The sequence below is a fragment of the Nannobrachium achirus genome (genome assembly GCF_963921795.1).
Source record: "Nannobrachium achirus genome assembly, chromosome: 1".
NCBI classification, from domain to species: domain Eukaryota; kingdom Metazoa; phylum Chordata; class Actinopteri; order Myctophiformes; family Myctophidae; genus Nannobrachium; species Nannobrachium achirus.
Genome location: NC_137810.1, coordinates 38070069 through 38134121, shown reverse-complemented (window position 1 = coordinate 38134121; position 64053 = coordinate 38070069). Strand labels below are relative to the sequence as shown.

Below are 64053 nucleotides of genomic sequence, written 5' to 3'. Positions count from 1 at the left end.
CGGGATTTAATATTGATCAGTGGGGCAACTCTTTGCAAGAAGCGAATTCATGATGCTGTTGTTTGCATTGTCCTATCAATGACCTCTGTCTTGCAGTTGTGTAAAGTAACATTTAGTACTGTAGTTAAGTTCAATTTTTAGGTATTTTTACTTTATTGGAATATTTCAGTTTTCAGTTCTTTTTTTTTTTTTTGTTATCAATTATTTTTATTTTCCATAACATAAAATTAGAGACATACATATGAATAGAACAAGAAAAAGTAAAACATTAATCAAAAGAAAAATGCAATTAACAGACAAACACAAACAATAGCAAAACAAGAAAAGGAAAAGAAAACCCACCCACCCCCTTTCCCCGGACCAACACGGAATGTACAATAGTGCATGCCTGTGCTAGGCTGTTACCACTATATAGTGATTTCTTGAATCATAGCCTTAAGCTTATCTGCAATGTCCGACCACATATTAATGTTTTCTTCTTTTGCTCCGTGTAACCTTGCTATCGACTGCTCTAAATATACTATATCTAGAAAGGTTAAGGCCCACTGGCGAAACGTTAACGTATGAGGAGGTTTCCACCGCGTAGCTACCATCTTCTTCGCCGCCGTTAATCCAGCAAAGAAGATGCGCTTGCGTATATTGTTTAGTTGCAACTGTGAGACGTCATTTAATAAAAATAAAGAAGGAGAAGATATGATATTAATACTAAAAATAGTTGAAAGTTTTGAGGCAACCATATTCCAGAATGACGACACATTTGGGCATTCCCAAACCATGTGAAGGAAGGTACCAATACTATTTGAGGCGCAGAGAGTGCAGTTGGGATTATTCAAAATCCTCATAGCACATAGTCTGCGGGGAGTTAAATAAGTCCGATGAACAAAATTTAAATGAATTTGTTGATGGTCTGGATTTCTAGAAGATAGCCTAATGTTAGACCACACTGTGTCCCAACAAAAGTCAGGGTCCAAATTTGGTACATCATTCCTCCAAACAGTATCAACAGATAGGGGCCCATAACTACAGTCTAATAAAAAACCATAGAGGGTGGAAACCAAACCTCTTGTTCTGTTACCATCACAGATAAACTCATGGAAGGGGTGCAATCTAAGGGGAGCTTGCCATGGGACCCCATAGGTCCTCATGGACAATCTCAGTTGGAAGTAGAAAAAAAGGGTATTTCCAGGCAGATTGAAGATGTCACACAAATCTCGAAAAGGTCGTAAACCATTTCTATCAAATAAGTCCCCTAATGTACGAATCCCCTTAGCCCTCCACCTTGGAAAGCGAATGGGGCGATCCTCGATTAAAAGTCTTTGATTATTGAACACTGGGGAAAATAAGTTCCATTTACAATCAATCTTACACATCTTTTCAGCTGCTCTCCATACTGCCACTAAATGAGAAATGATAGGTCCAAAGCGAACTTTGCATTGATGTGTAGTTATGTTTGAATAGATAAGATCTCTCAATTCAACAGGCTGCACTAAACTCTCCTCAAGCTCTCTCCAAGAAACCTTATTTGCTGGGTTAAACCAATTTAAAAGGGGGCGGAGCGTGAAGGCCCAATAATAAAATTTAAAGTTGGGCAATGAAAGGCCGCCATCATCTCTAGCACGCTGTAATAGAGAAAGTTTAAGACGAGGGCGTTTCCCTTTCCACACAAACTTAGATATCGAAGAGTGAAGCTTATTCCAGTATTGCGGCGGTGGTGGCAAAGGGAGCATAGAGCTTACAAAGTTAACCCTAGGAAGAACATTCATCTTTATGATTGAAACTCGAGCTTGGAGAGAGTTGGGCAAAGATGACCATCTATCTAAATCAAGACAAATCTTATTTAGAGTGTCACCATAGCTGTTCTTAACAATAGCCTGAAGAGAGGGGAAAACATCTATGCCAAGATATTTGAATTGGCTTACTACTGGGATTATGGGCGGCAGGATAGCAGATCTCATCTGATCATTTAGAGGTAGAAGGGCTGACTTCGTCCAATTAATTTTGTAGCCGGAAATGGAACTGAACTGATCAAAGATTTGAAGGACATGAGTAATTGACTGTGGTGCATTCTCAATGAACAGTAGAATATCGTCAGCATATAGGGAAATGCGATGCTGTGTGTTGTTAATCGAAACAGGAGTAATATCTGCAGACTGACGCACTGTCTGAGCCAAGGGTTCGAGTGAAAGTGCGAAAAGGAGAGGACTAAGGGGACAACCCTGCCTCGAAGATCTGCCAATCGTGAATAGCGGCGAACAGATCTTACCGGTTAGGACCATCGCTGACGGATTAGAATAAAGTACTTTAACAAAATGTATGAATGAAGCACCAAATCCCATTTTATCTAGTACAGCCCACAGGTAAGACCATTCCAGACGATCAAATGCCTTCAACGCATCGAGCGACAACACTGCGGCGGGGGTCCTCAGCTCCTTAGCCCTATCGATGATATGCAATAGTCGTCTAGCATTATCAGAGGCTAGTCTAGTTCCTATGAAACCTGTCTGATCACAGTGTACTAAGGTGGTCATAAAACCCTGCAAGCGACGCGCAAGCACCTTAGCAAAAACTTTTAGATCAGAATTCAAAAGTGAAAGCGGTCTATAGCTTGCGCAATCTGTGGGATCCTTGTTCTTCTTCAACAATAATGATATAATAGCTACATTCACATCCCTGGAGAAAGAGCCACTTTCAATTGCATATCGAAACATGTCTAGCATCAGCTGACCTAGATCTTCCCAAAAGATGGCATAAAGTTCAGGGGGTATCCCATCCAAACCAGGCGACTTGCCCCTACGCATTGCGAGCACAGCTTCCTGTAATTCCGCCAGATGGAGCGGTCTATCTAAGGCTTCCGCATCCGCCTCGCTAAGGGTTGGTAACTGTATGTTGGATAAAAAATTATTGCATACTGCATCATCGTGAATGACCTCGGAGGTGTAGAGCTCATCATAAAAAGCACGAAACGTGGCATTGACCTCTTTGGGTTCTGTAACCATGGCTCCCGTTGTTGATTTGACACTAACAATATCAGCAAAATGCTCATTGGATCTAAGACGTAAAGCCAGTAAGTGACTGGGTCTTGCACTATTAAAATAGTAGTTTTGCCTTGTGCGTTTCATTTGAAATTCTGAGCGGCGCTTGAGAATGGAGTTAATTTCTTTCTTAACTAGCTCCCTCTGAGTTGCTGTACTAACATCAAAGTTATTTTGGAGAGAATTATCCAAAGTAGAAAACCGAGATTCCAATTCCACCAGTTTGGCTGACCTTAATTTTCTCTGAGTGGACGCATAGAGGGTTGTATTACTCCTGATAAAGCCTTTAATTGCATCCCAAAGAATTCTGGGATCCTCAACTGAGCCTGTATTGATATTTATAAATTCACGCAAACCAGTTTGAAACTGAGCTACAAATGCCGCATCGCGCAGCAGTGTGGTGTTAAACCGCCATCTAGGAGCTCTATCTATAACCTGTTTCAGTGAAGCAACACACAGCACCGCCTTGTGATCCGAGAGTGACATTGGGAGCAACTCTACCTTGGCAATTTTATGAAACAAGCTAACAGGGGCAAAAACGTAATCGATCCTAGAGAATGAAGCATGCCTACCCGACAGAAAAGAAAAATCTCTAACCGTTGGGTTCATTAAACGCCAGATGTCGAGTAAGCCAGTTGAGTTTGCCCAAGCACGTAGTTCTGCAGACGCTAGTGCTTGTTCTCTGCTTTCTACCCCAGTGGATCTATCTAGGTTATGTTGCCATGTTGCATTGAAGTCAGCACCAACAATGATTTTGAAATCCGTCAGTTCCAATAAGGTTTTAGTTAGTAATTTGTAAAACTCTTTGTCTAAAACATTTGGAGCATACACAGAGACTAGTGCTAGCATTTTACCCTCCAAGCGGATTTTAGCAACAGCTATCCTCCCGTCACTGTCAGACCAATCACCCAAAGAATCCAACCTAAGGTTACGTCTAGCCAATATGGCTACTCCCTTGGTTTTGGAAGAAGCAGCTGAAAAGGCTAAAACACGATAATGTTTATTAGCCAATCGGTTGGAATGCTCTTTTAAAAGATGAGACTCCTGTATAAATGCAAAGTCAATTGATTTAGATCGCAAAACCCCCAAAATGCTGGTTCGCTTATGCGGTATATTCGCTCCCCTTACATTGAAACTTAGAAATTTATATTCTGTCATAATTGTGGTTCAAACCATACGCACAGCAAGCACAGTAGAACATTTTAGAATTTCCTAGTTGGTCCCTCACAACAAACCTTCCCAACAGAAAAACAAAACAACCCCAAAAGGAACAGAAAGGAAAAAGCAACATCAAACGAACATAAAAAAACACATAACATTGAAGCTTGAGGGGGAAAACCCCATTAGCATCAGAGTGCACAAAAACAGTTCCCCACCCCATCAACCTATTAGTCAACCTTCATTTCACTCTGTCAGAGAGTGCAAACAAGTAACTGCCCAAAAGTAACCATACATTGCCCTCTGGTGGTTATGTAAATATATAACAGATCACCAAAGTAAAAACAACAACAACAAAAAAGTGCCTTCTTGTGGCTGAATAGCTCTCAAACATTCCATCAGCTCAAATTATGATCAATCTCCCCACTTCATATCACTTAAATAAATGAGAATGGTATGTTAACATTTCTAGTAAAGAAGGGGGAGAGAAAAAAGAAAAGAATAAAGGGAAAAAAAAAAAAATTGAGGGGACTATAACAACTGTAATAATAATAATCAGTCCAGCATTAGGCCCACTTAGAATGTGATAAAGCCCTATAAGCCACGCTAATGCAAATAACCAAACACTTGTGACAGATAAGTGGAAATAAGGCTGTCACCACGACAAGGCACTAATATAATATTAATAATAAAAATAAATAAAAAAGGAAATCAGTGTATATGATATAAAAATATATGCACTTACATATGTAGTTAGAAATAGAAATTAAAAGCACATCCGGGGGGCCATATGCAGCAAAGCACACACAGTGTTAATGCATACTGCGCCACATACAGCCCCCCCATGCATCCATGCATACAAACCACAATTACTAATTAGAAGGGGGAAAAAAAGGAAAGAAAAGAAAAGTCTGTATACATAAGTATTTACATAAAACACAGTTATGTATGATCAGGAAACCATATACAACACAGCACACATAATGCATACTGCGCCATATACAGCTCCCTGTACATGCCCAAAAGGCCAGTGCAAACTTAGATAAATGTCAATCATATTAGTTAAGTCTGTTTCCGTCTTAAACAGTAAACTACCATACTTCAAACAGTGAACCTACCCAATCACGACTACAAAATAAATATCCCAATACAGAGCTCCCCTCTCCCCCCATCAAGAAATTAACATTTTAACAAGTAAATTAACATTTTAACAAGTAAAGTAGGTAAATAACTACCCCCCCCCCCCCCCCCCCAGACAGCGGATCCACAAGCACGTAGAGCCAACGCGCCACGAGATCGTACATCCGCCAGCTATTGAGATTAGAAAAAAAAGGAAAAAAAAGAACGAGTCAATGAGCCAGGGAGAGAGAGAGAGAGAGAGAGAGAGAGAGAGAGAGAGGAGAAGCAGAGATAGGTAGAGAGACATAGAGAAAGGGCGGGAGAGCGAGTGGTCTCTGGAACCGCGGAGCCTTCACAATTTAGACCATATTATTTATATCTGTTTCACCTTAAACAGTAGGCTACATTACTCAATACAAAGGCCAAAGCCCAGTCTCGCCCTCCTACCCGAAAAAGTAGCGTTTTAGGCGGCATAAACGAACCATAAACTAACAACCAACATAGCCGCCATTACCTAACAGAAAGAGAGAGAGAGAGAGAGAGAGAGAGAGAGAGAGAAAGACACACACACACACACACACACACACACACACACACACACAGCGAGAGAGAGAGCCAGAGAGAGAGAGAGAGAGAGAGAGAGAGAGAGAGAGAGAGAGAGAGGGAAAGCCGAGACAGATAGAGAGACATAGAGGGAAGACGATAGAGAGAGCAGGCTCCGTCCGAACCGCGACACGGAACACGTTAGACAAAGCCTAACAGAGAGAGATAAAACCCTCTAGACCTATATAGTAAGCAGCACAACGCTCAATAAGAGCAAAGAAAAGGAATACAATAATAACAAGAACAATGTCCATTATATTCAAACAAAAAAGACAGTGAATTATGCTTATAGCTTTAGCAGCCCTAAATCCTCTCTCCTTGCGGTAACCTAAATTAAAACGAGTAACACCCATCTGCTTACAGATCTTGTTAAAAAATAAAACAAATAAAATAGGTATTATGAAACGAAACACTTGAAAACACAACGTCAAGTCAGATGATGAGTCCAAAACAATAAGTAGGCTTACATTAACAACTCACCCTTTGGGGAGGAGGAGGAGGAGAGAGTGAGGAAAGAAAGACGCTGCGTAAAAGTCATCTCCAAAGTCCCAGCCAGCTTACCAACAGTCCATTAAAGGCAAAAGGATATCACATCGGCAGAATGTGTTTGAAAGCACGCGATCACGAAAGCAAAAGTGTCCCTGGTAAAAGTTAGTTCTCTGTAACTGTCGTCTCATCATCCTGCGTAGCTAGAGTCTCGTCCGCAGCACCTGGAGTCTTGAACTTATCCTTGCAAAAGGCCAGAGCTTCCTTGGGTGAGTTGAAAGTAGAAGTCGCCTCATCCACGGTTATCCAGAATTTGCTCGGGTGCCTTATTCCGTATTTAACCCCTTCCGCGGTGATGGAACGTAGGAATTCCTTTACTGGCCCGAAAGCTGCCCTTCTCTTTGATGTTTCAGCAGACCAGTCGGGGAAAATATACACCTTTCTGCCATTATATGTCAGTTGGCCTGCTTTCCTGGAGAGCTGGAGTATGCGTTCCTTTACCCGGAAAAAATGGATCCTTGCCAGGAAAGCCCTTGGCTTATCAGAACGTGGATTGCCGGTCCGATGAGCACGATCCACCTCCGGGGGGGAGTCGGGAAACTCGTCGGGGAATGTTTTCTGCAAAAAGGACTGGATAAAGGCCACTGGGTCAGCCTTTTCTAGCCCAGGAGAGATCCCAATCACTCTTATGTTGTTCCTACGACTCCGGTCTTCTGCTATGACGAGCTTCTCCTCCAGATTAGCACATCTTCTCTCCAATTCAGTGATACACATCTGCAAACTGTCCATGGAGGAACCAAAGTTCTCAATGGCCTCCCCCTGTTCAGCCACGGTCGTGTTCAGCGTGGCGACTGCAGGACGCAGCTCCTTTCCGATGTCATCAATCTTCTTCAGTAATTTCTTCTCCAAGCCAAGCATCATGGGTTGAATAAAACCATCCATAAACTCTTTCAGTGATTCCTTGAGGACCTCGCGCAGCATGCTCTTTGTAACCGGAGCGTCAGCGTCGCCCTGCATTGCGCCGGCCATGTTGTCGGCGTTTGCGGTCGGAGACCTGGTACTCCTCGACCTCGTGTTAATCGTATTCGGCATGAAACACGAAACAACTGCAAAAACAGACGCTCACCAGTGTTTTGGGCGTTTAAAGTCTCAAAAGAACTATAAAGGCAGTAAAAAATGGGCTTAAAAAATGTGAAAACTATGCACCTCCACAGAGCTCAACAAACGCGTCCTACTCGGTCGCCATCTTGTCGGAACTCAGTTTTCAGTTCTTTTACTTCAACTACATTACATCTCACAGGCAAATATTGTACTTTTACTCCACTGCAATTATTTGGAAACTTCAGTTACTGCTGTACTGTAGTTACCTTGAAGATGTTTATTATTACCCACTTCAGCCCTGTATACATTTCGGACATTTGAAAATAGACGATCCACAAGCTCACAATGCTACACATTGTGAGATTATATCTGCTATTTTTTATACATTTTATACATTTGAAAACTTGTGAAAAGGGACATTCTGCATAATCAGTACTTCCTACCTTTTGTACTTTAGTTTTTTGATACTAATACTTTTTCTACATTTTGAATTCCGGACTTTGCAGTATTGATACTTTTCTTAAGTAAATTATTTTTAAAGTAGGCCTACTTTTTCCACCACTGCTGTCTTGTGAATTGTGTATGTTTCATTTAGCACCGTAACCAGAGCCAATTCCCAGTAACAAAGTTACATGTTGTGAAGAGTATGCCAAAAGTTACCGGTACATGTTGTGAAGAGAATAATGTACATTATGCCAATGTATTGTAGCATGACCAAGAGAGTCTTCCACAAAACCTCATGAATGTCTGCATATAACCATGGGTATTATCTCCCTAAGACCAGATCAAACCACAGACCTCAGACTGGAGCAGAGAACGCATTGTGTGGACTAAAGCACTCAGATAAATGAAAGGAAATGATGCTCACATCCTCTGTGCCACTCATACTGTCATAGAGAAAGACATAACAATATACAAAGCAGCCAGTGATGGATCCTTACTTAAGAGGCAAGTAGATGTTTGTTTCTTTATTTCTTTATTTCTTTATTTATTTTTACCAATTGTATGCATCCCTGCAATAGTGTGTAGGACGTAGGCTATGTCAGCAGAAAGAAATCTCATTTTGAAATCAAGGTTACCGTAATATTATCTGGACAGCAAGATTGTTTGATTTTGTATTAAATGTATTTATTGATTCCATATAAGGACAGCAACCAAATCAAATTACATTCTGGGCAAGGGAAACATCAGACAAACAATAAAAAAAGAGAATAACGCCTTTTGTATGATTACATATTTGTATCTATTTTAATTCAACAGGGACCATGTGGCTGGTACTCCTCCTTTCTACACTGCCATATCTGACTCACAGCATGCTCTGTCCCAGTAGCTGCATGTGTCCTCGAGCTGGTGTTGTCCGGTGCGTTGGTCCCAGCATCACAGATGTACCCAAACCAATGGACGTCCGCACATTCTTCTTGCTTCTCAACTCCACAAACATGAACGTTATAAATGAGGAGAGTCTAGCAAACCTGGACCTGATGTTGACTTTTGGCCTGATCCACAGCCACCTACACACAATCCACCCTCGAGCCTTCCATGTTGCTCCACAGCTCAAGTATGTCAAGCTGTCCTCCAACGATCTCTCCAGCCTTCCTGCTCGGGTGTTCAGCCCATTAGTCGTACTCTATCAGCTCCATTTAGACGGGAACCAGTTAGAGACCATTTCACCTGTGATGTTTGAAGGAATTGAGGGCTTGGAGGATCTGGACCTCAACAGCAACAGAATCGCGAGCCTGGCCCCAGATGTTTTCAACAGCCTGACTAACCTCAAATTCCTGAACCTTGGAAGAAATCTCCTGAAGACGCTCCCGCCCACAATCTTTCACTCCTTGACTCGTCTTAAGAAACTCATGCTCTACCACAACAAGTTGGAGGTGCTGGAAGCTGGGGCTTTTGATGAACTTGCCAACCTTGAGGAACTCAAAATCCACAATAATCACATCGCCAGCCTTCCAACAGAGCTGTTTTGGTCCATGGGAAATCTCAAGGTCCTAACTCTGTCCTCCAACCAGTTTACTGGTGTCCCAGAGAAGAGTTTTTACAACATGCCCAAGCTAAGTAAGCTCACTCTTTACCAAAACCCACTATTATCTCTCCCGGATGAGCTGATGGGTTACATGCCTGACATGGAAGAATTCTATCTTTATTACACCAACCTCACCACCGTTCCTGGCAATCTGTTTGCAAACATGACGGGGCTGTTGAGACTCAACTTGCACCTCAATGACAAGTTAAGGGAATTGCCTTTAGGCCTGTTCTGCTGCCTTCCAAAACTTGAAAAGCTCTCCCTGAAGTCCAATGACCTCCAGAACCTACACCCAGACCTGTTCTCTAAACTGACCACATTGCCAACGTTGTTATTGCAAGAGAACAAGCTCCAGTCCCTAAATGAAAACAACTTCAAGTACCTCAGAGGATTGTCTACCCTGGACCTGAGGCGCAACAATCTCAGGACTCTTCCCGGGAACATTTTCTCATCAAATGTAGGATTGCAGGCTCTTACACTGAGTGACAACCCGTGGGACTGCACCTGCAGCATCAGAGGTATCGCAGCATGGATAAGGCGCAATCAAAGCGTGGTTCAGGATAAAGATAATGTACTCTGCCATAGTCCAATTTACCACATGCTCCGCACACTCGGATCCCTTAATGATGAGGAATTTCTCACGTGCGATGCTACGACAACCGCAAGTTTCAAAACGACCGACTTTCCTTCACAATATCACACATCAAGACACACTGATCCACCGCTTACCACCCCTGCCACTTCCACACTGAAAATTAAGGCAACAACAGCAGAATATGTTTCCGCCACTAAACCAACTGCCTCAACGACACCACCACCAACCTCGAGGTCAAAGGTCACCAAAGCAATGCCATCAACATCTACGGCTCTCTGGAATCTACATACTACTGCACCTCTTGAGGAGTTGCTTATCCCCGATGATACTGAGATCATTACTGACAAGTATCCCACTCACTACTTGTCCCATCCCTTCCATGACAAGCTGGTGGTTGAGCAGGGACCTGCGTATGTGCATAATAACCGTCACCGGGGCTGGGTGTACGTGTGGACTCTGCCCTCAGATGAAGCCTTGACTGGGTTTCTCATGGTTTGCCATGTCCTTCTGTTAGCGTTAGGCGTGTTTCTCATCCTTGCAACCACATATGCCATGTATTGCCTTGACAAGGCCATACGAGTGCTTAGGGCACATAGTGCATGAGCACAAAGGAAACATGTTGAAATCGGGCCGGACGCAGAAAAGTCGAGATAAACTGTAAACTGGATGTACGGTAGACTTTACAATACATTTTTCCCTTGGCGTCAAAGATTGTTTCATTTGAATTTTTTATTACATTGCAAAAAAGAATTGGAATTAGACTCTTGCTTTAAGTGCAAGGAATGAAATGTATAATCGATATAACATAGCCTAATTCCTATATAGTTTTCCATAGTACAATAGTGTGTTCTTTCCTGTATTCTACATGCAAACATTTTGTAGCTTAGAAGAATTAAAGCGGAAATATAATAAAATGTAATGTTGTCCAATCTGTATGGTAGAGTATGTTAATAAAATATAACTTATACAATTGGGGTGGTTGTATTTGGTCTCCCTGGATGCTCTTCTATTGAAACATTTGGATCGGGTCAAAGGTCATGTCTCACCTACTGCAGACACCTGATCCGACATGAATTCTGGTCAAGATTCAATTTATCCCCTGGACAAGCAGGCAGGATATATTCACTTTTTTTCGTGTTAAATTGTTGTGTAACCATGCACTGTCAGCAATGGGAGAGTGTTTTCTGCTGGTGTTTCAGTCCGAGTGTATCAAAGGGTGCGTTCGGAAATGCGCACCGGGTGTGTGCTCAGTGTAGTGAGTGCGTAAACCCAACCCTAATCCTAACCCTAACCTCAGTAAAACTATGCCTAAACTCAACCCTAACCCTAACCTTAACCTCAGTAAAACTATGCCTAAACCTAACCCTAACCCCTAACCCTAACCACACCCAATGCACATTTCCGAACGCACCCTTTGATACACTCGGACTGAAACACCAGCAGAAAACACTCTCCCTGTCAGCAATATCCTTATGCTTGACATTTCTTTAGTTTAAACCTTGCTTTTAACCCCTTCTGTTATTGATTATGTGTTTTTAACAGCACTCTGGGATTCCCTATGAATGAAAAGTGCAATACAAATAACCTGTATTATTATTATTATTAACAACTTTTAGTTTTTGTGTAAATTAATGGCCCAAAAGGAGCGAAATAATCAGAATTATCTACAAGCTCACATCACAACAGGTTGTGAGCTTGTAGATCAGCTATCTTTGCTATTTTGGACACATTTTGTGAGTCGATGGGTTTTATAAATATTGAACCAGTGAAATGTATTAACAAGAGCTTGTGACTCAATAATAACTATGGATCCATTGGAACAATTTCCTGAAAAGTAACAGTTTTGGACACAGGCTACAAGGTTTCCACCCAACAGATTTTAAAAAGCCTAAAAAACTTGATTTCTGTCAACTTGGGAACAATCATGTTGTCCTTCATTCTTCAGACAGTGTTTACCATGTAGAAACCCAATCACTTAGCCTATCTACAGTATGTGGTGTGCTGTCGAATTTTTTTTTCACTGTTTCACTGAAGTTTGCCTTGGCACCAAACAATTTGAGAAAACAGTCAAATCTGAAGTCTTTATTTATCTCAGAAAGTGTAAAGAATGGTCCAGAGTCAGGCCTGATGGAGACTCTGGTTTTTGCTGTGTCTATATCGCCCTCTGCTGTCTGTCCTTTGAGTAAGGTCTGGATGTGTGTGTGTGCATCAGTGAATCATGCATTTCCCCACATTAATCATGTCCCAAAATAGTCTCACTGAGGAATTAAATCAATGTCCATCTTCAAAAACCTTCAAAACAGGATGCCAGAGTTCAGGAATCTGTGTTATTCCGGACAGTTTCACATTCTCCAAGACAATGACAATGACATGCACATACTGTATTTGGAAATTCCCTACTTGGAGTTGTTTAAAGTCACAATAACACCTGTTTAACATTGTTTAGATATTTCAAATAATAAATTAGAGAGTGCTTTACTACACAATAATAAATAAAAGAAACAACAAAGCCATAAAATAGTTACAATTCAACAGCATGAGGGAAACAAGGAAAAAATACTCAAAAGTGAATTTAGCAAAAGAGAAAACGAAAATTTAGAAAAAATATAAGGTTTACAGAAAAGTCAGTCCAAAAGAGTGGATTTTAGATACTTCATTATCTCACATGTGCTGTTCGGGAAGAATGTTCCATAGTCTAGGCAGGGGCTCTGACAGTAAAGGCTTAATCCCATCTTGACATTAATTGGATTGAGGATGATAGAAGACATTTTAATGCAGAGCCTGTGTTACAAAAAGGCTCTTAAAGAATTAAACCCAATTAAAAGATCAGAAGGTCAGGTTTTTATACACTCAATCCTGAGTTTTACTGTAGGCCTGTATATAGGCCTACAGTAAAACTCTGTGTTCACATATTTATAATCTATGATATACTAAGGACACACTTTAATTCTAGTAATCCTAGTAGTACTTGAGCGATCTGCATCTGTGCATTTCAGGCTTTAGACTGTACATATACTGTACTGTAAATCAGGGTTGCCCACACTTTATTGACGTGAGATTTACTTTTAAAATGACTAGCTCAACATGATCTACCCATCCAAAACGTTTTAGCTGAGGGGCTGAGGGGGGCTTTGGAATAGCAGCACTGGTGTTACATTTTAGACAAACACACTTACTGTAAGGGGGAAATAAATGGGAAATACTGGGGGAAATGTCTTCATCCCATTCTGTATGGAAGTGGTAGGTTTTGGGGTTCTTTGTAATGCTACTGACTCTTTAACAAAGTATTGCATTGGAGGTTTGCCTACTTTAGAAGCCATGAAGGGAGCTGACAGGCCCTTCTTGATGTCATATTGACATATTCTTTTTATATTTTAATTGTATATTTTTAGAGGCATGTCATATGGTCTACCTGCACACCCTTGGTGATCTACTGGTAGATCACGATCTACCTTTTGGGCACCCCTGCTGTAAATGAACAACCTTAGCCTACTAAAATCTTCTTGAATTGCTACAACATTTTATAAAGGATAATTCTTATTGCATTATGAATCATATGAGTAGAGTTCTTTTTCTTTCCCTTATCTATTGCACAGTAACTGTTACTGTAACTGCAAGCAGTAGCCTATACCTACAGTATAGCTTAGCTAATACGCCTATAAGCTGACGCTGTATTATGTTATGACAAACAAATAAAACTCAGCCACAAACAAAACACACACACACACACACACACACACACACACACACACACACACACACACACACACACACACACACACACACACACACACACACACACACACACACACACACACACACACAGTATATCTAACATATAATTTAGCGAATGTCTGTCTGAGTGAGTGTCTGAGTGAGTGTCTATCTGTCACAGCGTTTCTCCTCAGTGGCTGGAGCAATTGATCTGAAATCGCATCACCAATAGCATATGAACACACCTGACATAACTGTGAAGCCCGTTTGTCACTTTCACAAATCATATGCTGTATATTAGCATTTTTATGGTGTATCTATATCTATTTAGCCTACAGTACCTTTTGTGACCACACATGTTAAGGGAGGGGCGCTGTTGTTCAGGCCATGCACAATCACACACAAACCCACACACACACACACGGGGGGGGGGGGGGGGGGGGGGGAGTGTGTGTGTGTGTGCGGGCGGGCGGGCCCTGTTACAGATGTTGTCCAAAAATCATGTAGATCGGTACACAGTATCTCTGTAGCCGTTAAATGGAACGGCTTACATTGATGCTCCTACATATTATCATGCAAGCACCAGTTAAAGTTACTTTCCATCCCTCATATACTGTGTGCACAGTGCACATCCCATAACCCACCCACTGCACATCATTTCAGAGCTCATATCTTTGAACGGGTAAGGGCTAGTTTACTTGTATTCATTTGGTCTAGAAGTTTTAATGCTTTTTTGGTTGTTTATTTCATTTTGGGGTTTGTTCTTTTCTATGTCCTAATTGTACTTCTATTGGATTTGTATTCTCTTCTGCAAATATATCCCTGTGCTTATGTGTGTATGACTGTCACTGCTTCAAGGACAAGCTGAACCATAACAAGATAGGCTGTACCAAAACAAAAGCTATCAAGCCTAGTGGAGACAGACTCTAACAAGCTATCAAATATAATAATGTATTGTAGAAGTCTTATTGATGGTTAATATAAAGGTTACACATGCGGTCAGTCATATCATTTCTTCCTCAGCATACCAGTATACTGATGTCATTAGATATCTCCATTTATGGGCATAAAAGGGAGAAGGACTGACAGATACAGAGAACTCCATTATGGGCATAACAACATGCCCATATATGGGCATATACTGATGACATAAGTGATATCTATATATGGCCATAAAGGGACAAAGACTGACAGATACAGAGATCTCCATATATGGGCATATCAGTCGTATGGGCAGTGCAGCTGTAGGTGTTCAGCCCAGAAACTCTAGTAGGGCCTTATATAAACCAGTATAATAATAAAATAACAATTCCCTATGACAAAATGTAAGGATGGCAAGTAGTCAGTAAATTTCACCATTTATCATCCGACAGTAAAACAATGATAAAGTTTGTCTTAATAGTAAACAACAACAACAACAACAACAACAACAACAACAACAAAAAAAGCTTTCAAAGTGGTTTTGACTAAGCCTCGAGCTCAGCCTGGTAATGAGCACCATACATTTCATGAAGAGTGATTAGACTCTTAAACAAACAGCACACAAAAGAGGATGAATTGGTGAACAGATCCCAAGTTCATCACTATGACAACGGGTGATTAAGCCCTTCCAGTACGCTGGGCTCACACAACGGTGGGCACCAATCACAACACACACACGTACTGTCAAATCCTGAGCATTCATTTAACTCCGATGGATCCTATAACTGGTCCATATGAACACTCCCAGAGTTCAATTAGCACTCAGGGGCTTTGCAGTGCAGACACGCACACACAGCAGGGTAGAGAGCAAGAGAGGGTGTTAATACAAGAAGGAAGAAGAGAGTGAGTTGCTGGAAACAGGAAATAACACTACTGTGTTTTGTCTAGGGAAAAATGATAAACTGGCCAACTCAAACATTTCTTTAATTAAGTTAGCCAATGTGAGCCTGTTTATCCTTTTAACCTGCCATCCACCCATTGCTCTTTGCCCTGAGATGTGTAATTGTCCTCATGAGAACATTAAAGTGGTATAAAATATGACTTACTGTTTAGTAAGTTGGAGTTAACAACATAATTCTGACACATTAAAAGGGCTCAGATTTGGAGATTTGCCCTTTGAATAAACTCCACAAATGTGGAAGTGGAAAAAAGGTCATGGAGACATATACAGTATGTAACCACAACTGAAAGACATCTTTAGCAGGGGTAGATGCTTCCTGTCACGATGGAGCACATCCTTTGCAACAGTCCCTGTGAGTCATACTTTAAGTTTAAGTTGAGAAATAACCAACTGTGTATTGTGCCATACAGTAAATATATGCTATATTGGATTTCATGCTAGCATGCTGCGTGACGCCGGGCACTTGTGGTTGTGTGTTGTAGACAACCATTCAGGCCATGATAACAAAATGTCATGAAGTGGCACTGACAGTGAAACATTGTCCTTGTCACTTTTTATTCTCCACTCAATGTCTACAGCAGGGGTCTTCAACGGGGGGTCCAGGACCCCTCAGGGTTAATGCAGGGGGTGGCCAAATCTTTGTGTGATGGGAACTTTTTAGTTACATAAACCACTTGAACCCTAGCATCCCTATTCTGAGGGGAACATTAGCCAAAAAGGCCAAAAAGGGGGAAAAAGAGCAGACAGAAGTATTGAGGGTTGAATCATTAACATGAATCCAACACAACACTACATATAGTGCTGTCAAACAAGCCTATGAAGCTATCTATGAAATATATGAAAATGTTTAATCTGCAACACAACTTTATACAATATGTAGTGGCTTCATCTCTCTCTCAGTTAAGCTGTCCTTGGCCTCAAGGACGTTGAAGACCCCTGGTCTACAGTATCTTTACCGGATTATCTGTTAAGCAAGATGTGTGTCCATGAAGTCAGGGTTTGGGGCGCTGGAGGCCGTGTGTGAGACATGCTATTATACGTTAACTCCACCCTCGCTATCTCATTTCTGTTGAAGCGGGGTTTTGTTGCCGGACGTTTTTCATGTGGAACACATGGATTTACTTAGAAAGCAACGCTGGAATGTTAATAGGAACAGCAACATTAACGGTTCAAACTTAACTGATTTAATGAAGAACATGCATGCACCATTTCAGCACCGTGGGGAATCACAATCAATTTGATTATTTATAGGGTCGGATTTTTCCCATTCCAACAGAACATGTTAATAATATATAATAAAGTGTCATGGTATGTTTGTGCACTGCAACTACTTCACACAATCTCACCAGTTCATACCCATGTGTGCATGTTTTTTCATTTTGGTTGTTTATGTTTGGGTGGATCTGCAACACGCAATCCCCCTGACCTTAAATCTGGGGGATTGCCAAATAACATGGACCAGCTTTACAACATCCAGGAATTGCCCAATGCCTTGACTACAGGATCACTCTGATATGGCTAACTCTAACAACAAATCAAAATCTAACCTGAACCCAGTCTCTTAAACCTGATCCGTTATAAGAGAGTAAAACACAGATAACACTTAGATTAACGCAAGCACGCACACACAAAGCACAGAGTTCAAAGCACGTATTCTCTGACAAAACAAATCCAGTCCATGAACAGGGTAACACAAAAGGGTGGGGCTTCTCCCTAGAACCCCCCCACCACACACACACACACACACACACACACACACACACACACACACACACACACACACACACACACACACACACACACACACACACACACACACACACACACACTGCATTTTCCAAAAATGCATGCAAGCATATGTCCACAAGCACGCGAGAGGCAGTGAGAAACAGAGGGGGCAGAGGGGCAGACAGACGGAATGCTTAACAGTCTGCTACAGTACTACTAGAGGTCTGACTGATTGAGGAGGACCATCAGATTTCATGCATAGACAAGGGGAAAAAACCCTGATGAGGATAATAGAGTGATGACGAAGAGCAGAAAAATGTGAGGATGTGAGGTTGTTTCAGAGAGGACTGGAAGCTCTGATCATAGCCTCTATGAAGGTGAAGGGAAGAGGAGGAGAGTTTCACCAGAGGATAAAAGATAACTCACTCCACAGCAACTCACTTTCTCTTTTCTATTCACGCAGCACTGGCTACAAGACGCAAGGTAAGTTCTGCAAAACAACATCTGGATCCAGTTATGCTTAATTTGATGTGACACATTGTGAGCTCGTAGATTGGGTATTTACGGCACAGGCTTGTTTTTGTTGACCTTAAGGAGTTTTATCATGTTATTCTCAAAGAAATAACACATTAAGAAGAAAAATAACAATAAACAATCAAACATAAGGTGACAAGTTGTATTGTAAAGAATTTGGTATTGGTGTGCTTTGGTCTGAATACTAACATTACTTAAACTAAATAAGGTCCACTGTTATGCAGTCTGTAAATGAAAGGAAATAAAGGACTAGCTTAAAGCCTAAGGATACAGTAGTTTAAAAGCAGTAAAAAGTTTAAATAAAAAGTTTAAAGTAATGTTAAATGTTAAAACAAACATTCTCAGTATAGGGCATCGGTTGCTAAGCCCTGAACCCTTCCTTCCCCATTTCCATCTTGTCATGAGAGGCAAAGTGCTGATCGTTCAGTTATGGAAATGGAAAGGGGGAAAAAATCACCGCAATTAATGGTGTACTGGAAATGCTTTAGCCATTACACTGTACAGTGTACCATAGAACGTTCCAGCCAGGCCCAGTCCACAGCAGACAGTGGTTTTGGTTTGACTGGGACATTGTACACCGGGTGGGTGGGTGTATGGGAGGGGGGCATGCTTCAGCTTATGAAATCCACATTGGTGAGGACAGTCACCCAAAGGCAGTACACGCTACACAGCCCTCCAGATGTGGAGGTTATGGCTTGACGTGCAGAATGGAGCCAGCCACAGAGCTGCATGGGAATGCAGTTTGCAGAGTGTCACAGAGCCCCCTCGGAAGTTCTAGAATTCCCAATTCCTGACTGTGCTTATCTCTGCGGTTGTTTACTTTCAACTCACACATGTACATTTAGAGAGGCTGTGTTGACACAGTCCTTCGTTGTGACTTCCTTAACGGATTTACAGTAAATGAGAAAGATTGGAGATAGCAAAGAAAAACAAACAAACAATGGTGTTAAGATTTAAATGATGATGTGACCCATTGTTGTTGTTGTTGTTGTTGTTGTTGTTGTTTTTGTTGTTGTTGTGGTTGTCATTGGACGTGATTAAGGACATCATGAAATGTGTTACAATATTGTATTGACACATGGTAGACCATTTTTAATAATAACAATAACTACAATAATAATATTATTACTACTACTAGTAAAATATTTAAAAAAGAGAACATAGTGGGAAACACCAAACTCAAATTCAAATTCATGTTCCCACATCTTTGATGTACAGTACAGTAGGGCAGGCTAAAATAAAACATAAATAAGAAAAGAAAAGCCAAGTAATCCAGAATTTAGCTCAACGGAAGGCCTAAGTAAGTAACCTCTTTAGAATTCATCGTCCAAAGACAGATCTGTCTTCGCCTTAAAGCAGCCCAGTCACTGAGGAAATAACTTGAGTCTGCCAACATGGTTTTAATGCCCAAGCAGCATTTGAATGGAGAGCTCACCAGAAGCATCATTACATTGGCAAGGCTTTGTGTTATGTTTCTGTCACCTGTGCCATTACTAACACAGCACAGCCACAGCTACAGACTATGCATGTCTAGCTGATGTAGCTATTCCACAGAAATCGGTTCACTTGTGGGTACGAATGTCCATGAATGAGGACATATGGAGCTCTTTTATGAATTTTATGATTTTTTTAATAGCTTTTCATGTGCACAGACTGAATATGCTGTCAGGCAGAGTAAATCATTTCCATTATGGTTGTCAAGGGTAGTCACACACTTAGCTTTGACAATGTTGTACAACACTTCCAGCAACTGGTAACAAATTGAACTATGTAAAAAAAACGTTTTAGATGTTTCTGGGCAAATATAGAGCTTCCTATTTCATTAATGCTTAGGCTCTGTTAGCAATGGTCTCACTACATGGTCTCACTGCATTGAGAATGGCAATAAGCAAAAGTAGATACATTGAGGATGTTACTTTTATCCAACTGTTCTCTTTGGGAGAGGAAAAAACACACCAGATTCCTTTCTTTTCCAATGCAAAAAACAAAGGAACATTGTGCATCCATTCTGAGATAATAATGCAGCAGGCACAATGAAAACAATGCAAATAGCTACTGTAGCGCATCACAAAAACACACATTCTTCAAAATGTGTGTTTGGGTGCAGCATTGAAATCCAGCATCGCCCATGAATGGCGTGTTCCACAGAAAGGGGAATATGTTGATGTGGGTTGTTTAGTATTTTGAGTAATACAGCACGATCCCAACAGTAATATAAAAGGTTAAAATGTTTTGTGGGTTATTTTCTCATGTGTATAATAATCATCTGCAGGGTTTTGTATTTTATATCAGAAATGTCTGATTAAACAGCCTGTGAGGAATATCAGGTTAAAATAGGGGCTTCTAAATATAGTGTGACTCTTTGTGGCATGTATACTATCACCCGGACACAACGTGAATCTGATACTCCACATAGCAAGTTTTAAAGGATACTATTTCAAGTCATGGTAGACACATGCTACACATACAGTATGTACCATATGTACAGCAGAAAATAGCACTGGTTGTGCTGCTATTTAATCTCATTTACTTGTAATCCTTTATGTGACTGAAAAGCTAATTCAACTTTTTTTCCTCCTCTCTCTCAGGGAAATAATGGAGCTGTCAAACACCGTTCGCCTGCTCCTGCTCCTCTGTTCCCTCAATGCTGTTGTTTTGGCTTGTCCTAAAGGATGCCAATGCAGTGAGAACAAGATCCGTTGCAACGACATATCAGAGTTCCCCACAGCTCTGCCCTCTTCCACCAACAGCCTTTACATCTCCAGGGGCAATATCTATTCATTTAAACCCCAGGATATGGCAGATTTTGCCAATGCCCTTTCACTCTTTGTGGTTAAGGATGGTGTACTGAGGGAGGTACGCCCAGGCACATTTGACTCAACTCTCAACTTGGCTGCCTTGGCGTTCACTGGCACCGAGCTGCAAGATCTTCCTGACGCCTTGTTCCAGAACCTTGCCAGGTTGGAGTATCTGACTCTGAGCAGCAATCAGCTGCTGGTGCTCCGTCCTGGCTGGTTCTCCTCCCTGTCTGCCCTGAAGGCCCTGGACCTTAGCAAAAACCTCTTTAACTCTGTACCTGTGGAAACGTTTCGCCCCCTCTCTGAGCTGCAGTCTCTCATGTTGGCAGGGAACAACATCAGCCAGCTCGCTGGGGACACCTTCAAAGGCCTTTCCCAGCTGAAGACCCTACGTCTCAACAAAAACTCACTCCAGCAGATTCCTACTGGTGCTTTTGATGAGTTGGTCAACCTGGAAGAGCTGTCCTTACAAGACAACCTGATCTCTTACCTCCACCCTGACACGTTCTCTAAAACTCTGAAACTTCAGAAGCTCTTCATATCCCATAACAGGCTCACAGCTCTTCCACAGGGGGTCTTCCTAAACCTGCCTGGACTATCCCAAATCTCCCTTTATGAAAACCAGCTGGAGAGTCTCTCCCCAGGGGTGTTTGGGCCCATGCCCGTGGAACAACTATGGCTGTATGACAACAGGCTGAGCCGGCTAGAGGACAACACCTTCAGGAACCTGACCAAACTGAGTCTGCTGGTGCTGAGCCGCAACCAGATCAGCCACGTGTCGCCCGGGGCTTTCAGGGGTTTGGAGAAACTGAGCGAGGTGTCCCTGCACACCAACCTGCTCACAAAGCTGGAGGCTGGCACCTTCAGAGGTTTACCCAGCCTGGTGAACATCTCCCTGGAGAACAACCTCATCCGGACCCTCCCACTGGGCTTCCTCCAGGGCGTCGACCAACTGGGCCAGATTGACCTGCGGAACAACTCCCTCTCCAGTCTGCCTCGGGAGGTCCTGGACGAGCTCAATGTGACGAGGGAGGTCCTCCTGCGCCAGAACCCCTGGAGGTGTGACCGGGACATCCTGCCGCTGAGGGACTGGCTGAGACAGCACCCCTCCAAAGCCAACCACAGCCTGGTGCTGTGCGACACGCCGCTCACTCTGAGCGGCGACGAGGTCGCCGCGCTGACAGACGAGGATCTGCCGCCTCTCAGCTCTACCGATGTGCCTACGGTGGTCCCCACGGATAAGAGGAGGAAACCCAGCACACCTCCCCCCAAGAGGAGCACCGTCTCCCCGGCTGTTGAGGCCACGCCCACCTCAGACCAGGGGGAGGACACCAGCAGTGGACACGGGGAAGAAGGCGCCGTGTCCAGGAACACTCAGATCATCATCATTGCGGTGGTGTGCACCGCCATTATCAGCAGCATCATCATTGGCCTTGTGTGCTGGCGGAAGAACAAGCAAGAAAGCCGCAATCTGGGCCGCAGAGGCAAGAACTCTGTATTGTAGACCACAGTAGACCACCCAAGTACAGCTCAGCTACCAGCGAACTTTTAAAACCAATCCCTCTGATTACTGTGGCCAAGGATCATTAGTGCTGTGGCCTGTTGGAGAGGAAAACGACCATAAAATGCATTTCTTTTAGAACCTAAAAGGTCATGATTAATAACACAATTGCCTGGCGGATCTGTTCACCATGACCAATAATTACACTGCTCAAGAAAACAGATTTGCCTCTGAGTAGCTTTTAATGTCTAAGTAAAAAAAAACATTGGATGAACTGTAATATCACTTGGATGTAATCTCGATTGCTTTTAGTCTGGATTTCCATTCATATGATGTGTCGGTATGAGACTGTACCTGATTAAGACTGCTACTGTCCAACAGGTCTCTAATTTTTACAATGACCTTTTCCTTAACTTTAGAACTGGAAAAATAGATCTATGGATTTATGGGACAACAAAGCTGATTGATACGGTTCTATATGGAACTACTAATTTTATTTTGCCTTTCCACTGTACCATGATGTAATGCAGTCAATGGTTTTAATATTTAACACAAAATGATTCCATGCTTTGAATAAAAGCTCAACTTTTGAACAGCCTAAAATCGTTTCTGACATCAAAAGATATGTGTTCACATACGTCTGGAAATAAAAAATATTCTAAGCTTGTAAAAGGTAATAACTTTAAATACCAAAATTGGAAGAAGAGTTTGAAATTATGAAATAATGCTGTATTATCACATTATGGCGAGCAAAGGTGTGGAAAGTTATCTTACATAAGCTCAGTGGGACCGAGTCTTGACCGTGTTTTTGTATATACATTATTATATGATATACTGTATATAATTAGCACAAAACAGTATCAGAGAAATGTTAAAAGTAAAAAAACATTATAGAAAATGTATGCATTTCAAATTTTGTCTACATTTTATACAACCCCATTATGATATTATGTGGAATGGCTTCATTCAAACACATTCAGAGTGTGTTTACATCTCATGTAAACACATGCTGAGGATGAGGGGAGCCTCGGTCATCCTATCTCCCACTGACTGGACCTTTTCGTGAGGAGGATCCTGGTACTACTATGGGTGCATAATTACACTGTCTGAATGGTTTATAGCTTACATAAAGTTAAAGAATGTTGGCCACACACCCATCTAAGTTATCTCCAACTGTCGACTCTACTAGAGTAAAGTCAGGGCCATGGCCACCAGGGGTCTGCCAGGGGAGCAATTTTTTTAATATACAGTATATATACACAGTATACTGGAGAGAGAGAGAGAGAGAGAGAGAGAGAGAGAGAGAGAGAGAGAGAGAGAGAGAGAGAGAGAGAGAGAGAGAGAGAGAATTGAGCCTTACATTACATGTCATAATAGTCAGAAATGTTATCAGGGCAATAGCTATTAGGGAGTCATTGGCATGGAAAAGTTTGGATACCTCACATTTTAAAACACCAAATGCACGAGTCAGAGAAAAAGATACTAAATGATGCTCATCGCTCAATTTGCACTATTGCAAATGTTTACTACTGTATGTTTTCAGCAAACGGATGGTGATGTCCCCACTTAATTTCATGTTCTAATCTAGGTATTTATTTGTCAAAAATGTATATTTTTAAAGGATTTTAAAGGTTTTCGCATTTTAGAATGAACCGCTCTTCTTTATCAAACTAAAAAGAAGCATATTAGAACTTGACAGACCTGCTGATATTAGATAAAATTTGTGAAATAAATGAGCCAACAGAAATGTTATTATCTGAACTCAGATACTCTCTAAAACGCTGGTTCCCAAAACACTGCTCTAAAACACATGAACCATTGTTTTTCTTTCATTCCACCAGTGACCACATGAAATGTGTGTGATACCAAAATGACCAAATTACCACAACAACAACAACAACAACATACAATTTGTTCCAACCTTGGTATGGCTCAGAAATCACCATATGATTTTGATGCAAAATATTGCCATCTAGTGGAAGAATGAATTTGGCAGGAAATGTTTCAAATCCATTGCTTCAATACACTTATAATGTAAAAAGAACAGTACAGTTCATTTCAGGTACTGTAATATGAAAGTTTATTTAACATGATGCAGTACTATTAACCTATGATAGTCAATGAATAGCGACTGAAATAATGGATGCATAATAGGCCTAATTCACCTATTAACCACCAGTGGTTCTCATAGTGGGGTCCCAAATACTATCCAAAAATACATATCACCTTGGCATGAAAATGTTTGAGAACCACTGACCTAGAACAGTGGTTGTTACAATCCCTCTGTTTCATAATGCTGTACTGTTGTCAGAGTTGTGGGTCTATATCTCAGACTCTGGCCGAAGACATCTCTATGTGGAGAAACAGGAAGTAAAATCCCCAAACAATCATTCACACTAATTACCCATGTGTGCCTGTGAGCTGGTGAAATTAAAGTTGCTGTTTCTGGTCTTCATGATAAGACATGTTTACAGCGTGCTGCGAAAGCTGACTGGGCCAGTACAGGATGTGTAGGACAAACAGAGAGCTTGACCTTTAAAATGGAACCATTGTTTGCATTTATTGTTAGGAGAGGATACCTTTAACACAATGCATTTCATGGGGCATCCCTGAGATTCTAGAACTCACACTCTGAAGCTTAGTCAACCATTAAAATGCACATGCAAACAGTCAAATATTCATTGAATGAACTGCAACTGCTGCTGCTGAATAATAACAATAATAATAATAATAATAATAATAATAATAGACCTATATGGGTTTTGGGTTAAAGGGATATTCCACTTTCAAAAAAGCTTGGTCATTTTATCGTCTACTCAGGCTTTTGTGAACACCCTAGACAGTTTTTAATTTGCTTGATTCAATATTTAGATATTTGATATTCATTTAGGGCCCATTCCTATTCAAACCCACTGTAACTTCAAACTCCATTTTAACCATAATAAATTCATCAAAAACACCTGTCTTTTTTTCTGGTATACTACCCTCCTAATACGTGAGCTGGCCATGTTTTTCCGATAACCGTTTTCATTTATTTTTTATATTTCTTTATTGTATTAAAATTGTTTCCATTTTCCCAAGAAGTTATTAAAAATAAATGAAAAAACATTATCGAAAAAACATGGCCAGCGCACGTATTAAGGGGGCAGTATGAGTCACCAGAAAAAAGGGGAAAAAAAAGTGTTTTTGGAATGGGCCCTGAATGGGGAGTGTCTGATAAAATGAATATCAAATATCTAAATATTGAATCAAGCAAATTAAAAACCGTCCAGGGTGTTCACAAAAGCCTTAGTAGACCATAAAATGACCAAAAGTTTTTTTTGAAAGTGGAATATCCTTTTAATAACATTTCTTAACCAAAAACTTGAAATTGACAGTGATTATTGTATGGCGGAGAAATAAATAGAATACAGAAAGTGCTGCACATGTTCCTTCATTGCTCTTATCTCACACAGCAGAGGCCTTTTGACGCCACGCCTCAAAGAGGCATCTGACACACTCCAGGCCCTCTGACCAGATACAGTACATAAAAGAGATAACATACGGTAACCCAGCACTTTTGTTTGTTTCTCTCTGTAACTGAAATAACCCTCTATTACACATCTGGGACTGCAAATGATAATGAGGTAGGTCATATTTTGTGTGTTTGAAACAACATAAAAAATGTGTAATGGTTACATTTGATATTCACTTTATACGCTTTAAACTATTCACTATTATAATTGCTTGCAATTTCGGTCAAGAAGTGTGAGAGAAGGATAAGCTTTAAGCTGCCTCCTAAAACATTTTACATTGTCAACTCCATCATTGAAATGACTGGATTGATACCAAACTCAATACCAAATCTTTGTTGTTTTTTTCTCTCTATAGAAGAAGCATGTCTAGAAGCAAAATGTTCCTATTTTTTCTGCCTTTGTTTTTTGAATATTCATCTCAAGAATGTGATAGTGACATTGAATGTCCGAACCGGCAAATTTTTGATGCACGTACAACTGACATACCACGACTTCTGGACTCAAAGGTGACAGAGGTGTTCTTTGTGAAAAGTCAGATCACTGCCATCCCTGCAGGAGTCTTTAATGAAAACCCCCAGCTGGAAAAGGTGTACATCATGGACACTCAACCTATCTCTATCGCGCCTGGTGCTTTTGAGGGCTTAGTGAACCTCAAAGTAATTGAGATCTCCAGTACTCCAATAACATCTATCCCAGTGGGAGTCTTTAGAGCCCTCGACAATCTAGAAATGCTTATTCTAAAATCCAACAAGATCCGTCGTGTAGAGAAAGGCTTGTTTGATGGCCTTAAAAACCTACATGACATCCAACTGAATGTTAACGAGATAGAATACATAGAGGAAGGGACCTTTGATGATCTAGAAAGCCTTACGAGCCTACATTTGGCCAAGAACAATCTCAATGCCATATCTTCAAGTCTGTTTTCAAACCTGAAAAAACTACAGACATTGAGACTCTATGAAAATCACTTGACCTCCCTACCTGAGGGGATATTGCACAACAATCCCAACTTGAAGGAGTTTAACTTGCAGGCAAACAAAATAACTGAATTATCGCCCACTTTGTTTAAACATAAAGCAAAATTTACTAAGCTGTATTTGGACAATAATCGTCTGACTGGGTTACCTCAAGAGTTCTTTGTGGGGTTCCCGCTGCTTAAAATACTGACTCTAGACAAAAATGAACTCACAAGTCTACCTCCAGTGCTCTTTGGAGAAATGCCCAAATTGACTGAGTTGAGTTTTAAAGAAAATAACCTTAGCACTCTTCCTAATGGAGTATTCAGCGCTCTGAAGAAACTTAAAAAGCTAGACCTGTCTAAAAATCTGTTTCAAACCTTATCTGTTGAATATTTTGAAGGCCCTGAGAAGCTTACAGAGCTGAATCTAATGAACAACAGGCTCAAGTCACTGGATGCAGACTTATTTGCAAAACTAGCCTCTCTGTCCACCCTGAGGTTAGCTAACAACAACCTACAGACTCTTCCTGAGGATATATTCACACCTTTACCAAAACTGACCAAAGTCTATCTCAACGACAACCCGTGGCATTGTAACTGCAAACTGATTCCTCTGTACCAGTGGATGAAGGCCAACTCTGATAAAATCAAGTCCACTAAACCTGAAGTCTGTGAGCATCCAGAGGATTTGAAGGGACAGGAGATCATGTCGCTGACAGAGGATCAGTTGATATGTCCCACACCTCCCCCTCCCACTACAATTATCACCACCACCATTCCTACTACAACTACCACCACCACGACAACAAGAACCACCGCTCCACCCACAACTACCACGCTCGGAACTACTCAAACTACAACCACTCCATCTACAACGACCCCAACCACCACTACACTACCTACCACAACCACAGCACCAACAACCACCACTATTCTAACAACCACAACTACAACCACTGCAACGACCCCAACCACTACTCCACCTACCACAGCACCAACAACCACCACAACTCTACCCACAACTACAACCACTCCACCTACAACGACCCCCACCACCACAACCACAGCACCAACAACCACCACTACTCTACCCACAACTACAGCACTAACAACAACAACCACAACTACTGCCACCACTACTACACTACCAAGCACAACCACAGCCACCACTACACTACCAAGCACAACCCTCACTACCACGACCACACCAACTTCAACGACACCCACCACCACAGTCCCAACGACCACCGTAAAGACAACTCTCCCAGCCACCACCACCACCACCACCAGGAGAACAACGTCGCCACTGCCTCCACTGCCTCCACCTCCCACCACTCCGGTGATCTTCTCCTGTCCCCTGGAGCCCATGCCTCTGCAGCAGGCATCACCACCATCTCACTACTCTCACCCGGCAACAAGCAAAGAAGAGCAGTGCAAGAGGCAGATGATGATCTACACCAGCCTGTTGGTGGTGGAGATTGTCTTCACGGTGGTGCTGGCCAAGCACACGCTCTCTCTGTACCGCCTGCTGCAGTGCAGAGAGAGACTGTCCAACAGGATCAACCTCACCCGCTTCTCCTACAGGAAGGAGGTCATCCTCAGGCCGCTGAGAGAGACGGAGACCGTAAACGGCATGACTTTGAACAAACTGAAGGAGTATATGGATGAAAGAGGATCCATGTGAACTGCTTGCACACGTGTGAACTGAGGTCTTAACCAGGCACTTGCACACATAGACATCAAAGGGGGCTTGAGCCCCTGCCCTTTTATCCGTCTGTAAAAAGTGCCCTCTTTCATGCCATACCTGAAGGCAGCATTCAAGAGAATTGCCTTGTCCAAACTTTCCTGAACTTGAATGCAGCATCTTATGTTGAAAGAATTGCCCTCTCTGTGTAGAAATCCATGCTGTTACGCCACATCTCCAGTATTCACTTGATTATGCTTAGTTCAGTGTGGTATCAAGCACCGAAGATAGCCGACGCGCTGTGAGCTTGGAGGTCTGCTATTTTCAATATTTTCACCAAAGGCCCTTTGAGAAAATTTCAGCCCCTGCCTCTCTAACATTCTCTGCACGTTCCTGGTCTTAACCATTTAAGGGTACGGTCACACCGAAGTCTAATTAAGTGTGCCTGCTATGCAATAGCAAAACACTTATTGTAATCCGCCATACTTAATTAATTAAGTCTTTCGCCACGAATTTCTGCACGTAATAACTGCCGCACAATTTACGCCACCGCCGCAATATATACATCAAAACGTGCGGCTCGGCCGGGAATGGTGTGCTATTACTTTTCTTTCCGATCCGCGTTACCATTGCGACGTAATTCGCAAAAAACGACGCCAAAAAACCCCATTGACTTAGAATGGGGGAAACTTCGGCACGTAATAACTGCCGCACGATTTACGCCACCCCCGTAATATATACATCAAAATGTGCGGCTCGGCCGGGAATGGTGTGCTATTACTTTTCTTTCCGATCCGCTTTACGATTGCGATGTAATTCGCAAAAAACAACGCCCAAAAACTCCATTGACTTTGAATGGGGGACTCCGAAAAAAAACCAGAAACTTTGGCGCCACATAACTCTGCCATACTTTTGCCTAGCAACGTCATTTAAAATGTAAAATGCTCACACAACTTTGGTCTTTTTCCGACCAATAGGGATGAGCTGTAATTGATTAAGCCTCGCCCCCTCTTTAACAGGAAGTGCCCTTCACCAAACAGGAAGTGCCTCTATAACTCATGAACCGTTTGTCGTACAGACTTGCGGCTGGTGTCATACCTTTTCTTTTTTTCTCAATTTTTTTTTCTCAAATTTTTTTTTCTCAAATTTTTTTTTTCTCAAATTTTTTTTTCTCAAATTTTTTTTCTCAATTTTTTTTTTTCTCAAAAAATTTTTTTCTCAAATTTTTTTTTCTCAAATTTTTTTTTCTCAAAAATTTTTTTTCTCAACATTTTTTTTTTCTCAAAATTTTTTTTTCTCAAAATTTTTTTTTTCTCAAATTTTTTTTCTCAAAATTTTTTTTTCTCAATTTTTTTCTCAAAATTTTTTTTTCTCAAAAAATTTTTTTTCTCAATTTTTTTCTCAAATTTTTTTTCTCAAAAAATGTTTTTCTCAAAATTGTTTTCTCAAAATTATTTTTTTCTCAACATTTTTTTTTCTCACATTTTTTTTTCTCAAGATTTTTTTTTCTCACAATTTTTTTTTCAAAATTTCTTTTTCTCAAAAAAGTTTTTTTCTCAATTTTTTTTTCTCACAAAGCAATTTTTTCTCAAAAAACTGTCGTTAAAGTGCGACCCGTGATAACGTCCAAAAATGCTCCAAAACGCCACTAATTAGTCGAAATGGCTGACTTCCTGTTTGGTTTCTGATTGGCTGCTGGCCTTGTGACGTGGGTAGAGCTGCGAGGGCCTGGTCATCGCTGCTTGCAGCTTTAATTCATTAATCGTCCATGACCTTAATTGGGGCCTATTTCGCCAAACAGGAAGTGCCCCTCACCAAACAGGAAGTGACCCTTGATCTCGTGAACCGTTTGTCATACAGACACGCGGGTTGCGTCAAATGAAATAACGCTAATGCTAACACCAACCGCTACACAAGGTTGCACAGACTTAGCGAGCTGCAGGCACACTTAAAATTTCTTAGAAATTTTCTCTTCTAGTTCTACCTAAGAGGGCGGGTTCTGCCAATGCTTTTAAATGGAATGTAGTGGTTTCTTCTTGCAATTTGTGGATTTCCACAAGAATACGCTCCGTTCCCGTTGAAAAGCAGAATGGCAGAATCCGCCCTCATAGGTAGAATGAAACTTCAGTGTGACCGTACCCTAAAGGCCCTCTTACATCTAACAACTTGGTAAAGATTTCTCAGTCGTAATAAAATCGAGGCTATTTGCGGCGCGCTCCCGTGACTCAGTCGTTACTCAATCGTTAAATGTGAGGTAGTGGTCCGACTCGATTTTTACCCCGATTTGAGACCCAGATTATGTTACGAGAATATCAAACTGGTTTAATATTTTCACAAATCGGGGCTGAGTCTGAATGAATACAATGACGTAGCCTAGCCTACAACCAAAACAGAACAAGCCAAAAGCCAAGCCATTCATTCCCCAAAAGACGCTTTCTGAGCTGCCAGCCTGGTCGTTGTTGGTGCGGCTACTAGGACGGCCCTTTATTAGTTATTTCTCCGCGTTTCCATTATTCCAAACATTCAGATCGATCTGCGCCGGCTGAGAGGAGAAAACTAGAGAGGAGAGGGGAGGGCTGAGGGAGGAAGGCGGAGCTCGGTGTGTGTGTGCACTGCTGTGATGGGAAAAGTAATCAAGTAAAAGTATCAATACTGCAATACTGTGATGCGACGCGCTGTGACTGAGCTTTATAATAATATTATAATTTATTTAGGAACACAAGGCTATATAGGCATATTTCAGCAAATAAAAGGGAATCTTGAACCAGTCTTTACAAAATCTTTAGAGGCATACACATCTAACAACTGAAATCTTTGAAAAATCATCCTACAGTCTTTGGGGAGTCTTTTTCAAATCTTATAGTGTGAGGGGTAGTCTTTAAGAAATCTTTCCCAAATCTGTCCACAATCTTACCAAAGTTGTTAGGTGTAAGGCTAGCTTAAGGCCTGTTTTATACTTGTTAAAAAAAGGCTGTTCGGAAATAGCAGATCAAGTTCACATTTAGACTAATCCTGAAAATGTGTGGAAATGTTTTAAAAATATTGAATATTTTTTGAAAATGTTCCTGCTAACATTCATGATTTTTTATGTTGAGATTTCTGTTTAGTTTTTTTACTTTAACTCCCAGCTGGTATTGTCTACTTTTCTACAACAAGGAAAAAGTACGACCATAGTACAGTCAATGCTCTATTGGCAGTCCAGAACACTGCCAGGATTTAAATCTTCATTTCAATAATTCACTGCTATGCCAAAATTCATTAACCCTACAGAACAGAATATAAAAGATCATGTCACCAAACTACTGAAGCATAAACGTTAGCTCAGGCATTTTAGGCGTTCAAATTATTATTATGCAATTAACAGGCTGTACAGCCTTGGGTGGTTTTAAAGGTAGTGCTGGATATGATGCATCTAAAGCAGTGGTTTTCAACCAGTGGTCCGGGGACCACCGGTGGTCCTTGAGGGAGTTCCAGGTGGTCCCCAGAGAGTTGGTAACTAAAATGCTTATAGATCTTTAACTCTAGAGAGTGTAAAATGAAACCTTTAAAGGAGCTATAGTCAACTTTTTCTTGAAAAACGGATGCTAAAAAATAATGTTTCGAAAATATTTTATAAAAAAATAAGCTTCATACCGGTATATGTTTTTCAATTAAAAAATGACCACAAAAAGCCGACACTTTGTTTACATCCTAGTCTAACACTTTCAAAGAATAGACTAGAATGTAAACAAAGTGTCGGTCTGACAATGGCCAAATGATTATTTTATCATTATTTTACGCTTTTTGTGGTCATTTTTGAATAGAAACACATGTATGAAGCTTATTTTTTTATAAAATATTTTCGAAACTTTATTTTTATTTTAGCATCCGTTCTTCAAGAAAAAATTGACTATAGCTCCTTTAACTCTTGACCCGTTCGGGTCCATTTGGTTTCATTTTACAATCGCAAGAGTTCAATTATTGTTAAACATCTGCATTAGGCTACTCAATTCACAATTAGAGAATGCAGGTATTATTATTACCCTTATTATACATATTAATATTATTATTATTTATTTTTTGTCAACATATCTCTCCTATATGGTACCAACATCAATACAGCATGGAATTGTGGACAAAATTGTATGTAACAAAATACTCAAAGTTTGGGGTCTGAGAGGCTAAATCTAATCAAATGTTTGTCCGTGGCTCAAATGCAGAATGAATAATGGGCCTTGATATGAAAAGGGTTCAAAACCACTTCTACCTTAATCAACATTACCCTTTAAAGAATGGAAGGTCACAAAGCAATGCTTTGTTTGTGAGAAAGCTAGCCAGTCTGCTGCATTAAGCCCTTCATGCAGTAGAGGGAGCCAGATATTCACTCAAAGTAGAGATTCATTCACACAAATACTGAATGGAAGTGGAAATTAACTAACATTTACTCAAGTAGGCTACATAACTGTACTTAAATAGAATTTAGAGAAACCTTTTCTTTACCTGTGTAGGCCTATTTCAATTTCTTTTGACACTTTATACTTCTATTCAACTTAAATTTAGATCAGGGTTCAGCAACATTTTGAAATGAAGTGCCATGTTTTAATTTTCTAGATAGTCAGTGTGCCATGTACATTTTAATGACACGCCATCAAACATTCTGACATATTTTGATTGGCAATGGCAGGACATTGTTATAAAGATCATTAATTGTAGAATTATGTGCAGGATGTAATATGCTGTAAATTAGGTGGCTTCATTTAATTGACCATGCTTAAATATTTGATTTTAAAATACAATACTCTCTCACACTTCTGCCAGTGATCACCCTCCCCTGTGCCAATGTCGGCACCCATGCCGAAGGTTGCCCTCCCCAGTCTTAGAGGCTAATATTTAACTTTTTACCTCACTATTAAGTATTCTTTTTTTTAAGTATTCTATGACAGCTTTCTTTACTAGATACTTTGCAGATTATTAATACAAAACATAGACTACATTAAAATGATAAATTATGATGTATTATTAACGGCTAAACTACTGTGGTGTAGCCTACAGTAATCCTACAGTAATCCTTTCTGCCAAAAAAAACTACTTGGATGAGAAAGTTGAGGAAAACATCCACAAACCACGAGACCTATGGAAGCTATTTAAAACCCAGCTAGGCTGTGGTGCTAAACTCAGATCCATAGCCAGCAACATATCCATCCAAACTCCCATAACCCTCCTCACTGATAGTCTTGATGTAGCCAAAAATCTCAACATCTACTTCACCTCCATAGCCAAAAATCTGGTCAATAAACTGCCCGCTCCATCTGGGCTGTTTGGTGTTAGGCACATCTCGAAATTCTACAGGAACCTTGGGGTATGCAAAGACAACTTTAAACTTGCCACGGTGTCAACTGATGAAGTGTTTAAAAAACTGCGCACCCTACCTCAATTCAAGGCCGCTGGCCATGATAAAATTGCCCCCAAATTTCTCATAGACTCAGCTGCCACCATTGCCCCAATCATTACCCATATTATTAATCTATCTATCAAGCAGGGTTATGTCCCCCAGGACTTCAAATTAGCCAAGGTAACCCCCCTGCACAAAAAAGGCAGTAAACTTGACCCTGGCAACTACAGGCCAATCTCAATCCTTAGTTCCATCTCTAAGGTAATGGAAAAAATTGTCTATGAACAGGTGGCTAAATATCTTGAAGAGAATAAACTGATCTACGAGTTCCAGTCTGGCTTCAGAGAGTCCCATTCCACAGATACATGCCTCATCTATTTGAATGATTACATCAAACGTGAAATTCACGATGGCAAATATTGCGGCATGGTCATGCTGGACCTCCAGAAGGCATTTGACACCGTCGATCATTCTATTCTGATCGAAAAACTCAAAGCTATTGGTCTTGATAGCACAGCAGTGAGATGGATGCACTCTTACTTGGTGGGGAGGGAACAGATGGTGGAAGTCAACGGAACCCTGTCCCCCCCCCTCCCAGTAAACTGTGGAGTACCTCAAGGGAGTATACTAGGACCACTGTTGTTCTTAATATACGTAAACGACATGTCATCTGCTTGTGACTGCAATCTGTTTCTGTTCGCGGATGACTCGGCTCTCCTAGTCTCAGGCAGAGACATTTTGCAGGTTGAAAAGGCCCTTAACTGTGAACTTAACAAGATCTGCACCTGGCTCAATGACAACAGACTCTCAATTCACCTAGGCAAAACTGAATGTATCCTCTTTGGATCTAGTCAGAAACTTAGCCTAGTTGAGAACTTCACAATTAAAGTAGGTGACACTGTGATAGAAAGAAAAAACCACATCTGCTACCTGGGTTGCATCCTGGAGGCTAACCTATCCAGTGAAAAAATGACCACCAAGGTAATCAATAAAGTCAATCAACGAATTCGCTTCTTGCAAAGAGTTGCCCCACTGATCAATATTAAATCCCGAAAGACACTAGGAGGTGCTCTTATTGGGCCCCTCATTGATTACGGAGTCCTTGTCTGGTATCGCGACGCCCCAGCTGCCTTAAAGCTAAAGCTCCAAACAGCCCAAAACAAACTAATTAGGGTTGTGCTTGGTCTCCCTCCTCTGACCCACCTTACCGAGCATCACCACGAAAGCGTGGGGTGGCTCAAAGTAGCTGACAGAGTACAGCATCTTGCAATGGGCCTGGTGTACAAGATACACTACACCTCCAAGATTCCCATGTACCTGACAAACTACTTCTTAAAGGTCAAGGATGTTCACGATCATAACACCAGAGGCAGCTCCACTAATCATCATCAGCGTAGATTTAACACTAAACAAGGCGCTAACTCGTTCTCCTGCTATACCATCAACATGTGGAACGCCCTTCCACAAGCCCTAAAGGAGAGCAAATCCCTAGCCTCCTTCAAAATTGGTATGAAAAGTCACCTTCAGACAGCAGCTACCCGTGACTTGTAAATAGACTAAGCCCCCATGCTCCCCCCCCCCTTTTTCTTTGTATTCTGCCTTTTGTATTTGATGTTATGCTTTTGAAACTGATATTATCCTAGATAAAGTACTATGTTCTATCCGTCTGTCTTTCAATGTTATATGAGATACTTAAAGTGTGGTTCCTGTGGAAATAAGCCTCGGCTTTCTAGGATCTCCTTTTAGTTGACCTTGTACCAGTGATTTGTACTGTCATGAAACTGTACTTTTTTCTATTGCAAACTTCTTATAAATTCTTCAATCAATCAAATCAATAGGCTACACCACAACTCAGTAGTAATCGGGTGTGAGCTAAAAAATTATAATGTGTGTGATTAAAGATCATGTTGATCATGGATCATAGTGAAAAAAGAAAGAAAATGTGTACAACAACTGATGGTATTGTTCAAATCCGGTCCATTAATGTCATTTAAATTAAATCTCTACCACGTGTTCCCTCAAACATGCCAGATTTTATGTCTATCATCCGCTAGAGAGCATTTCTGCATAAGATAAAAGCAGCACCAGACAAACCAAAAAGGACAAAAGAGCTATAAGACATGCATTACAAAATCTTCCCAAGGTTTTGGTATCCCAATGTCAGACTAAAACGTGAATAAAACCCTCAGAAGTCCCCTTTCTTTTACAAAGAAAAGAAAATCTAAAAAGATCAAAATGTATGGTCACAATTTCTATGGAGACCACACACTTTTTATTATTGTGTGTGGTTAAGTGCTAATATTAAATAATATAATATCTCTACGAACATTGTTTGTGCGTGTTTTTTTTTATTAATGGAGGCTGTATTTGAAAACAGTGTAATTCAGTTTATATTAAAAAAAAAAGTTTAACCACATGAACCCTATCCTCCTTATTCATGTCATAATTAACCAAATGCATTATATTATTTATTTCGTGTAGATTTATTAATCATTGTAGACATATCTGGGTTGCCGTGGCCCAACAGGCAGAAGCAATGCAACAACAGAAGGTACCGTAAGACAGTTTGTGCATGACGGTTCGGTATATTTAGGTATGGTAGCTATGGAGGGAATCAGGGGCGTCACAAGGGGTAGGAAAGTGGGACTGAGTTACTGGGGCCCAAGGTGGAGGGGCCCTAATAACTTTATCTATTGAAAAATAGCAGATATACAAGCTCACAGCGCGGCACCGAGTGCCGCGCTGCGAGCTTGTAGATCTGCTATTTTTGAAAAGTTGTGAAAATGTGTGAAAATCTTTGAATATAATGTATTTTTTAAGCGAACATTTCTAACTGAAATTTTGCTTCTGGGTGTCCCTGGAACTAAATATTTTGAGATCGGGGTCTGTGGCCAAATACATATCATCTTGGGGGTCCTTGACATAGGTTTCTTGCACACATTTTCAAGATGAAAAAAAAAATAGCAGATCTACAAGCTCGCAGCGCGGCACTCGGTGCCGCGCTGTGAGCTTGTATATCTGCTATTTTTCAATAGTTAACATTCATGGGGGGCCCGCAGTGAATCCTTGTACCCAGGGCCCAGAATTTGGTGTGACGCCCCTGGAGGGAACTAACACACTGCACAATCTAAGCCAGTGTTTCCCAAACCGTGGGTCGGTTCGGGACCCATCTTTGGGTCACGGGCCAATTTGTAGGGGTCACGAATAAATATCCCCTTTTTTTCCTGTTTCCTTCATTTGAGATTAAAAAACGATTCCAATTTTTTTTAAAGCATTTCGTGAATAAAATATAACAAAAAGAAGTTTAAGAAGTATCTACAGGCTCACAACGGGGTCCCACAAGTTTGGGAACCACTAATCTGAGCCACTACTGTGAGAAGAAAAGAAAAGCTGGTGTGTATTTTCACTTTTAATTGGTTGCAAATGCTTTTAAAAGATTTTCATGTATTGAAGGAGTAGTTCACCCCCAAAATGACTTTTTTCTATATGCTCACACCATGGAGACTTGAGTTCAATAATGTTTTTTTTGTATTTGTCGCATTCCTAAGACAAAAAATTGATTATAGTAAATTTACCCCCATTGATTCCGGATGGGGACCCGAATGCATTTGGGTTTGGTCCCCATCCGGAATCAAAGGGGTTACATTTTTTGTAATATATATATCTTTTTTGTCTTAGGAATGTGACAAATACAAAAAAATATTATTGAACTCAAGTCTCCATTGCATGAGTAGTCAATAGACAAAAAAGTCATTTTGAGGGAGAACTACTACTTCAATCAGTCCAAAATCACATCACATTCTGAGCATGCTTTCATGCAGTGGAGATCTTATTAATACCTCCTCAGTTGTACAATAAAAAAGACTTGTTTCTAAAGGCGTAAAGTACCCGGGAGCAGTATGGGATAGCGCCCCAGCCTGTATCTTCCGTGAGGAAGAAGCCCAACAAATCCACCATGAGGCCTTTAGGAGGGCCATTCAAGCCGCAAGCGGAGCCTGCATGTAGCACCACCTTTGCCCAAGTGGAGCTTGCAGTACTACCGCAGCCCAACCACCTGTGGCCCAATCACCTGCAGCAGCTGAATGAAATGTTTGGATCGGGAGTCTGGTGCAACGCACAGGTCCTAGACCTGGTGAGAGCAGGACTGGACCTGGTATAGGAGGGGCCCGGCCAGGAGTCAACCCACAGAGCCTAGTCCTTCCACACGCCAGATTGGTTTACCAGTCCTGGCAGAGTAGTTCCTGGCAGAGTAGTGGATTGAGTGGCCCTATCTTAGGGGAAGCCCTAATAGGAGTGTTTGTGGGTAGCTACTGGGACGTAAGTCGGGGCTTGATCACCCTGGCTGGGTGACCTGTTGGGAGGGTGTATGATGTTGCTAGATCAGAAACACTCGTCGACCTCAGGCTACATCACTGATGATACGTCCTGGGTGCATCCTTCTGATGTTTTTTCGTTAAAGTACAGAGGAAGGAAATACACTACTAAGCAAAACCAAAACATAGTACCTTTACCGTGACAGTTTGGAGACCATCTGTGCCGTTGGAGGTGCGTCAGGCCCAGCAGGTATACCATCATCCTGTAAGAAATAAAGGCCATTTACATATTAGCCTTTAATAGTGAAGTAGGCTAAAGTATATTCAGAGACTGCCCATACAGATGGCAAATGGATATAATGACTGGCTAGAGCTGTCTGCTGAATTTAGAGGTTTCCCAGGTTTGAGGACCTGAAGCGAAAACCTGTCTAAACGCATGTGCTTCCAAGGTGACACAGTTTCTAAACCTAGCTACACGTGGCTTACAGTGAGTCATTTAGTCTAAGGTAACTTTTGAAGGAATCATGACTATTTACTGCTGTTGATTAACAGCAGTAAATTAACTTCAGTAATGCACATATGGATGCGGTCACACTGAACTTTAATTCTGCCTATATGCGGGTGGATTTTGCCAATGCTTTTTGCCATTTGCGGAATTCCGCATAAATATGCTCCATTCCCACCCTTAAGCCCTATATTATACTTATCTACAAGCTCACAATGGATTGGTCGTAGATCTTTATTTTTTATTTTTATCTTGATAAAATGTAAAACATTTGTGATAATATTCACCTATAATGACATGTAGTCAGCTGTGACCGCATGGGACCTTTTCTCATGAGTGGTACTGTATATGAATAGAAATGTGTTCCTCCTGGTTATTGCTAGGTGTTTAATTGCGACGAAGGTCGCAGTTTACATGAGAAATGTCACAGCTTATAATAATAATAATAATAATACATTTTATTTATAAAGCACTTTACATTTGAAGCAAATCTCAAAGTGCTACATTAAAATCGAAAAACTAAAACAACTAAGAATTAAAACGAGAACACAGTGAATAAAATCAGAACATTGATCACCTATACACAGCTAAGAAAAACACATAAAACATCCAACGACTGTCTAGGGCCTAGGCAAACGCCTTGTTAAAAAGAAAAGTCAGGATTCAGCTTGTCTCTGTGTAGACGTGTTTACGGTCTATGGGCAAACCCATAGACAGTATAAATGTGTCATCATGATCTCATCATGCTCTGATGTCACTGTGATGTCATGGGAACCACTCTACCAGAATGGGTTTGCCGTTCTGACATCACGCTCTGGCTTCACTGTGATGTCACACTAACAGAATTCCTTTTATGCCCATATATGGAGTTCCCTGATGTCATCAATATTAATGATGCCCTGTTAGAGAGATCCCTGTGATGCCAGGGGGAACAAATCCCTTTTATGCCCATATATGGAGATATGGAGATCCCTGTGATGCCAGGGGAACAAATCCCTTTTATGTACGGAGATCCCTGATTTCCACATCCCTGATGTCCACATCACTGTGGCGTGACCTCGCCCTTTAGGGTGTCTTACTAGTTTATTGTGTCAGGATTCAGCCGGTGTACATCTTTGACTTAACACACATGGTGGAAACGATTTATAATAAACCCTTTGGGTGTAAAAAGGACAGCGCTTTTAGGGAGAGCCTACAACACCAATGATCAAATTGGTACGACACAGCATAGCCCAAAGTATTAGAACATTTCCCTGGAAAATGTAAAACTACAACAGAGAACAACAGCAGAGCTCAACTTTGCATCTTAATGCATCAACTACACAACTCCTTCATGAATGTCATGAGCTCAGAATATTCATTTGAACTTCCAACATGGCAACAGCTACTTGAACCTCACACTTTGAAAGTTCCACAAGTTTTCGATGAGCTGATTCTCATAAGTGAACTTGTCATATCCCTCAAAGTGTCTGTTTTCAGGGAGTGATAACCCCGAAAGTGCTCTTAATGAGACAGAAATGGAGCTGAGGAGGTAATTGCGTGTGAAACTGTGATGTGATGCGTGGAATAACAAAAGAGGGCAAAAAAGGGAGAAGCCATTATAGCTAGACAGAGGTTATTTCAACTGGAAAATTGTGTGATATAAGTAAGCAAACTGTTGGGTCTGGCTACCTAGGGTTAATGGCCACCAGAGGCCAATTATATTCATTATGGGAGACATGTGACAGAGATGGCTGGCTTACAGAATACGTTTTTTGAAGGAGCAGAAGCACACCTTAATTTTTCTTAATTGGGACCATAGTCTGTAAAAAAAAATATGGACGAAGAGAACCTCTTTTGGCCTCCATATACGATACCATATTGAAGCCACTTTTCTTGCGAATTCAAATCCGTCGGAAACTACTTCTTTTGGCTGCAAAAAGCCAAAAGCAGTCTGCACTTGAAGCCCTAGAAGTATACTTTATCATTAATTAAAAAATGTATGGGACCATAATTTACTAAACAAAAAACAAAAAACAAAAAATACTTTAAAATAGTGAAAACAAAGGGTTTTATGAAAATGTTTACCAAGGTAATAAAGTGTAAAGTCCGGCCAAAACCTTGTTCAAGTATTGAGAGTAAATTCTTATGGAGCCTGCAGGAGGTGAAATAGCGACATCTACTGGGTCATTAATGGGAACTGCACTCTTAAGACTTCAGGAAGTGGGCTTCAAATCCAGCAGAGATTACCGAGCCTGATTGACTGACTAAGCTTGATTGAGACAAGATAACTGAGAAGGACACAGCCTAGACACACTAGCTCTGACAAACAAGTTCTGGAGGGATTAATCACCAGGCAGGGATTTAAACTGCTTTCATCAACACTAAATAATAAACAGTTTATTGGTATGCATTCCACATAAAATGTTTTTATGCTTTTTGGATTCGTTTTTTCTTGTATTCGTATTTTTTTTAATATTGGCTATATCGTAAATGGTGCATTTACAAAGCGTCTTTCTCCAATGCGCTTTACAAATTCACCCATTCATACACAGTCACATTCACATTACAGCAGGGGCAACTATGCAAGGCATAGGCAACACGTAGGATGAGAAGGCCATCGAACCGGCAACCTTCAGATTCCAAGGCAGCTTGACCCACTGCCAATGTAAAAATGAATAGTATAAACTGAGATTAGCTAAAAGAAAATGTAAATACTGTATATACAAGGGATAATGAACAGTGACACAGAGCTGGGACTTTAACTGATTAATTGCGATTAATTAATTACAGAAAATTAACGTGATTAAAAATATTAACGCATTTTAATCGCACTTAGTGTTTGCACCACAGAACCTTCAGTTTCGGGCATACCGAAGCACGAGACAACAAACGCAAAGGGAGAAGTAGCTCATCAGAGCGCTTTGCTTGGCCCAGTGGATGCAACATTTAGATTTAAAAAACTCACTTGTTGATTCCCTCATACAACAAAATGTGTTTTACTTGAAAAAAATGTTTCTCGGGTAAAATATTAATATGCGATTAAAATGTGATTAATTGCGATTAATTAATTACAAAGCCTGTAATTAATTCAATTTAATCTATAAAATCACTTTTAAAGACTTTACTTTCCCAATTGCTCCGTGCTGCTCAATTATTTGGGGGTCCAGTTGCAATATCCTCACAGCCCACCAGTGGGCCTCGCCCCCACAGGTTGGGAATGACTGACGGTGACCTAGGTGGTTCAGCTGCCTTCCAGACCACAAACAACTCCTCCATGCCATGGTGCATCTGCTGCCATGAACACCATATGCACACAGCACACACACTCAAACTGCATAATGTACAGTAACAGTATGCACAACCGCACTGCATAATGTAAACAAATAAACAGGCACACGCAGGTGCTTGCGCCTGAGCACATAGTATACCATTATGAACATGCACGCTCACACACGCGCATACATACACACACGCATGCGCGCACACACAATTAAAGCCCTGCTTCATCATACAAGGCACAAAACTAGAGAAAAATAGCAGATCTACAAGCACACAACGCCTGGCACCGCGAGGCGTTGTGTGCTTGGCTATTTTCACTAGTTTAAATCATTACTAAAGTGATAAATACAAAACAAACGGTTTTGGACATACAAGATTTCCACCTGACAACGACGATACGCATAGTTGTGTACATGTGTGCCCCCCCACGCATGCATTGCACGCCGTGCACACAGGCACGCACTCACGCACTATAACAGAACGCCCCATGCATTGACTCTCTTGGCTGACAGTGCAGCCAGTTCAGAGGCTGACGTGGCTGTGCTGGCTCACACATGCTGCTGGCCCCCAGGATGCTCCCACAGAGCCACCTGAGTCCAATCACTGCCTGCCAGCTGCTTCCCCCAGGCAGCCTGGAGTTGGAGTGGCTCTGGAGGATGGCAGTGTCTTGGGTGTTTCTGTGGGTGCTGCATGGTCCTGGTCCCTAGTGGTAACTGGTGTACACAGGGACAATACAATCTGACGTATAGCACAGGTCTTCAATGTTTTCAGGCCAATGACCCCTTAACTGAGAGAGAGATAAAGCAGGGACCCCCACAACCTTTTCATAGATTCCATATCGTTTTATTGTTTGATAGCACAATCATGTATTTTGGATTCATGTCAATTTGTGTTTTCAGATATTTAACCACTTGAACCGTCAATACTTAATAAACTTGACCTTTCAATCTGTAATTAGTCTGCTCTTTTTCCCCCCTACACCAAACCTCTTTGCCGAAAATAGCCGAACTACAAGCTCACAATGCCTCACAGCGCGAGGCGTTGTGAGCTTGTAGATCTGCAATTTTTGGCTAAGGTTCTCAGAATATGGATGCTAGGGTCCAAGTGGTTAATATAAAAAAGGAGAAAAAAGTTTCTATCACACAAATATTTGGAGGACCCCCTGTTGTAACTCTGAGGACCCCCTAGTGGTCCCGGACCCCCTGTTGAAGACCCCTGACGTATAGGGTTGACACTGTCAACCCTATACGTAGAACCAGCCACACAGATATGGGCTGTCTTGGCCATCTGTCTTGGCCATATATGGATTCGGTTAGTGTGGTATGTGGCCGATGTGGCCTCCATATATGGGCATTCCCATATGAAGTCCTGTTAGATATGGGCTTAATATTGATGACATCAGGGAACTCCATATATTGGCATAAAAGGGATTCTGTTCGCGTGGTTCCTCTGACATCACAGTGAAGTCAGAGCATGATGTCAGAGCGGCAAACCCATGACCGTACAAAAGTGTACACGTCCAGACGTCCAGGCGGACGGAGTCAGCATGTGCCGTTTCACATACTAAACTGCGACCTTCGGTCGCAATCATATGCTATGGTTCTGTCTTATAGTTTTCCAAGCAAAATGTTCGGGGAAAAGGGGTACTGATACTGAAGCCCAAAAAGTTTGAGAAACTTCTAGTGTACTCTACTGTAAAACGTCGAGCTGTGACTTGGTCTCTGACTTAAGTTTCCAGACCTTTGTCAGAAAAAAATAAGAGAACACCCCATCGTAGCTGTTGAGGTGTCGAGTGGCAAGTGCACTGTAGCCCCATGGGAGCTGCTATCAGCCAACCATATAGGCTACTGTAACCCCTTGGGACATTTGCATTTAAATGCCATTTGCCATTAAGTTCGTTTTTAAGGAGCTGTTTGTTCATCAGAGATGTACAAAAGTGCCCATTTCAGCTACAACTGGACTGGACTGTATGGATGAAAGACATTTCAGGACAAACACCCTGCCAAGAGTTTTATGAGGTTATGGTAATATTAATGAAGATAAATCAAACAAAGAGCAGAAAGGGTTTCAGGACTCCCACCAGGACACAAAACACGTTGACAAGTATACACAATGTCGACATTAGTGTCTTAAGCAGGGGTCTTCAACAGGGGGTCCGGGACCCCTAGGTGATCCTCAGAGTTACCACAGGAGGTCCTCCAATTCTTTGTGTGATAGAAACTTTTTTTCTCCTTTTTTATAATAACCACTTGAACCCTAGCATCCATATTCTGAGAACTTTAGCCAAAAATAGCAGATCTACAAGCTCACAACCCCTCGCAGCTGAGCTTGTAGATCGGCTATTTTCGGCGAAGAGGTTTGGTGTAGAGGGGAAAAAGAGCTGACCTTGTGTAAAAATACCCTAAGTACAGAGTGAAAGGTCAAGTTTATTAAGTATTGACGGTTCACGTGGTTAAATAAAACACAAATTGACATGAATCCAAAATACACAATGATTGTGCTGTCAAATGAAACTATATGGATCTATGAACAGGTTGTGGGGGTCCCTGCTTCATCTCTCTCTCAACTAAGTGGTCCTTGGCCTGAAAACGTTGTAGACCCCTTAAGCAATAGGAATTCTTCAAAATATTCAAAATATTCTCAATAATAGATGAACTGCATATGAGAATAACATCAGAATCGTTCAGCACCTCTGCTAACATGATCCCCAAATGAATTAAACCACATTGGAGTGATGCTTAAAAGTCTTGAGTTGATACATTGGATAATAATCTGTATGATGTCCACAAAATAGCTGCCAAAATAAGAGGAAATAAACACTGTGCTGGGATTTGCATGATGATGATAAGACAGAAATAGCTTAGCTGTGGATAAAGAAGAATTATGAACAACTCTATTTTTACCCAGTTCTTTCCTGTTGTCTAATTTTAGTTGAAAGTTACTTTTGTTGTCTGCCAAATGGAGGTATTATGTATAATCTGCATAAGGGCATGACCTAAATAAGATGTAACAGGAATCACATTGAGGCTGACAGTTCTGAAATGTAATGTAGGCCTAATGTCTTCCATCAGTACTTCTGCACACAAGTTCACAAACAGAAATTGAGTGAGTTTTGTTTTTTTGTGGACTGACAATACTGAAACATCACTTCATGAGCACATCTGCACACAGGTTCACAGAACAATAAAAATACCTCTAAATGTCACATTAATGTGTCCATTTAGAGGACACTGTGCTTAATTGAACAACCAGAGAGCAAATTAAGTTTCAGTCATTTGTTTAATAATAATTGTAAAAGAAAAACATACTGGAGTGGAGACAAAGCTGCCATCGACTTTAATGATTAAAGTATCTCCTTGACTGTTGTGCCTCGTGTCATTTCGGAGACATTATTTTAACACAAGATGACACTTGACTCATGTGCAAATCAGAGAATGTTACTCCAAATTGGCCATTATAACCTTCAGGCTCTGGGTGAACCCTCCTAGTCCTACAGTAGAGCAGAGGACTGTTCAATGGGTAGGGGGATTTATAGTGTCGATCAGAGTGAAAGCAAGCCCCCCCCTCCCATCACGACCTGTAGATCGCTAGATGTCCTTGGGTTTCTCAGTGTTGATACGTCTGAAAATACTGCACAGTGCCGTCATTTTTAAATGACAGCATCACCAAGGATAAGTCTGTGACTTTCATGCAATGACATGATGAAAAGTATATGATGCGAAGCCTGTGGAGCAAGTTCAGGCAGACAACTCAAAGGAGCACCAGTTCCTGATCAGCTGATCAGTCACATGCTCTCTCCATCTGATTGGGGCGGGTCATTTAAACCTCCCTGCCCACAGAACATTCTTCTTGCTGCTGCTCTGCCATCTTGCTGCTCTGCTGCTACTGCTTTGTATTCTGCAAGTTTTTTGCTCCCACCACCACCCCAGCATCCACATGTGGGCTCTGTTTCTATGTGGGTCTATTTAATTCCATTCCCTGTAAAATATAGTTGGCAAACCATTTATTATAATTCTGCTTACAGGGAATGAATGAAATGGGACAGAGCCATGACTCCAAATATGCATACATATTTGTGCTCTTTATATTATGCAGAATAAATATATTCATTTAATACAAGAGTTGTCTGACTGAAATAATAATTATAATAAGCAAACAGTCACTGTACCGCTAGGGTCCCAGAAAAGCTTGGAACAGCATTAACTGTAAAGAACATTTCCTCAGATAACCAACTACTGATGTCTTACTATAAGCCCACTGTAAGAGCCTTAATGGGATAATGTCATGATGACCTTACTTGCCCTTGATCTGAGTCACTTTGACCTGACTTTTCTTTGAAGTTGATAGTGGCCAATATTATGCAGCAGTGTGTAATTTCTCAATGATTATGTGCAGCAGTGTACAGTAATGATTGTTCTGTGTGGATTGGCCTGTCTTTAAGTGAGTGCTTGTGATTGGTGCTCCTTTATTGATGTGTTTGGTGTATGTTCTTTTCTCTGTTAAGTTTTTGGTCAGAACAGTGAAGCTAAGAGAGAGGAGAGCACATATTTCTTTTACCACGTCCACGTGTCCATGAGACACATGTAAACTGTACTACTTTTTTTGCCTTTATTTCAGTAAAGAGTCTACGTTTACAACGTGCGTCATTATTTTTGTGCTCAAGATTTTTGGAAACTTTAGACATTATATTTAGTAAAAGAAATAGCTCACCTTTGGAAGAAAGGAAGATCTTTTGGATTCTAAGGAAATTACCAACCAGTTTCTGGATATCTTTTGGAAGAATTATTCTACACAACTCGATGAAGACTTTCTTGGAGGAAAATCAACAACTTTAAAGAAGGTAAAAAAAAAAAAAAAAACCTGTTGAAGCCACTTCAGCCCCAGAGGTGAATTGATTCAAGCTACTCAGTGACTATTTTTCTCTGTTTGCTACTAAAAGCCATTGAAGACTCTGCGTGTTCAGAAGTTATATGCATCTGGTCTGTAAGAGAAGAAGTGTTAAAGAAGATACTTTTTATTGCCTTGCATAGAATTTACGCTCTGTTTTTGTGACATGATGGCTGAAGATGAGAAAAGTAACACTGTAGAAATGGAATCTAAAAGAATGAGTAAGCCTACTGAGAGGGCTTTGGAGGATAAACTGCATAGGCTCATTGGAGCCAGGAGAGGAAAATTAAGCCAGATAACTGCTAAAATACATGAAGTTGAAAGTCTGATGAGTGACGCTGCCAATCTAGAGGCAGTGCAAGGGTTGATGAACTATGAGATCAACACTTATGTTGCCGACTTTCAAGATTTCAATGAGCAGATAAGAAATCTTCTGCCTACAGAAGAAAAAGAGGCAGATGAAAAAAACTGGTTTGAACCTAAGATGCTGAATATCATTCAGTTTAAAGACAAAGCTAACAAATGGATGGATGCTTTACGTGTAAGCGAATTAGATGAAGAGGAAAAGGAGGAAGAGGAGGAGGATGAGATAGGTCCTGATGATAGTGCATCACAAGTGACTGTTCATAAAAATGGTTCAGTTGTTGAACGCACATCTGTCTTATCCACTCGTACTTCAGTTCGAGCTGCTGAAGAAGCAAATCTAGCTGCTTTAGTTGAACGTGCCTCAGCTTTAAAGGAGAAACAGAAGCTTGAGTCGGAGGTAGCACGTATGAAAGCAAAGCTAGATCAGCTGAACTTGGAAGTAGAAATTGCTGAAAAAAGAGCTAAAGTAAAAGTACTCAGAGAGTACGAAGGAAGGGATGGCATGAACAGTTATGTCCGCTCAAAAGTGTCAGGAGGTTCTCGAACGAAAAAAGAGACAATAAGCCATCCTACCACAACTAAAAGCAAGACTACAACCAAGTCACCACAAGTTACAGGACCACAGGTTGTGATGCCAAGGCACACAGACACCAATGACAGGCAACTGCTTGATAGAAGCAGTGATGGCATTCTTCAAGTAATGGAGAAGCAGAATGCAATTACAGAACTGCTAGTTAAGCAGCAGTCCAAGGCTCAGCTTCCAGTCAAAGAGGTCGCAGTGTTTAAAGGTAACCCACTTACCTATCGATCATTTATCAGAGCTTTCGAACAAGCTATTGAGCAGAGAACTGATAATGATCAGGACAAGTTATATTACTTGCAACAGTACACTGCAGGAGAACCACAAGACCTTGTACGTAGTTGCGAGCACATGCCACCGCACAGAGGATTTAGGGAAGCAAAACGACTGCTAGAGAGACATTATGGAGATGAGTTGGTGATTGCTAGTGCTTACATTGACAAAGCCTTGCAGTGGCCACAAATTAAGACAGAAGACGGAAAAGCACTGAACGCTTATGCTGTATTTTTGACTGGCTGTCGCAACACAATGGAAGATGTGGCGTTTATGGAGGAAATGGATAATCCCACAAATATGAGGATGGTGGTATCCAAACTACCCTACAAAATGAGGGAAAGATGGCGTGATTCAGCTTTCCAAATCTTGGAAAGAAGAGGACACAGAGCAAGATTTGCTGATCTTGTCGTTTTCATTGAGCGTCAAGCTAAAGTAGCTATGGATCCACTCTTTGGAGACCTCCAAGAGAGTCGCACATCTACAGCAGCGAAAAGCCAGGAAAGGGGAAAACCCATCAAAAGTGGAGTGAAAGGAAGCTTTGCTACCAATGTGGCAGTGGAACAGAAAAAGCCAGATGCAACGGCAAAGCAACCTAATCCAGCTAAAGCAGCCAACGCTTTTGAGACCCCATGTCTATTCTGTCAAAAGAATCACACGTTGGAATCCTGCAACAAAATTAAAGGGATAGCACACAAAGAACGTGTTGAGTTCATAAAGACAAAGGGACTTTGTTTTGGGTGTCTAACACAAGGCCATCTTAGCAAAACCTGCAAGAAGAGGATGGACTGCAAACAGTGCTCAGGTAAACACCCAGAAATTCTTCACCAAGAGAAAGAAGCCATTAAGAATGCAAATGTGTCAGAGAGCACTAACAGCACTCGCAGCAACGAAGAAGTCACAGGCACTCAACAATCTGTTCCTCAGGAAATAGTTGGCTATACTGGGGGCGGAGAGACTGATTGTATGTTATCAATAGTGCCAGTGAAAGTGAAGTCTCGTAGCAGTGGAAGGACTGTAGACACATATGCTTTTATGGATCCTGGCAGTACAGCGACTTTCTGTACAGACAAGCTCAGAAAGAAGCTGAACATCAAAGGAAAGCAGACTCAGATCTTGTTGAGTACGATGGGCCAAGATAAACCAGATGGACCAAGGCTGGTTGATAGTTACAAGATCTCTGACCTGGAGGTGTGTGGCCTAGAGGAGAGTACTTACCTTGAGTTACCTAAAGTCTACACACACGATAGCATCCCGGTTCAGAGAGAAAACATACCGAGCCAACAATATCTGCAAAAATGGCCTTACCTGAGTGAGGTATGCTTACCACACCTTGACGCTGATGTGGGCCTTCTCATAGGTGCCGACAATCCTAAGGCAATGGAGCCATGGCATGTAATTAATAGTCGAGATGAAGGGCCCTATGCTATTAAGACTGTACTGGGCTGGATGGTCTGTGGATCTGCGAAGAACGAGAACGAACAGTCCAAAGATACGACAGCTCACTACAGCATCAACCGAATCTCAGTGTTGGAATTAGAACAGTTACTGGTGCAACAGTATAACACTGACTTTCCAGAGCGTCATTACGATGACAAGGATGAGATGTCCCAGGAAGACAAACAGTTTATGCTGTCAGTTCAAGAGACCACAACACTTGTGGATGGACATTACTGTGTTGGACTTCCGCTGAGAGACAAAGAAGCTAAAATGCCAAACAACCGCTGTGTGGCAGAACAGCGAGCTGTTAGCTTGAAGAACAAGCTGAGAAAGAACGAAGTGTTTCTTGAGGACTACAAAGACTTCATGAAAGGCCTACTCGACAAAGGTTATGCTGTTGAAGTTCCACAAGAGCAACTTGTTCGTGATGACAACAGGGTCTGGTATGTCCCACACCACGGGGTGTACCACCCGAAGAAAAAAAAGATGCGTGTGGTCTTTGACTGCACAGCCTCCTTCCAGAATGTGTCGCTGAATGGTCAGTTGATGCAAGGACCTGACCTCACCAATACACTCATTGGTGCCTTAATGAGGTTTCGGGAAGAACCAATTGCGATGATGGCAGACATTGAGTCAATGTTCTACCAAGTGAGAGTTCCGGAAACGGATGCCGATCTGCTGCGCTTTTTATGGTGGCCAGAAGGTGACCTAGACGCAACGATGAAGGAGTACAAGATGGTGGTACACCTCTTTGGAGCGACATCATCTCCTAGCGTTGCATCCTATGCATTGCGAAGAACAGCAGAGGATAGGCGAGACACAGCAGACTCACGAGCTGTGGAAACCGTTCTGCACAACTTCTATGTCGACGATTGTTTAAAATCTGTGGCTACAGAAGAAGAAGCAGTCGTCTTGGTGCAGAACCTTCGAGACTTGTGTGCGCAGGGAGGTTTTAACCTCACGAAATGGGTAAGCAATAGCAGAAAAGTGCTGTCATCCATACCTGCGGAGCACAGAGCCAGTGAGCTAAAAGACCTTGATCTCACTCATGATGCTCTACCCACTGAACGGGCCCTTGGGGTGCAGTGGTGCATCGAAGATGATACGTTTACATACAGTATCAAGCAGCATGACAAGCCATTGACCAGAAAAGGTATGCTTTCTGTTGTAAACTCCATCTATGATCCTCTTGGATTTCTGGCACCGTTTGTACTTCCTGCCAAGCTTCTTCTGAGAGACCTGTGCAAGGCCAAGCTAGAATGGGATGAAGAGATCAGCAGCTGGCAAGCTGATCAGTGGTGTAAGTGGCTAGAAGATCTCACTAACCTCTCAGACTTCACCATCAACAGATGTGTTAAACCTGCCGACTTTGGAAACACAGTAGAAGCAAGATTGCACCACTTTTCTGATTCAAGTGAGGATGCCTATGGCACAGCATCTTACCTTGTCCTGACAAATGAGCAAGGCAGAACTCATTGTACCCTGGTGATGGGGAAGTCCAGAGTAGCCCCACTTAAACAGATGACTATCCCAAGACTTGAGTTAACCGCAGCTGTTGTTGCCGTGAAAGTGGACAAGATGCTGCGAGAAGAAATACAAATCCCACTTCAGCAGTCTACTTTCTGGACTGACAGTACAACAGTCCTCAAGTACATAGACAGCGAGACCGCTCGCTTCAAGACCTTTGTGGCAAATAGGATTGCTCTGATACGAGAGGCTACCAAACCATCGCAATGGAGGTACGTCAGAACCTCTCAGAATCCTGCTGATCAGGTCACAAGAGGAATGAACGCCAAGCACCTGATGCTAAGTGAAACATGGCTGAACGGGCCACAGTTTCTGTTGCAGCCAGAAAGTGAATGGCCAAAGAGACCAGACAGCTTGACTCAAGATCCGCAAAATGATCCAGAAGTCAAGAACATCATGGTGAACACCATCGCAGCTGAAGAAAAGCTTGACCCTGTGAACACCTTGCTTCAGTACCACTCAAGTTGGGACCGACTCAAAAGAGCGGTAGCTTGGATGTTGAGAGTCAAGGAAATGTTGATCCACCTGAAAGACAAAAGGAAAGAGTTACAAAACTCGATCAATCAGTTGGAACAAGATCCCGAGAAACAGAAGGTGCTAATCCAACGGCGCATGGAAAAGTACAAATCTACTCTGGAAAAGAGATCACTTACCTTGGAACAGCTGATAGATGCAGAAACAGAAATCATTCGATACAGCCAAGGTCAAAGCTTTCCTGAGGAGCTGAAGGCTCTCCGCAGTAACCTGCCAATCAAAAGAAACAGTCCGTTGTATAAGCTGGACCCTGCTCTACAAGACGACATGTTGAGAGTTGGAGGACGGCTGGACAGATCCGCTCTGCCAGAGGAAGCAAAGCATCCGGCGATCATCTCAAAACACTCCAGAGTTGCCACTCTCATCTTGCAGGATGTTCATGAAAAGATTGGACATTGCGGGCGCAACTTCATGTTGTCGCAGCTGAGACAAAGATTTTGGATCCCTCAAGCGAATTCAGCTATCCGGAGTCTTATATCAGGATGCACAGTCTGTAGGAGACTCAGAGGCCGACTTGGAGAACAAAAGATGGCAAATCTGCCTGAAGATCGTCTTCTACCAGATAAACCACCTTTCACCAATGTAGGTGTCGACTACTTTGGACCCTTTGATGTTAGACGGGGCCGGGGTACCGTCAAAAGATATGGCGTAATATTTACCTGCCTTACCATCAGAGCCGTGCACATTGAAGTAGCGGACAGTCTCGACACCAGTTCCTGCATCAATGCCCTGCGACGGTTCATAAGCAGAAGAGGCCAGGTCAGCATTATGCGCTCTGATAACGGCACAAACTTTGTTGGCGCTGAAAAAGAACTGCGAGAGGCCATTGGAAACCTGAACCACTCACAGATTGAAAAGGCTATGCAGAGGAAGGGCATCAAATGGATTTTCAACAGCCCAGCTGCCTCCCACCAAGGAGGGGTCTGGGAGCGACAAATCCGTACTATACGCAAGATCCTCAGTGCCCTGGTGAAAGAACAGACCCTCACAGACGACAGTCTTCAAACTCTCATGTGTGAGGCTGAAAGCATAATTAATAGCCGACCTATCACGAGCCCATCAGATGATCCTCACGATATTGAGGCTTTGACACCCAACCACTTGCTGCTGTTGAAGGCACAGCCTAGCATGGCACCGGGAACCTTCACTAAGGATGATGTGTATGCTAGACGACGGTGGAGGCAAGTGCAATATCTTGCAGATTTATTCTGGAAGAGATGGACTCATGAATACCTGCCTCTTCTCCAGGAGCGGCAGAAGTGGACTAAGCTGAAGAGAAACTTCATGATTGGAGACGTAGTGCTTGTGGTTGACAGTTCAGCCCCACGAAGCACCTGGATAATGGGACGAATTACCCAAACCATACCTGACTCCAGTGGAACAGTGCGCAGAGTGAAGCTGCAAACAAAAACTAGTACTCTGGAGAGACCGATACATAAACTGTGCTTGCTGCAAGAAGCAGTGTGAACACAAGAAGAACACATGAAGACATGTGAAGACGAAGACTGACGAATAGTAGACTAGAATTGTTTATTATATGCTTATTATAGACATATGTAGAACGGCTCTTAGTATTTTTGTTGATTTGATAATTGTATTGTATAACCAATTAGGGGCCGGATATGTAAGAGCCTTAATGGGATAATGTCATGATGACCTTACTTGCCCTTGATCTGAGTCACTTTGACCTGACTTTTCTTTGAAGTTGATAGTGGCCAATATTATGCAGCAGTGTGTAATTTCTCAATGATTATGTGCAGCAGTGTACAGTAATGATTGTTCTGTGTGGATTGGCCTGTCTTTAAGTGAGTGCTTGTGATTGGTGCTCCTTTATTGATGTGTTTGGTGTATGTTCTTTTCTCTGTTAAGTTTTTGGTCAGAACAGTGAAGCTAAGAGAGAGGAGAGCACATATTTCTTTTACCACGTCCACGTGTCCATGAGACACATGTAAACTGTACTACTTTTTTTGCCTTTATTTCAGTAAAGAGTCTACGTTTACAACGTGCGTCATTATTTTTGTGCTCAAGATTTTTGGAAACTTTAGACATTATACCCACTCATGGGACTCCAATAAACTTGCATTTCCTTACAAACCTTTCCAACATTTCCAGAAAAGTTAAAAAATAGCTGATCTACAAGCTCAACATTCTTGAAATAGTTTGAATGAGAGAAATGCTGAAAGGGATGAAAGATACTTGGTGACAGCTTTGTTGCATTCATTACAAATGTATAGACTGATCTTTATTGTGAGCAAATAACCTTCATCTATCAAATATCACAACACAGGTATTGTTCTTTAGTTAAATATAGACGTACTGTACTGTATAGGAAATACACTACATGCATTTGCCAACATACAATAGAGATACTAGCAATTAGTCAAATCATTTGTTAAGATACGGATGGTTGCCCTAAACAGATTTCAGGTAGAGAACAAACATAGAGCAGAATTGCACACATCGACAGCCATGCAGGAATCAGCTCAGTGCCTTTGAGGGAAATGAGCAGAGTGTGCTGACTGCTGATGTACTGTAGCACCCCAGTAACTACTTGGGGTGTTAAGGCATTTTTCATACTGATTAATCTATCAAAGCTCACAGCTGTTGATGGGCTGAGAGATAAGCCTCAAGATTGAGTGAACACACACACGCACGCGTGCACACACACACACACACACACACACACACACACACGCTCATCACCTTCAAAATATGCGTGCAAACACATAAGCACTTACCACTCACACAAACAAAATAAGGTGATGCACCTTTAAAAAGACTGCAAACTGTCTCATCACTTTGTTTATTGTGTTCCACATTTGTCATGGTTCATTTTCCAGAATGAAAGCAGGATATTTTTAGGCAAGAGCATCAGCATTCTGCCACATTAGGCTCAACTGTTACGATATGAGACTGAGCCACTGAAAGGTTCAAAGCATTCCAACAACAAAGTCTCAGCTGAATTACCTTTGCCTGAACAGTTAATCCACTGGTTCTCAAAGTGGGGTCCAGGGACCCCCAGAGGTCCTTGAGGTGGTTCTAGGGAGTCCCTAGCTAAATTAGTGATAAGTACAGTAAGTAGCCAGGGTGTTTAACTGTACTTGTACTGTACTGCATTTTTTCAAATTTTCAAATCAAGCCTTGGGAACCATAACCTGACTTGCGCCAGATGATAGCAGCAGTGCGTATACCGCTCTGCTTACTATCCATCTGGGATTGCTCCGGCAGACTCGATGTAAGGGGCGGGCCATTTTTTGAAATTATTTAGCAGGTGATTGGATGGGGCCGTCTGTCTATCACAGTCTGGAAGTGCCAACTCCAACCACTCATATTGGCCTGTCTGCGTGACGTTCCACCCAGAATCCGCCTCCTGGGTTTCCACGTGGTCTGCAATCAGACTCTATTGGCTCAGAGCCGCTCAGAGCCCGCCCGTAGCTGCCGCTGATTGGTCCGGCCCGGGGCTTTACGAGCGTTATCAACTCTCACCGAGAGAGCTCAGATGGTAAAGTAGGGCGGTAGCGCACTACTGCCACCATCTGACGCAAGTCAGGTTATGGGAATCAGTGGTTCCTGAGCCATGTGGCCCACTAGGCAGAGCCTATCTCCTGTTTCTGTAGCGTCAGGCAGCTTGCTGCAAGTACATCCCCCACCCATGATGTACCGTACATGTACTTGTACACCCTCTGGACATGAAGGTAGTAGGCCTATGTCACAGAGACGTACCCCCAATCCTGCTCTTGATGCAGAGTGCCAAGCAGGGAGGGAGACATTGGGTCGTCCGAGGATTGAACGCTGACCTACCAATCTCAAGGCAGACACTAAAGGCCACTGAGCTGATCAGATTATTGATAGTAGGAACCAAATGGATCCTTACAGGTCTGTAACTCTTGGGAGTTATGGGGTCCCATGGCCTAATGGATACCAAACTGTAGGGTCCTTGAAATAAATAAAAAAGTTTGAGAATAACCAGGTTAACCTCTTAAGCCCAATGGTTACTTTCGTAATCCCAGCCCTCTGATGATATTTTAGTATGTAATAATGAAAGAGAACACTCCTCCTGTTGAAGTCTCCGTTGGCAAGTGCAGTGCAGCCCCATGGGAGCTGGCAGGGCTGCAATCAGCCAGCTTCAGCAGACATTTTCCTGGCCTCAAAGTACTTTATGATGGCATTTAAATTATGTTTGCCATTTAAGTTGTTTTTAAGGGCCTGTTTGGTTACAAACAAACATGGAACACACGCACGCACGCACGCACGCACGCACGCACGCACGCACGCACGCACGCACGCACGCACGCACGCACGCACGCACACACACACACACACACACACACACACACACACACACACACACACACACACACACACACACACACACACACACACACACACACACACACACACACACACAGCGCGCACACTGGAATGCAGACAATGTAGGCTACACTCACAAAACAGACATGCAGAGCAGACCAATAACACAAACACACCAGGCCAGCATTGATGAAAACATCCAATGTGTGGCGTACATAATTCATGCAGTCACTTTACTGCTGTTTCTGTGACATACAGCATGACTGTGGGGTACAAGAACAGCAGGTGGTTTGGAATGAACCACCATCAAACAAATGGAACCACTGAGCAATCACAGTGTCTGCATGACTTGGTGCCGGACAACTTTTCTGCTTTCAAGCCCTCCAATCAACAGGGTGCGAGTCAAGCATGCAGTTACGTTTAAATGGTGCCATTGAGGATTATTTAAATGCATTCAGAAGGAAATTGGACCCAAAAAAGCTTTGCAGGATTTCTTTCAGTGGTACATTTACTCGGGAAAGTCCTGATCTGGCGAAGCCCGAACTGGCGAACAGGGGAAATGTCCCCTACCGTAGCGATCTGGCGAATCGTTTTATTGTCTTAAACATGGCTCTGTTTTAAGGCATTTTTCGTAGTTATTGAGTGCTTGCGCATTGGTCTCGCCTGTTGCCCGTGGCGTTATTGTAAATGACGCCGCAGCTCCAGGCGGAGCCGCTCGATTGTCCACGACACTGCAAGCGGCGCTCGGGGGCGAAGAGCAGGACCAGGGCCGCGCGGCCGGCGGAGCGCCACGCGAGTTACGAATTATATTTATGCCCAGGCCGTAAGGCCTGGGCAAGCGCACGATAAACGCCCTGTCCAGAAGGATTAAACGAAAAAGACGAAAAATATGCAGAAAAATATGCACGATAAACGCCCTGTCCAGAAGGATTAAACGAAAAAGACGAAAAATATGCAGAAGGTTTTTTTTTCCCTTTTTCTTTCGCCAGATCGCTACGGTAGGGGACATTTCCCCTGTTCGCCAGTTCGGGCTTCGCCAAAAAGGTACGTGCCCCATTTACTCAAGTACTGTAATTTTTAGGTACTTTTACTTTACTGGAGTATTTCCAATTTTCAGTAGGCCTACTTTTACTTCACTCCACTTCGTCTCAGTGGCAAATATTTTACTTTTCCTCCACTAAAATGATTTGACGACTTTAGTTACTAGTCACTTTGTAGATTTGTATTTGATTACAACACATACATTACCCACTTATTTACACTTTTACACATTTCGGCCATTTGAAAATAGCCGATCTACAATCTCACAATGTGTCGCATCGCATTGACGCATTGTGAGCTTGTAGATCGGCTATTTTCAAAAGATGTTTATACATTTGAAAACTTGAAATGGGACATTCTGCACAATGAGTATTTTTTACTTTTGGTACTTTAAGTACTTTTGATGCCAATACTTTCATACTTTTATCGAAGTACATTTTGAATTCGAGATTTCTTTCCAGAGTACATCTACATTGCAGTATTGATACTTTTACTTAAAGGGGCACTCCACCACTTTTCAACCTATGTTCATATAATTGGTCCTCACTCAAAAATAGCTTCTTTTTTTGAGCGGTGGTCACACCGTCTCCATAGCGTGGCCGTGTGTGTCTGTGTGTGTGTCTGTGTGTGTGTCTGTCTGTCTGTATGTAGCCTCTGGTGTAGCCTGAGTACCCTGGGTGACCAGAGAGGTGCTGTTGAGTCTAGCCTGCCCTGAGCATCAACTGCAATACACACACACACACACACCCCCACCCCACACACACAGGCACCCCCCCCCCCCCCACAGGCACCCCTCCCCCCCCCCACACCCCCCCCCCCCCACACACACACACACACACACACACAGGCACCCCTCCCTCCCCCCCCCCCCCCCCCACAGGCACCCCTCCCCCCCCCCCACGACCACCGCTCAGTTCACACGGGTGTGATTTTTCTCATTGGAGGGCTGTGGGCAGGTCAGAAACCCATCGTCTTGTGACATCATCGATTGCCAATCCAGCTTATAGAAACGGCAGGCTTTCTATTCTATTCGCGATAATACAAATGTTTTGGAAAATGATGATGTCACAAGACGATGGATTCTGTACTTCCCACAGCTCTCCTAGGAGACTTGGACTGAGTAGAAAAAAAAATGTGATATTTTATCATGAACATTAGTGAGGACCTATTATAATAAAGACAGGTTGAAAAGTGGCGAACTACTCCTTTAAGTAAAACTAGACCAGGTCAACCTGGTTGTGCCAGACCCCCTGTCTGTCATCATCATTTATGACATCATGCCTTTTGTAGGCATGTCATCATCATGTCATCATCATATATACCCTTTATATAGAAAACCCGGACAGACATTTGCTTATGTAGGCCTACCCATTTCATGGGTCTGGCAAAAACTAAAGTGAATACTTTTTCCACAACTGCTTACTTTGTGTGTTTCTGAGGGGGGAGAAACAAAGACATTATTCCATAGACATCATTAAATCGCACAAACTGTCCAAAAACGGGTTCTGGAGAGTTTGCCATTTGCCATTTCACGCCATAGGAGCAAGGTTTATGCCCAGGAAAAGCAACATCTGTTCCATAAACAGAAAATATTACTCCATTAAAATGTCTCTGCCTAGTAAGAGATTCTATTCCGAAAGGTCAAATGCTCAGGAATTATGCGACAATGTCAGAAAAGTATTTTCTTTCCAGACAATATGAACTAAAAATGAAACCAGTTTAGCGTGAAACCACAAATAAAACACAGCTTTCAAATTATTCTAGCAGAATCCTAAAGTGACTTCACAACACATTTTCTTCATGATGAATTGAAAGTGGAAATTATCATTATGTGTTTTGCTTTTTTTTTTTGCTTTTTGGAGGGGGGGGGGGGGGGGGGGGGGACAATGCACGCACCACCACACTCTGCCCTTTATTTTGAGTAAACTAACATCCAGTTTAAAAGACTGCAGAACGGACTCGTCGGACTGATATAGAACTAACAGCATACAGGAGTGTGTGTGTTGGGTTGTGAGCGGCAGTGCTGTCTAGACTGATTGATGTATCTCACACACACACACGCACGCACGCACACACACACACACACACACACACACACACACACACACACACACACACACACACACACACACACACACACACACACACACACACACACACACACACACACACACAACCTTTCACTTCCAACTGAGGTCTGGCCTGCTTTTTTCAGAGTTCTCTAAATAGTGTCATTTAGAATGTAATTGCAAGTGCATTTTGTTCCTTGGGAGAGGATTTGAGCTAGACTTCCAAATGAATCCTGTCTTTATTTTAAGACCCTTATTTTGTGAAGTTCTTTTACATATAGAACCTCACCCTCCACTGTATAACTGTTGCACCCCGAGATGAGGTCCTATGGCCCTATATGCCGACGACGGAGGAATTCCTCCACGCCGAGGTAGATCACCCTTTTCAAGACATTGTATCCAAAGAGTAAAGGTAGCTCCACGCTCCCAGAGTATGATTTTCCGAACACCGGCACATAAAAGGTTTATGTCTGGGTTGGGAAAACGGTTTAAATCGCTTATTTAGTGAGCCTGTGCCATGCTTTCCCATTCAACCTGGAAACCCCCCAGCAGCAGTTGCCAGTACTACTCCCAATTCTGCTACAATGTATGGGAATGTGGGCAATTTATGGTCACCTCCCACCGGGGGGAAAACATGGCACACAATGACTCGCGACGTGCTTGTAACGTAGATCGGCTATTTTCACTGTTTTATATCGTTTTTGAGCAGTGCAAACTGCTACTATGTTTCACTTCATGTTAACCATGACAGTCAGCACGGACCAATCAAAAGCTGTTCTGATCATGATGTCATTTGTTAAGCAAACAGAACAGACCAATCGAACGCCGGTTTGACCATAACGTCATGGACACAAGAGGCTTGCGATTGGTTCGCCAGTTTCACAGCGCCTTTAACAAAAAAATGCAGGAATTAATTTGCACCGCTCACTTCGAATGGGTGCGATTTTCTAAATAATAACAAAAAAATGAAGGTTTCCACCCGACAAGGCCAATTTATTCGTGGGGTTCCCTGAGTACCTCAAGTAGAAAATAGTTCAACATATTCTACACAAGAGCCACTCATCAATGTCACTTTTTTCGACCGACCAATCAAAATGGAAAGTGGAAAACTTTAAAACGAACTCCCCTCTCCCAATGCAGAAGATCAACAAACATGGCAGAACGGAGGTTTGTCCTGGCTGTGTCTGACAACCCAGTCATTTACCACATGACTTTGAAGGACTATCACAACCATGGCATCCATGTTTACTGTTATTTTGGCAAGGCTGTAATAACGAATAATGTATTAGAGAGATCAACAGGCCTCCCCTGATTGGCCAGCCCAATTAACCCATCAGCTTTGCAGATTTGCCAAGCTTCGCATGTCATTTGTGCTGCTTTAACAATATAAGTGGTATCACTTATAACACAAACTTTTGTATGACTCCACTTGAGTCACAGTATTGTTTATGAAATGTTGCTCTGGACATTGCATGTGAAAGGAGGACCAAGGAAATGTCTTCATGTTGCTGTGGCAGTGGGGCACATGGTCTACTCCTTTGGAGGGTACTGTTATAGGGAGGCCATGTACAACAGGGGTCAGATTGACGTGCACATCTTCAACACAGTGTCTTTGCGCTGGAGGAAGTTGCTTCCAGTGACAAGTGTCTTGGGGAAGGTTATGTACATTTTTGGAGGATTCAACATGTTTAATGAGCGCACTAATGACGTCTACAAGTTGGATACCACCACAATGGTATGGGCTTTCATTAATACCAGCGGCACCCCAACACATGTATCAGATTGTTATTCTGCCACCATTATCGGGACAAAGATGTTTGTATTTGGGAGCCAAGAGGACCAGGGTGAGATCAAGTACACCATCAAAGTGTTTGACACAGAGACCAACTGCTGGCTGAGCATGCCTTCTGCTCATCTTCTTCCAGTAGAACGCAGGGGTCATTCAGTCTTTGCTTACAATGGAGAGCTATACATATTTGGTGGCAGAAACGTTCCTCTCGACCAGGCTTTCAATGATTTGTGGAAATACAATCCAGAGACCTTCTCCTGGAAAAAGGTTGAGACCAAGGGGAACAGCCTGTGTTCACAGGTGTCGAGGACAGGCTGTTGCATGATAGGAGATCGTATCATCTTCTTTGAAGGATTCACACCTTATGATCTGTACATCTTAGACTTAAGTCCTAGTCTAAAGACCTTATGTAAGCTAGCAGTTATTCAGTACAGCCTGGAGCAGTCAGGACTCCCAAACGATATCAGGTGGGAACTTGCAGCCATGACTATACCACATGACACATGACAATCACAGAGAATAGGTTCCAGGCAATGGAACAGAGGAAAAGGACAAACACTGCCCTTCATCCAGTTGTGAAAGAGCAGAGCATAGGACTGTGTGATAACCACAGGATAATAACCGCCGTATACCAATGAAACTGTGCCAGAGCAGACATGGCTGCAAAGAAGATTTCTATAGTAAGAAAAAGGATAATGTCCAGCTAATCTTCAGAACTGAATGTAGAAACAAAGAGATGGGAAAACGAGCAGACAGTTATGGAATAGGACTACAGGAAACATGTTTGCAAAGTAGAAGAACTGGGAGTTGAAGAGGAAAATGACTGCAAAGGTGGATAGTGGATACTTTTTTTTCCTTCATGGTTTTCTATTTATTTGTAGTGTTTGCTGAAGACCTCTTATACCTATTTAACTAATAGTTAACGTTCATCCTCCTGGGAGCATGAATATACTCAGCAAGGTTCATGGCAATCCACCTATTAGATTTAGACTTAATGATGAGCAGGTAAGATAGTGCTTGAGGGGGACAGTAGTTTAGAGATATCTTGTTTGGGACCAACGTGTTCCACAAACAAGACAACTACTTGCCATTACATTAGTAAAATGCCTTATCTTTATTTTTGAGTGGTGCTCCTGGAAGGAAATCTCCAACTTTGAAACATCCTAGACAAAGCACCCCGAAGCGTGGCCTACATATGGCCTACATCTTGGTACAAAGCACTCAATGTTTGTTGTACGCCCAGGGTCACATTGGCCAAACTTTGCGAGACGCTCATTCACACTAGGTGTGATTAAGTTATTGGGTTAGGGTTTACAGTAGGTTGGGGGAAGGGGGAAGGAGCAAAAGATACAGAGCCTATTTCACCCAAACAAACCTGGCTATACTGTGTATAAAGCCAGGTTAAACCACTGGCACATTAGTGACTTTCTCAGCTGCTGACTCGTGGCTGAACCATGTGCATTAACTTAACCATGTTAAGTAAGTAATTTATATGAAGTAATTAAAATGCTTGCCCCCCACTGTGAGAGGAAATGGATCCACAAAATTCCTTAAAGGATATATTTTTAGTTTTTTTTTACTTACTTTAATGTTCAGAATGTTGTCAAGTTGAACAAATTATGTTTGATTCACCATGTGAAAGGTTGGCCGAAATCTCAAGGTCCACAAATACATCCTAAAAGATTAACACTGCAAGCCGGTGACATACAAACACATGTACACTTCCAATCCAGCTGGTGATGTCAGTTAATTATTGGACACAGCTGTGTGGTATGTGTGCAAGGTCCTTGATTGTGTGTGTGTGTGTGTGTGTGTGTGTGTGTGTGTGTGTGTGTGTGTGTGTGTGTGTGTGTGTGTGTGTGTGTGTGTGTGTGTGTGTGCGTGCGTGCGTGCGTGCGTGCGTGCGTGCGTGCGTGCGTGCGTGCGTGCGTGTGTGTGTGTATAGGGTATGGGCTGCCCCATGGCCATGACACAACACAATTAATCTTCAAAAAAGCTATTATAAATGGTAATACACAGGGTTTGAACAATTGTTTTATTACGATGGTGCACACCATTTCTGTCCACTCGCTCAGAGGAGGGCTGCATGTGGACAGTTCAGACAACTGTCTACCAGTGACATCATCGGTAGGCAAGTTTGGACAATTCAAACAATTTTTATTGATGCAAGAACAATGGCTTCTATTTCAGAATCTTATAAAGGCAGTAATTTCAAATTAGCTTGGAATCTCATATGTTTATGTCATTGGTGGGCAGGTTTCCGACCTGTCATATCCCACCTCTGAGACACGAACAGACAGACAGACAGACAGACAGACAGGGGAAAAAAGACCAGAACAGGGGGGTTTACACCATTCTCTTCCCATACCCTTTTATAAGGTGAAAGGTCACAAAATGTCACTTATGTCCCTGATGGATTAGATTTGTTCATAAGGGAGATTCATGGCCAATTAGAAAGTCATTCCTGAATGTCTGTGAGTGAAGTGTTCTAAATTTGTGAATGCACAGAAAATAGGTCATCTTTCTAGACTTTGGAGACTTGGGCATCATATTAGCAGAGTCACCTGGAGTCGAGGCAAAACACTTACTACAGTATCTTACTCAGAGTTGTTCTGATACGCAAGTCTATGCACCGATCCAATATCACATAAATTCCCAAGCCTGGGAATATACAGTAAATCCGACCGGGAATGTAAATTTCCAGTCAATACCACACGTACAGTAGGCACAAACAAGTCATCCACAAAATTGTATTTAAGTCAAAGTGCAAAAGTATTAGCATCTAACTATACTTAAAATAGCATAAAGAATCATGTCTTGGCCATCTGGCCAGTGATTTATATCGGACCAGTTACCCATATACTGTTTGGAGACCCCTGGTACCCATATATAGAGATCCATGTACTGTACAGTATATGGAGATATGCTGTTAGACCCCAAACATGATTACTCAGTTATTCGTTATGTGAAAGTCCTATGACGTCTATGACATCTGATATCATACATACAATCCTTTTATGCCCATATATGGAGATCCCTTTCTGTAGAACCAGCCACCCAGATACAGTATGGGCTGTCTTGGCCATCTTGGCCATATATGGATTCTGTTAGTGCGGTATGTGGCCGACGTGGCCTCCATATATGGGCATTCCCATATGAAGTCCTGTTAGATATGGGCTTAAAATATTGATGACATCAGGGATCTCCATATATGGGCATACAAGGGATTCTGTTAGTGTGGTTCCCCTGACATCACAGTGATGTCAGAGTCTGATGTCAGAGCGGCAAACTGTACTGTCATGAAACTGTACTTTTCTAATAAAGTCTTCAATAAATAAATCAAATGTAG

At 42.0% G+C, this 64053-nt stretch overlaps 3 protein-coding genes across 3 annotated transcripts; all 3 read left to right on the top strand.

Annotated features, from left to right (window-relative positions):
* Positions 1 to 8833: 8833 nt before the first annotated feature.
* Positions 8834 to 10726, top strand: LOC308287557 (uncharacterized protein; the record flags this gene model as incomplete). Its single annotated transcript, XM_080728774.1, has 1 exon — positions 8834 to 10726. One exon carries the CDS (start codon positions 8834 to 8836, stop codon positions 10724 to 10726), a length of 1893 nt encoding a protein of 630 aa, XP_080584900.1.
* A 6966-nt stretch (positions 10727 to 17692) lies between these two features.
* Positions 17693 to 22606, top strand: LOC308283291 (uncharacterized protein). The gene is made up of 2 exons (XM_080723695.1): positions 17693 to 17930; positions 20570 to 22606. The coding sequence occupies exon 2, from the start codon at positions 20577 to 20579 to the stop codon at positions 22281 to 22283; it is 1707 nt and encodes a 568-aa protein (XP_080579821.1). The 5' UTR covers positions 17693 to 17930; positions 20570 to 20576; the 3' UTR covers positions 22284 to 22606.
* Positions 22607 to 23022: 416 nt separating this feature from the next.
* LOC308287549 (uncharacterized protein) lies at positions 23023 to 28437 on the top strand (the record flags this gene model as incomplete). Its single annotated transcript, XM_080728762.1, has 3 exons — positions 23023 to 23035; positions 24592 to 24650; positions 26302 to 28437. 3 exons carry the CDS (start codon positions 23023 to 23025, stop codon positions 28435 to 28437), a joined length of 2208 nt encoding a protein of 735 aa, XP_080584888.1.
* Between the last annotated feature and the right edge of the window lie 35616 nt (positions 28438 to 64053).

Bases quoted from the DNA above. Each gene is read 5' to 3' on its own strand.
- LOC308283291 (XM_080723695.1), top strand. From the start codon at position 20,577: ATGGAGCTGTCAAACACCGTTCGCCTGCTCCTGCTCCTCTGTTCCCTC.